The sequence below is a fragment of the Eutrigla gurnardus genome, assembly GCF_963514095.1.
Source record: "Eutrigla gurnardus genome assembly, chromosome: 4".
NCBI lineage: Eukaryota > Metazoa > Chordata > Actinopteri > Perciformes > Triglidae > Eutrigla > Eutrigla gurnardus.
The window spans coordinates 23,454,174-23,506,333 of NC_139918.1; the positions used below are offsets into that span (position 1 = coordinate 23,454,174).

Below are 52,160 nucleotides of genomic sequence, written 5' to 3' on the forward strand. Positions count from 1 at the left end.
ATTTTTATTGATTAAAAAGTTAGAGTACAATGTATGTGAAGGGTTAAGGATTCATTGATGAGTCTCGCAGCCTGAAGTCTTCTGTAGCGCTTCCTAGATGGCAACAGGTTTAACATGCTGTGGCTGGGGTGGGTACTGTCTTCTAATATCCTTTGGCCTCTGCACGGGCACTTCTTCGCAACTTCTCTTCCTATCAGTGGTTTGCAGTTGTGGATTACAGCGTGAACAGGAGGGAGCTGAGTGCACAGCCCTGGGGGGCTCCGGTGTTCAACACTAGAGTGGAACAGGTGTGGCTGCCAATCCGAACTGCCTGGTGTTTGTGAAGAAGTCTAATAACCAGTTGCAGAGTGCAGTATTCAAGATTGTATTGAATACTGAGCTGAAATGCTGGCATTCTGATGTAGATATTTTCTATGGCAAAACCATTCTTTATGTCACATTTTTCATTAGTGCTCATATATATTCAATTTCATCACTTTTTCATAGATGTCAATTATTTGAACTATAATAAAAATTCCAATTTTGACTGTGGTGAAAAGACATGAAGCAAATGTTCAAAATAGTTCAGTCACAACTCAAAACCAACAGCATGGCTGTTGCTAGGCTACTATCTGAATTAATTATATTGCATTTACATCCCAAAACACATGTAGGGTTAGCCCACCCCTTGTAGTCGCCATGGAAATTACAAAGTTTATTTATATATATGCTTGATGAATTATTGCTTTGTCGTGTTTGTGGCTTGTAGTTTTTTAAGTCATAAAGTAGCAGTAGGGCACAGTCAGTGATGGTAAATGGGAAAGCTAACAGAGCCTGGTCTGCAGGCTGTAGCCATTTAAGCTGTGAAGAGAGAGGCGAGCAGTAACGAGCAACCTGTGGCGTTGTTGCGGTGCAGGAGTCTGATCCTGGAGAGTCAGTCAATCCAGTAATGAGGTTTTATCCAGACAGAAGCTGCGTCAGGAGGACATCGGCCCCTTTGGCGGGACAAATATCTTTTTGTCTCAATCTGTAAACTATTTTTGTGTATTCTATATTGATGAGCAGGCCAGGAAGTGAGACGGAGCGGTGGTGGTGTAATGAAAAGCGAGGCGTGGGCAGTATACATTCAAAAGAGAAACCATGCAGTTGTTCCAATCACTGATTAATTAGATCGTCATACTGCTCTTGTTCATCTTCTCGTGTGTGTGTGTTTTCTGTAGTTGAGGCCAGCGCTGGCCATCGTGGTGCTAGTGTGCTAATGCAGAAGAGACATTAACCCCAATCTCTCTGGATGAGAGACCGCTTGGCGAGCATCCGTCCCCCGAGACTGGTGGCATGCTTCTGTCTGCCTGCCAATCTTATTTCCCGGATAGCTTGCACACTTATTTAATTTTGGCCTGTTTCACAGCCCTGTATTGATTTTTGAAACATAATGTTGGTTCAAGGATGAAGGGGCCCTGTTTTGAACACAGGGTTCTGTAATAAGCCGTTTGTTTTTCTTCCTATACAGTCAATCAAATAAATTCCTTTATGGTCATGTTTTTTTCATGATCACAAAAGGAGCATCATTTGGGGATTTGAGATTTGAAATTAGAAATCAAACCCTAGTATTTAAAGTGAGTCTCTTCACTCAAGTTATTTTTTTTGTCTTTACTCATGTAGTACCTGCTTTTTCTGTGCTTTCAAACTCTGTTATCGCTCTTTGTCTATCCTTTATCATCCCCAGCTTTTATTTCCCCTGTTGCTTTTCAAACCTCATGCGCCGACTCTGTCTGGCTTACTGTGGCGAAACCAGCGGATGTGAGACGTTGGGCTGGGTATCGGAGACGTCACTGTCTGTCTGTCAGTCCCTGTGGTACATTATCCGTCCCTTACCATGTATTATCGATTCCCTCTCTCTAATCACCGTCTCCAGTGTTACAAATGAGCCTTTACTGCTAGCAGCAGAGTTTCTGGCAAAATCCTGGCTGAAGTACATATTGCAGTTTTCGAGTAGCAGTAACAACAACAACAGCAATAACAACAATGAAGTATCCTGGACTCACATCTAACACTTAACATCTCAGGAAAATTCCAGTATTTTCAACCTGGGTCTCCTATTTTAATTTTGATTAATGGGTCAATGGCTTCAGGAAACACATCTCAGGAAAAAAACTAATCATAAAAAAACACCAGTCTGAATTTTTCTCTTCCAGTACTGATTTATCATTTCAGATACGTACTCACCTAAGAAGGTCTGTATTGGGGGCAATACATTTCCAATGGATCAGAACATCCAAAAGTGGACAACAAATGCCTAAATAACCAGACTCCTCTGGTTTTTGGTGAGTGAATTTTCGATTCATATCAATGTGTGGACAATATATGGAACTCCTAACTGCAGAACTCAAAGTTAATCATGACATGGACACTTTGTAAAGAGATATTCAGTTATGTGTAAAGACCAGGTACTTTTCAAAAGTTTTTATCTATTTTATTGCAACATGTTTTACGTTGTTCTGTAGTCTGTAGAAAATGCAGGCATGTACCTCTTGGGCACTGCAAACTAGCTTACAGTTGGCTATACATACCAGCATATATGGTATTGGTCCATGCTATCGCTCGTCTCTAATAAGATTAATTATGTACATATATTTGTCTCCACAGAGACAGCTGTAATGACACCACGATAGCCGTAAGCAGGCCATGTGTGCTATACTTTGCCTGTGCATTCGACAGGGATAAAACAAATGTAGACAGAGCTATGAGAAAAGGCCCAGATTTCCACCGCCCTTTCAACTATTCAATCAGCGTTTGTTCTGTGATTCTGAGAGTCAAATTCCACACAGCAGGAAATCAATTACATTCAGACCGATATGGATCATAGACCATTGGTGACCCCCCCCTCTCTTCTTCTCTTCACTGTGTCTTGCTGAAGAACAGAGAATTCATAGTTTTTCTTGAAAGAGAGGACTACTTTTGTGTGAATCCCCGCTGTGTGCTTTTGCACAGAGTCAGACACTGCACACAACAGGGGGTGGGGGGGTGGTGCTGTATGTGGGAGGAAGAGTGGGACATTGAGGGAATATGTACAGTAAAAAGGGAGTGGTGATTTACAAAGTTAACTCATAGCATTACACGTCCGGTCTGATGTCATGCTAACGTCATCACCCCATGACCCCTTCCCCCCCAGCATCACCCGCAATACACTCAACAACACCATTAAGCATGTACATCACTCTGAGTCATACTGCAGCATAAAGTTGTCGATCAATATTCTTCTGATGTCACCCAGAATCCCAAACCTGTATCTGTAGATCGCATTAACTATTAGTTATCTTCACATCTAAAAGAATTCACACTCTGCTAAAGTTTGCCATGAAGTGAAACTTGAGAAAGTGCGTCAGATTTTTTTTGAGACCTGTATCCTTTTCCAACAAATGCTCAGGCATTCAAACCAAAGATCAGGGTTACTTCTTTATTCACACTTTCTGCACAAAGAAAGCACAGACGGAGAAGTGTTTGTTCCCTCTGAACAACAAAAGGACAAAATCTGAAATGTTACATCACTTACATGTGAATCAGAGTAGTCCTTGACTAAATAATGTTAAAACGGAGGCATGAATGATTTACAAAGGAGTGAATAGAAAGATGAAGACATTTTTTTAATTAAATGAAAGGAAAAAATGAAAAAGGGTGACACGCAGAAGGTTGACGCTGACTAATGAAGTGCTTCTTTGATTAATGAAAACACCTTGAGATGTTGAAGAAATGCCCAAGAGAGAAAATATTTCATGTGAAGGGAGGAGACCGTCACCTCTTTACCAGTGTGAATAGATGAAGTTGGTGTTCAGCTAAAAACCTCTAGCTTTTGTCTTTATGGCTCCAGCTCTCATCGGCGGCAACACTTTTCATCCCTTTTCCAGTGCAATATATGACATGGCACACGTTAAAGTGAATATACAATAAATTAAATTAAATTATGAATTGGATCATTATTATATATAATATCTATTAGTATTCAAAACATACAATTTATATGCTCTTCTGAAAGATGCCAAACTCAAGTCTGACAACAATTTTTATCTCACTAATCACAAAAAACAATCAAACAACTTAAACTGTGTTTTAGTTACCAACAATCACTGCACAAAGTAAAGCCTTTCCCAACAGGTTTTTATATGAATACTAAGCTACACCTCTTCTATCACTTCTGCTTGCAAAAAAACAAGATGGCGACAGCCAAAATGCCAAGCTCAGAGCTTCAAAACGGCAGTCCATAAACCAAAGGGTGAATAAACCCTTAATACTGGTCATCTCGGCTGGACCTGTCCTCTGTCCCTGTCTGGACTCCCAGTCTCGGCGAATAAACCATTGCAGCGTATCCAGAACGCTGCAGCACGCCTTGTCTTCAATCTACCCAAATTCTCCCATGTGACCCCCCTCCTCCGTGACCTCCACTGGCTCCCTGTTGCAGCACGCATCCAATTCAAGACGATGACACTGGCCTTCAGGGCCATCAATGGAACGGCACCCATCAACCTTCAAACACTGGTCAAACCACAAGCCCCGAGGTGAGCACTTCGCTCCTCTACTTCAGCTGGCCGGCTGGTACCACCATCGCTGAAATCAAACAAATGTCTCTCAGCAAAGTCAAGACTCTTCTCTGTTCTGGCGCCTCAGTGGTGGAACGAACTCCCGACCAATGTCAGGACAGCAGTCACTTGCCATCTTCCGAAAAAGGCTCAAGACTCACCTGTTCAGACTTCACCTCAACTCTTCTATGTTCTTACCTATAGCACTTTGACAACAGCACTGTGGTTCTTAAGGTATCCTTGCTGAACTGCTACTACTTTACTCAGACGAGGACTTAACACTTGTTTCTATTTTTTAGCTCTTACTTTATCAGCAATGATATGTTGTGGATTCTTTCTTTCGACAAATGTACTTATTGTAAGTCGCTTTGGACAAAAGCATCTGCTAAATGCCCTAAATGTAAATGTAATACGCGGAGTTGGATGTGAAAAGAAATAGCAGTTGTAAACGCACCTTAAAGCCATAGGACTCCATTGACAGAAACATACATTTCACCTCACTGTTTTTTGTAAAACACACTTCATTCAAACTAGACATTAAAAATACTCAAAAAAGTGGTGTTATTGATGTTTGTGAAATACAAACGTGCAATTCTCATAAACTTGTGTTTGCCACAGAGCTTATTTTCATCAATAATCCAAAGGAAATATCCCATCGGCTTTTTGTCGAGGGAGCAAGTGCAACGCTAACTTCCAGGGTTGGCTCATCCCTGCATTTTCATAAGGTTTACATGAAAGGTGGGTTGTTGGAATGTCCATATGTCTATTGAAAGATCTTTTGTTCACTGATCTCATTCCTCCTATACATAAACATACTCCTACAATACAGTGTGCAGATTATTTTTGTCAGACTTTGGCCTTCAGCAGCCATCATGTGGCCATCTCCTAACAAAGCTCCTTTAAAATCGGCTCCTTCAAGCAAAGCAACCCACTTGCTATACAGTAGCGACCAAGGGCACTTGGGCACGCAGCAGATCATTCCGTCACACCAGACACAAATACATCCATCCGTACATGATAAAAGCTTAATGCTGCCACTGAGTGAAGCCGAGTGAGCTCCGATGTCAACGTGACCGGAAGCAGCAAGGAGTCACATAATCCCACATTGCTTTGAGTGGAAATATTGCTGTGTCTGAATGTGAAGTGTGTGGAGAAAATGTGATTGTGATTAGGAGTAACGAAGGCCACGTTGAGTTCAAGGTGAAGCCAATATTACACTACTTTACGTGAATGGACTGTGTGCCCTGATCAATGTCACGTCAAGCCAATTTAAAATATCAGTCTAGTAGAAACTCTCAAGTTTCTGTGAGCCCAAAGAAAAAAACACAATAGAAAAAATGATTGGATTTAATAAAAAGATGAACATAGAGTAGAGCATAGCAACAGCGCTGTAATAACTATATGACGTAAATAAGGTGAGTCAGTCCAAAGCAGGGATTCACAATTAGCTAGTGACTAAAGCTAATGCTAATGCTACACATAGCCAGCAGATAACAAACGCCACAAAAATAAACATTAACAACAAGCTAAAGAGACAGCGGCTCTCCCGCCTCTCACCGACACCGAGAAGCCGTCAAACCGCAAAACACACACGTGCACGGCTAACACTTACCTTAGCCAGGGTCCCTGCCTTAGCTAGCAGGAGGTGACGTGAAGCGCTGATTCCCGGTCCGTTGGTCGAGGCGTTGGAGTCCGAAACTTACAGACAGCAGAAGGAGCACAACTCCGTTTCATTCTAACACGATTATTATTCCACAAACACCATTAGCCACACTCGAGCAGTGTTACAAAGGGCAGTGTGAGCTAGCATAACGAACAGCAGAGCTAGCTAGCATCAAGAGCCCGCCTTGTTGATTGGGGTTCGTTTGATATACGGAACGTTACAGCGCGTAGAGGACTACTCGGTCTCGTTCCGGTCCATAGCGGTGCTAAGTCAATAAAGTCCCAGTCGGCAACATTTTTTTTTATCATGTTCACCGAAGCTGACACTGTGCTCCGATAGAACAACATAAATCATCCGGTTTTAGAAAAAAAAAGCGCACCTCCACGTGCATAGAGCCTGACAGAGCCCGGCTCATCCTGTCCAATCAGCACGCAGGGCTGTGTTCGTGCACACACAGAGCCCCTCCCCCCTCGGGTCGTTCCACTGTCACAGGGGGTGGGCGGAGGGAAGTAGCAACAAGCTTCCAATTCCTAGGTTAAAAACCGAAACGAGGAGCTCCAAAACAACCAAGGAAAAGAAATCACCGGTGCAAAATAAGGAAAAAAAGAAAGATTGCGACGGTGCCCCGTGCCCGTGATAAAACTCAGAGTCAACATCGGACCCACGTTTCTAAGGGATTTCAAAGGGCACGAAGTCGAGGGGAAGGAGCTCGGTGGTCGTGGGGGAGGAGCGTGAGAGTTGTAAACATTCAAAATCTGACATATACCCCTTTTCCACCAAGGCATTTTGAGGGCCGGTTATTGTTATTGTATTATTTACCAAAATAAACACTTTTTCTGAAGAGACATGTCTGCTATGCTTGAAATGAGCGCTGCGGGGAAACCTCAGACGTATACAGTGACGTAATGACGTGGTTCTCTGGGCTCTCTAGCTGGTGAAAACGCAAACAGGTTCTCGGACGGTTCGCAAGTTGAACCAACTGCGAACCAGCACGGCACCGGCCCGGTTCTTGAACTAGGTTCGCGTTGGTGGAAAAGGGGTAAGAGTGCCCTTGATCCACTGGACTTGACTGGGACTTTAAGTATGAGGGAATTTATTTTCATCTTCTACTATTTTTAACTCCACTACATTTATTTGATCACATTTGTTGGGCTATTGGCTATGGATTGAGACAAATGAGACAAAGTAGAATCAATACATCATTAAGATATATTATTATAGGTTAATATAAAACTGTATTGATTCCTAAGGGGAGGTAACAATATTACCAGCAGTGTATGAAGCCATTTAAATAAGCCCCACATTTACCAGCTGCAGTATTAAAGTGATGTTTAAATAATAATGATAATAATAATAATAATAATAATAATAATAATAGCCTATAATGTACATTATTCTGAAATGGGACATTCTCCATAATTACTTGTTTTACCTTTTTATTTCTGTAAGTACTTTAGTTCTCTAAATTTTACAGATACTAATATTTTTGCACTTTGTTTTAACTCTACTTTTACTTGAGTTAGACAACTGACATCCTGCACCACTGATTCTATATATTCACACCTGAGACCAAATTGAGAATACTCACAGGGGGTCAATATGCATACCAAAGATACCAGTGTGTGCCGCTACCCATGCAATGCAAGACACAAAATAGAGATGGTACTCACAGCTGCAATAGATTAAGAAAATAAATTGTGGATTCAGCTCATCTGTTGTATTTGCTCAGTGGCTCACAGAGACCTCTCAGGCCCTGACGCAATCTCACCTCATTAACATTTTAAGGTGACGAGTCTGTCATGGCCTTAATTAACAATTCATGAGCATGGCTTATAGCTATATTAACATTTTACAACCAATAAATCAGCTTTCCTAATCTGCAGTATGTGTCCACACGCACAAGCCCGTGTGTTTGTGCATGTGTGAGAGACTCAGAGGGCTGTGTGTGTGTGGGTAAGTGCGTTATTTGTGTACATCCATGACTAGAGCAACTATGTTGTTCCCTTTGTCTCCAAGTCTGGCTCCCCATCCGTCTCTTACCATGACATTTATTTGAACTTTCTCTTAATCTTGTGTTCTGATCCTGACTGTGTAGTGAATCATACCCATTGTTCTTTTTTCCTCTGCGAAATCAAGGAAAACCCAACCTGCAGTCTGATCCAGAGGAGGTCATTCGCGGTGTTATGCCAACTAATGACCTAAAAAAGATAAATCCGACTAAGTCAGCGTCACCCATAGTGGAAAGGTTGACTAATTAGGGTGCTATTTTGGATCAGATGATTATTATAAAGCGACAGCGATGTAAGTCAGTGTGTTATGACTTCTTTTTTTCCGGTTGGAAGCAAAACCAACAAGAAGGGAGAGTAGAGATGAGGGGACAAGGGGGGTGGATACAAGATAATGGTGGAAGAGAATCTGGTAGAGTCTAGTCTCTGAGGGATCATAATTTCTTCTTCTCTTACGCCACATATTCAAAAACCCTCTGAGAGTGGGTGTAACAGCATGAAAAGAGACCAAGGAGTCTTTAGCTGCTTAATCGTGCTATGAAATGCGTTCGTATGGTATGATAAATGTATCTAAAAGAAAACAATCCAGCATCTTCACCTCAGCGATGCACAGGATTTAGAGGACTGTACTGTTCTTTAGGCCCAGGACCTTTTGGTATTCACTTCACCTCTTGAATTGACTGAATAAAGTGGAATATGTGATCAAAACACCAGGTCGCATACTCTCTGTTTCAGTGTGTGGAGCTAAAGGAGAGAAGGGTGAAACAGAAGCAACGATCCCATCACAGCATCCTTAGGCAGCCCCCCTAAGTCCACTTTGAAAACGACCTGTGGGCAGTGTGTGCATGCCTAGGGTTCCCCACTGAGTCACCCGGTGTAAGTGCAGCGGTGTCGTGGTGTAATGCTGCATGGATGTAGCTCACCAAATGAAAGCAATATCTGCAGCACTTCTCTCTCTCTCCGGTGACACAAAAAGCCACGGTTGGTTTTTGGGGGGGGTAAGTTACCAAGAGTATGTTTACTGTAAGGAAGCCCACAATATCCACCTTGAGTTGAGATGAGCATTTAGCTCTAGCTGAATTTTATTTGATCCACATGTGTGCAAGAACATATGCAGTGTAATGGCTCGACAACACAACACCAAACCCGCTTTGTGCTGACTATAGTAGCCTCAAACCCCACTGACCCCCACCTCAAGGTGCACCTGCACATGTTTTATAAGTCACCATGAAGATCAACATCACTGCTACAGGGAGTACATTGAATTTGAAGCATTCAAAAGCAGTCTTGGCGAGGGGTGGCCTTCGCAGAGTGCATGTCTCAATGACAAATGCATTGTATGCTGCGAGGACCCACCCTGGTTCAACGCAGGCTATTCCAATTTCAGTCAGTCCTCCAACTTCTGCAAAGTAAAAAAAAAAGAAAGAAAGAAGAAATCGATCCGAGAGAGGTGAAATGAGGAAATGTCCCCTGGATTTATGGCTGAAATCATAGGGGTTTTTTGTGTTGTTGTTATGAAGGTATGGCAGAGTATTTTCCTCCAGTCATGACTCACCTTTCTTCCCATTCTACATGAATGTCATGAGCATATATAGGAAGTTAATTCCTATTTTTAACTTGAGTGGGATGCATAGGTGTGAGGTGTGCAGCTTGATAATGTCATCATGGAAAATAGGTGCAGTACGTGATGATCGGCTTTAATCCGGTTGCAAAAGGTGACAAAAGTCTTGAAAAAATGATTTTTTTTTCATGGTAAAGTAACCAAAGACAGAACCAGAGCGTGGTTGATGAGGATTTAGCCGGAGAGATAACATGACTCCAATAACGTGCATTAATAAATCAGGGATGTGGATTCAGAACATGCCACAGGTTGGAATGAGCAGAATACTGTGATGGAGCTGGAGAGTTTCGGGCGCTCTTACAGCCTCAGTAATGAAATGTCCATTCCTCACTCCAACACTTTTGGAAATGAATTACCATGACTACAAGAGGGAGTTTGAGTTTGTCTCTTGTTGCTGTCTTTACTGCTGCTGTGCTGCCCTCTTCTGGTGACTAAACGAACAGCCACGCGTGGTCACAAATCTGACACTCATGAACCCCATTAACAACCTATTATTTGCTCTCTGAATGGCCTGCGGTGGTTGTCAAGGTTTAGCCATATCTACAACGCGGCTTGAAGTATAGGTCGGAATGGTGTGTAACAAAGTGAGAGGAAATGAACGGAAAGAAAATCAATAAAACTGTCAATAAGTGTATTAAAGGATCCAGTGGGCGGGAGGTGTGGGTCGTATTAACGATGTGTCAAGTCTATCCGATGCTGGTGTTGATAAAAACACTTCAAAAATAAAATTCCCCTTGAGACATAATTGGCTTACATGGCACGCTGCCTGGTAAAACAGTGCAGTCTTATTTTGGGAAGCCATATCTCTGGTCTGACAGTTCAGAGGGAAAAGATACTCGTTCAAAGTTCCTTAGGAGGAGTCGCCATCTCTTCCTCCCATAATGCTCTGCAGCATCCCTCTGCATCACTACACCACCTCTCTTTATTTGAACTCTCCTTTTGGTTAAATGACAGAATCTATTTAATCACACAGCACCCAGGCCATCACGCAACAATCATTTTCACAGCACCACTGTGAGCTGGGAAACTCTCCTCCTCCTTTGCTCTGAATCCCTGACAATGAATTCCTGCCTCCAGTGCCTTGAATTGAAGCTCTTGTGTAACTAATGTGCTACTTTTCTGTCTCCCCCCTCCACAGTAAGATGTTGCTCAGCAAATTGCTCAGTTTGACTGGGGGGGGGGGGGGGGGGGGGGGGGATGTGCCCAGTGCAGAAAAAGAACAGACAGCACACTATATACCCCTCCACATTCAGCAACAAGGGTCAGCATGTAAATGACTAGCTATCCCCGTGGCCATGAATATCATCAACGCACCTTTCAACTCAGAAGACATTATCCTGTTATTCATCAGTGAGGTGTGAATTATTGGCTGCTGGCAGACAAAGAAGCAATCAACTCCCAACTCTGATGGTCCTCTTTTACATTAATTAATGACTCAGGGTGTAATTTAATTAAATGAAACATTACCTCAAACAAAAGTACCTTTTTGGGCTATGAAGCTTTTTTTTAAGGCTCGGGGAAGTTTTTTTCCTGAGCTTTTTTTTTTTGGGAGGAGGGTGTTGGCCCCAAACGTCATTTCAAGGGAGTTGCAGTGAATGTGGACTTCCCCAAACTTGGAGTTTGATCAGTCACTGTGGCAATGTGACTGAGGCGCATGATAATAACAGAGCAGCCCTGCTTTTCTATGTTGGGGATATTTATTGTTTTAAGGCGTTTGTTCAGCATGAGTATCGGGAGCGGAGAGATGGACTGGCGGTGGATAGTTTTCACACTGTTGTTGAACTTTCAGCTCACTTGCGGGTCTCCCTCATCCTACGACTTGTTCCAAGGGTCCGCATACACTGGAGAAGTCCACAGGCACAGGAACCGGTAAGTCACGGTCTTTATACATGTTTTAAAGAAAGTCACAACAACCCATTCAACACGGGCGTTTTCTCTCTCTCTTTTTTTTTTTTTGCGTCGAAACTCCTTATTGATCGGACTGACCTGGGAGCGGTGAAGGTTTCAGCCTCTTATGGTCATCGAAACGCTCTGCTTTTATCAGCGTTTGGCTAAATCTGGCTCGACCAAGTGTTGCCAAAAGCTGATAACGTTTAGATAAATAAAAAAAACAACACCGGAATGTCAGATAAACTAAAATAGACTCAGATAAAGTCTGACGCAACTGCAGTAAAACATGAGGACAGAATTATGATGTTTTTATGATCTAGAAGCAACTAATTCTGCAGTATTTTTGCACAGTGCTGCTGTGAAATGTTGATTTCGGCCTCTCTCTCTCTCTCTTTCTCTGTCTCTCTCCCTCCTCAGGAACTGGTGCGCCTATGTGGTGCGCAGGAACGTGAGCTGCGCCGTGCAGGGGAGTGTGGAGAGCTTCCAGGAGCCCGTGGTGGCCCCCTGCCCGGCCTACCGGCCCGACTGCCAGCAACAAGTGACGTAAGCATCCGGGGAGGGAGAGGGAGGGAGGGTCAAGGTTGCAATGCTTAGATGGACCCGAGCTCTGATACAAAATGTTTCTCCGACGTGAGACCTGGAGGCAGAAATCCTCTCAGGCGCAGAAGAAAAGCCTGTTGCCAGCATTTTCTAGCAAGTAAAAAAAAAAGAAAAAAGAAAAAGAAAAACAGCCCACTGAAAAGGCTTAAATAGGAAATCAAGCTAATGAGGAGCAGAACTTTTTTCTCTGTAGCAATACAAATATTTCTTGATGCAACTTTCCCAATAGCGCCTGTTGAAACACTTTGGGTCGTTCCTATGAAACCGGCTCACAACAAGGTCTGTGGATTATCTTGATGATTTCTGGAAAAAGACATCACTGTTGTCAAATGTAATTGTTTGAGCACCAAGAGCCATATCCTTCTATTATATTGGAGAGAAGCAGACATCTCTGTGGCTGATATCACCAAAACTAGACAACCCATCCATCCATCCATTGTCTACCTTATCCTGTATTCAGGGTCGCGGGGGGGCTGGAGCCGATCCCAGCTATCATTGGGCGAAGGCAGGGTACACCCTGGACAGGACGCCAGTCTATCGCAGGGCCGACATGTAGAGACAGACAACCATTCACGCTCACATTCACACCTACGGGACATTTGGAGTCACCAATGAACCTATCCCCATCCTGCATGTCTTTGGACTGTGGGAGGAAGCCGGAGAACCCGGAGAGAACCCACGCTTACACGGGGAGAACATGCAAACTCCACACAGAAGGAACCCGGGCCGACCCAAAACTAGACAACTCACACCGAAATGATACAGATAATGAATAGCATTGAAATACAGTCATTCTCTTAACATCTGGAGATGTTCACAGGAGTCTTTAGACCTTTACAGCATACACCTGGGACAAATAGCCTTTCTACTAGAGGACTGGCTCAAGACTTACGCACATAACTAGCTTAGTGAGTTATAGACTGACCTTCCGTGATGACGATCAATGAAAAAGTTAGACATTCGGAATATTGACTTATATTCAGGTCAGGTTTTTTTTTGGCTTTACCACCAACTTGTATTCCAGAAGACATATTTATTTGGCTCCCAACATTTAAGGCTTTTCTTAATCAAATGATTTACATATTCAAAACGGCTCTGGCTCTGACACACGTTTTTATAAATCTGAACATTCGTCTTCAAACATGTGTTGAAATACACTTACAGATACTTCACAGCTGTTGCGATGCCATTAGCAGGTGGTCCTCGATGCTTTATTACACAATTCAATGTCCTGCTTTGGCCTTTTACAACAGGATGCAAAGATAATGGACCTTGCTCTAATTTCATTTGGAAACCGCATCAAAAGGAATCTGAATTACCGTCCCTGCACTGACGCAGTTGTGAGCAGCGGGAAAATCTGACACATGAAAACCTAGTTAGTAGTCGCTTAGATGACAAATCTATCTGTTCCTCTAATGCAGTAATTGATTGCTATAAATGGGAGGATCAACACCAGTAAGTGATGAGTAACAGGTTGTTATCAATCCTGCACTGGAACATGTTGTGCTGTAACCTCATATATTTAGCTTTATGAATCATTATTGGTTGGGAAACACTGTTGATTCCTAGAAACGGATCATTGTTCAGGCACGGGAGTTTCCAAGTTTCCACATAAGGTGAAGTGAGAAAACGTTTTTTAGTTTCTTTTTTACATTTCTAATGTAATGGCTTTATCTAGTGTGAGGATGAGCTTTTAAATTGAGATTAAATGAAAAATGCCCTTTAAACACTTTAAGATCACATTCCCAGTCACTTGGTGCCCCTATTTTAACACTATATGCAAAAAAATGAGAATTAAATTATTTCTTTGTGTATTTATATCAAAATCCAGACCCCTTTTCTTTCAGTAAAACAAACTGTGGTTACATCAGCTAGCACCAACCAATTTCAACCATGACATCCATTTATCAATCAATCTGCCACTTTTAGCGACGAGGGAGTCATGCGTCACATTACAGAAGCTGAAGTCTAACGTCCGTTTCACTGGGACTTAAAGCACACATATATTATTACGGCCCTAATGTAAGGTTTTCAGTTTCCTTTTTTCTTTTTCTTCATGTTGGAACAGTGTTATCAGTGAGAGTGTAAGTGAGGAAATGTGCAAAGATAATTTTTCCAGTCATCAACTTTCCAGATGTTCTGCGTGTAATGACCCCTGCCTTCAGGGAAGTGATGTCATCTATTGTTTCTTTGGGAACTGTTTGTCTTGGCTAGAATAATGGAGTGTAATGGAGTACAGTTGAGAAGCTCGAAAAATAACACTTCACAAACAGTCTGGATTTGATCTTGAAAATAAAGCTCAAAGTTACTAATTTTGTATTTGTTGTTTGAGATTTTGAAAAAAATAATATTGATTACTCTACTCTGTTTTACAGATTCCAAAATCGGTTTCGACCCACGTACAAGATTAGCTTCAAGACAGTGACAGTGTTGGCGTGGAGATGCTGTCCTGGTTACCAAGGTCCGGACTGTAAAGACTTTAAACCACTCCCAGACAGACAAACAGTTCAGGGAATACAGCCTTACGTCCCAACAAATCCTGGATATCCAACCAGACACACACAGAGTAAGACACCATTTTCTGTTCTACCTTCAAGTTCTGCTAGATATCATGTTTTTCCAAATTCCAAATCCAAGTAACTCTGAACAACTAAATTAAGCAAACAATGTAAATAATAATAATCGAATGACTTATTTTCTGTTAATAGGGCCAGAGCGGAGGGAGACAGGGCACCATGAGACTCGGCACGGCGGGCCAGATAAGGTCCGGATTCTCGAAGGGGAAGTTGAGCGCCTGTCTCAGACCGTCCTGGATCTCCAGTCCGCTTTGACGGGGTTAACTGCCAACCTACGCACGGACCTGCAGGAAGATACAAAAAAGGTATTGGTGACACTTCTCAACAACATGCGTCCACCAGACAGTGCGACAGCCGCAGGCACAGAGGAGAGCCCGGCAGTGCTGGATGGCCATCAGGCAACCAGAGGTGGGTTTTCTGGAGACAGGGCTCTAGAAAAAATAGTGACCCGATTGGACGACATCAACAGTGAGCTGAAAAGCAAGGACGAAGCTTTGGAAGACCTGAGAGGAACCATGACAAGTCATGAGGGGCAGATCCGTGTCCTGATGGATGCCTCTCAAGCTCAGACTCCAGCTATAGCGGACATTGATGTCATACAGACCTACGTTGATGGGAAATTTGAGAAGCTGAAGAAGGAGCTAGACCAGAATGTGGAGGATCAGATGGTCAAGCTGCAAAGCTCATGTGATGCAAAGATCAAGTCCTGCGAAGATGGTCGTGACCAAGGTTTGGTCCGCCTGACCCAGCTTGTGGATGCCAAGGAGGCTGACCTGAGAAAGGAGATCCGGGCACTGCGTCTGGACATGGCCGCAGCAGACGGACCTGTACGAACCCAAAGGCAGACTGATCCAACCAAAGCAAACGAGGATCGCAGTGACCACAAAGACCTGTGGCGTGAGATCGACCGCATTGCAGAGGCACACCGTATCCTGAATGTCCGCATTGACAACGAGCTGGCACACCTGTCTGGGCCCCGGGAAGACAATGATTTCAGTCTGATGATTGAAGAGATGGAGGCACGCATGAATATCACAGAGCAAAATGCAGAGACACACTGTTTTTACATAGAAGAGAAGCTTACCCGCACAATTTCAGAGGAAGTAGCAGCACTCCGTCAGCTTCTGGAGGAGCGTCTGAACAACATGGAGGACCAGTTCACGAACATGCTGGTGGAAATGAGCAACAGCTCCTTCCCCGGGATGTTCGGAGACACCATGGATTCCATCCAGACAGAGGTCAACAACAACAAGTTCCTCCTCCAAGGTTTGGACGATAAGGTCAACGCTGTCGGAGAGTTGTGCTCTGCGGGATGTTCCGGCTCAGGAATAAGTGTAGGCGCATTGAGTTCATCGCCTACAACAAAAGGTCTGGAAGACATTTTGAAGGACCTGAGTCGGTATAGGAACGATTTGGACGTCCTTCACACAGATGTGGGTGCCAACACGGACAAGCTCAGGCAGCTGGAGGATCTTGTCGGAAGGCAGTCTGTTGCAAACGAGATAAGTGCGAAGACGATGGGCGACTTCCAGAGGGGATTGATTAATCTCCAAGACAATGTGCTTGGTCTGGCTGGTACCGTTTCCGAATCCTTAAGCAAACACAACCAGGATATGCACCAAATGAACATGACATGCTGCCATGCCACACAGAGTGGCACCAGGGGTCCAGCACGGGACAACTGGGCATCAGTCGCCGTACCCAGTAGTCAGGCAGACGACACCAGGCGCCAGGTGGAAGAGCTGAAGAACAGGCTCGATACGTTCAGCAGGCAGGTGTCCTCTGAACTGAGTCAGTGTAAACACAACGGGCGGGGGGTTTCTGATGGTATCGCTGCAGTGGATGGACGCGTGACCAGACTTGAAAAGGTGTGCGGAGGTTTAGATGGGGTTCCTGACACCATCAGAGAGCTGAAAGATGGGCTGCAGAGACATGTCGCTGGTGTGCAGGACTGCGTACACAGGTGGAACATCACCTGTGGGAATCACGGCGCGGACATCGTTGCACTGCAGAATTCCTTGCGAGGGTTGCAGGCGCAGCTGTCTGCAATGGCAAAACATGTCTTGAAGGACATCACCGCCAAAGAGCCAGGTGAGTTGATGGTTTGATGACATCGTTGGCTTTCTGTGGTAATGTGTTGAGAAGGAAATTACAGGAACGATCAAAAGGCTCCTTTGGCTGTCACTGACATGAATCATGTCATCGTGTGGTCATAATTATCATTACCATTGCCCACTTTTTTGTCTCAACCCTTTTGGAGTGTTAAAAGTTAATTGAAACCTTTTTGGTCCCTTAAAAATGTCTGTTTTCACTGTTATCCAGTGTTTGGTTGTACTTAACAACACCCTCTCTTTTAATTTCTGGTTGCAAAAAGCCCAGATGGCGAAAACCAAAATGCTGAACTCAAGGCTTAAAGAACAGCAGTACACAAACCAATGGGTGACATCACGGTGACTACGTCCACTTCTTATATTCAGCCTATGATAAAGACAGAAATCAGAGCAAAACACCCCCCCCCCCCCCCCAAAAAAAACAAAATCTCCCTGGAAGCACTTTATATCTTAACCTGTTTTTTGTCTGTTAATATAAATCTGTCCCCAAAAATGACGGTTTGTGGTTTTATAGAGGGTAAACTTAGCTTTCCAAGCTTGATGCTAATGTAAACTAAGTGGGTGCTGGCTTAAGCTTCATATTGAATTTCAGCCAACTCCCCGCAAGAAAGCAAATAAGCATATTTATTGCTTTTACCTATTACCTTTCAGCACTTCGATAAAGATCATGGCAAAATTTCACCACTCAAAGGTCTATGGATTCTCCCATTGGCGCAGGCGGGCACTGAAATGAATATAGACACACACACTCCTTTGCAGCTTCCTCTCTTAACTTCCACCATATGAGTTTATCAAGTGTGATTAACATCTGTGTAAACACAAACTTTTCCTGAAGATAATCCTCCTTATAATGCATTCTGCTTACTTGGCTTACACGGAGTCTTGGAGGGAAGGATCAGATCCCATGAATGGCCACAGGGTATTTCCCGGAGAGAGGGAGGACACGGGTTCATTGGGCCTCTCGCGCTCGCCTTGAATATGTCATACAATATGTCCCGGCACCAAGAGGCAGAGGCCCACATTGGAAACATCCTGGGACTCTGAGCCATGTTGTCCTAAGAATTCCTCACTTTTTATATAAGGAATTACTACATGCCGAGGTCAGCCCCTCCTATACTGATGATTTACTTGCTCCCTCCTGTGCCTCATTGCTCCCTTATGTAAATGTCAGTACGCCCGATCTGACTGCTCCATCCACTCCCTTTATGAACACGTTGAGCTGTGAGATCTTCTTTCTTGCACCATGACATCGCTTTTTTCTTTTTTTACTCATACCACAGCTCAATCTCAATCTCAGTTCCCAGTCCCTCAGTACACAATCTCTCACACACACACACACACACACACACACACACACACACACACACACACACACACACACACACACACACACACACACACACACACAAACACACACACACAAACACACACACACACAAACACACAAACACACACAAACACACACACACACACACACACGCACACCTCCCTCTCTTTCTCTTTACACATGCACACATACCAACCTCCAGAGATTCCCGTAGGGTGACCTCAGCCTGATGCGTGGAGTCTGGTCCTCATTAAAGGCCTGACTCACATGCTGGAGCCAGTCTTGATGGAGAGAAGAGAAGCAGGGCTCCACACCCAGGACCAGATGCTTTGACTACCCTCACATGTGATGTCATGACTGGGGCCCCATCACCAGTGCCTCCCTTTTCTTAAAGCATCGTCCCAAACATTGGTATGATAGGGACCTGATGAGAAAAGGATTAGCGGTTGCGGTGTAGAGAGACGGAGAGCGTGAAGGCATTTTGGATTCCATTTCACTCATTGCCAAATATGGGTAGTTATCTCTAAGCTGTACTTACTAAGTAATTAAGTAAGGACTAGCTCGATTATATAAGTGAGTAAGTATATGAAATTTTGACGATATACTGTCGTCGTAGTCACTATGTCGTCACCCATCAGTTTGTGGAGTACAATTTTGAAGTCTCGAGGCATTTTGGCCATCCCCATCTTGTTCTTTGCAACCAGAAGTTAAAGGAGAGGGTGGAGTCAAGGTCAAGTGCAACAAGGCATTTTTGGCAACCGAAAAAAATTAAAAATTAAATTAACTTTCATGAGCTGAAAACACAAAACAAGGGATACATTTGTAAGTCGTAAAGACGGACATCTTCCAGACCGAACAACACCATGGTAGCGATCTGCCAATCACAGAGTAGCCACGCCCTAAAGCATACACTGCTTTATCATCTATTTGACTCTAAATTGGACCGTAATTTACTAAATGAACATCATACTGTATTGATGAAGACGAAAAACTAGCAATTGAGACCATAAACTCGTGTTTACTGAGAAAATAGACCAAGGGAGAAGCTGGGTCATTCTCTCATAGACTTCCATGCAGTCAGACTTCTTTTTGCAACCAGAGCATTCGCCCCCTGCTGGCTTAAGAAAGAATGTTGTAACGTATATGGTACGTCTGCATTGGCTTCATTTTTCAGACACAGCAGGTTCCCACGTGGGAAATACTTTTATTCACTTTTGTGCTGGGAGTTCGATGAAAAGATACCACTCACTACTGCCATGTGCCAGCTAACTTAGCTTAGCTCAAAGGCTGAAAACAGAGGGGGAAACAACTAGCCTGGCCATGAGTAAAATCCTCCTAGCAGCACCTAATTTTATCTCCTTTTGGCTTCAATCTCCGACAAGAAAGTGAAAAAGTGTATTCCCCAAAATGTTGATCTTTTCCTTTAAGGGCAGATCATCCTAATATTGTGTGTGTGTGTGTGTGTGTGTGTGTGTGTCTCAGGGGAGAGGGAGTTGGACTGCGTGGCTGAGGTAGCATGAGGATTTAATGTTTTCCTCAAGTTTTGGGGATGAGAGAAATAGTCGAAAATGAAGATGAAACATTTCCATGAAAAATCCCAACTCTCTGGGTGTGGTGGTGGTGGAGAGCCTACAGAAATGTTTCCTCTCTGCGTTTAGCTCACATTCTCCCTCGGTCATATGAAGACCCTGAGGAGGCCGCGAACAGATGAGGTGTTGTAACAACACGACTGGAAGATTAACAGGAATAGCTTTGCCCTTACTCAATGTGACTGCCGGATGGAATCGCGCGAGTTCAGTTGCAAAATGTTGGCACCGGCTTTCGCCCACAGCAGCTGGTGCAGCAGAGATCCGTCGCCGCTGCTTGTGTGTTTGTTTCTGGCTACTCTCTTTCCATCGGGGGGGTTGTGGTTCAGCGGCGGCGACTCTGTTGCATCGTTTAAAAGTGTAACACAGATGTGTCAAAGTCACTTTGACATCAGGCACGACTACGTTTTAATGTCTTCAAAAGGATGCAGGCTGTTTATTAGATTTAAAAAAATATGAAATATGTAAAATGCGTCTGTTTTTCGAAGAGCTTCAGCATGCTGTTCCTCATTCAGATGGTGACTAATCATCCTTCTTGTGCTAAATTTTCCCATTCGATTCTCAAGAGGTTTTTTTTTTTTCACATTTTTTGGAGGCGATCCCAATCTGGCTCAAATCACTTCCCCGTTTCTCTCCGTCTCTCTTATCTCTGAACTCCTCTCCCTTCACTCCCTCGTCACTCTCTCCTTCTGTCCAGTTTTTTGTCCTTCCAAGAAAGCTAGAGGACTTCTTCTTCTCCTTCTTCTCCTCCTCCTCCTCCTCCTCTTCCTCCGCCGTGTCCTGTAAGTGTGCTATCGACAGACGAGGGCTGCTGCATTAAAGCCAGGATAAAATGAGGGCTTTGATTTCACGGATCAATGCTTCGCGATTGATCAGTCTGACTTGATATCAGAGAGACAGGTAGTGAGATTAACTGTCTGCCGTGATGAGCAAATACAAGAAACACAAGATATCAAAGGCTTTTTGAAGTCGAAGAGTGTCTCTGCTGGGAAAGAATGGAACATTGAATTTGACACCGCCACACACACACACACGCACACACACACACACGCACACACTCTGTATATATTTAGCCGTCAGCAACGTTGGGACTGGGGTGCTTTGACTGCACCGGCCTCCCCAGAGAGATCTCTGAAGCCCACGGCGTGAGGTGTTTCCATCTCCGACCCACGAGCCCATCTGGAAGTCTTCAGAGGAGAACGGGCCCAGAAACACAATGGGAGTCCCTCAGGGCTGCCATGCAGTGCACAATTCGAACCTCCCATCATTAAAATCTCCGGAGCAAAATGGGAAAAGAAAGAGAATCCTATGCGTAGCCACCGCTCCCTGCTCTCTGCCCCACCTGACACCATTTTCCATCATGATCAGCTCGTCTGCTGCAATAGTGCTCTACGCTTTCAGACACTCACGCACTGTCACCCGAGTCCCTGGAAGCGGCGGTGACTACAGCACCCCCCCCCATGCAGTGGCTGGTGAGCAGTAACATCTGTTACTGCACTGGTGTGTGTGTGTGTAAGTTTCTTGGACTTTGTGGTTGCCCCCTTAGTGAGACACAGGCTCGAGAGCTCATGGGAAATATGCACTCAGCCGACCGACATCCTGAAGGAGGCACGGGGAGGAAATGAGGAAGAGATTTCTGATTATCTCAGTACAACATGATTGCTGGGTTTAATTTGTTTTTTTATTATTCATGTGGTTTCTGAGTAGCTTTGCGGTATCACTTGCAGTAAGGAGGAGGAGCTTTAATGGTTCGACGACGCTTTATTTGATAAGGACAGAGTGGCTTTCATAATCCGGAGCAACAGGCGGACTAATGTGAACCCGTTGCTCTCCGGTACTTGGATTGATTGCTTTGCCTTACATGCTAAGAGTCATTTGATAGCGCCCCGTGGGTTTCAGAGTGAATGTTCATTCACGACCTTGATACGGTACTTTAACGAAACCATCTTAACTTAAAGGAACAGTCCGCCCCACGTACCTGTAGGGCTTGTTTTGATTGTTTTGGCCCAGTTTTTAGAGATACTGGCCGTAGACATGTCTGCCTTCTCTCAGACTGGTGGTGCTCAAAGCGCCAAAACGAAGAAAAACACAGTTCCTGCATGAAACTGCTCCCAACAGGTCCTGTGGATCCATCTTGGGGTAATAGGATTGTGATTTCTGGAAAAGAGACATTGTTGTTTATAATACAGCTGTTTGCGATCATCGTCAGCAGAATCCACTAATGAGACACGGTTCAAATCTGCACAAAAGTGGACCTTAACGTTAACGACGTACCCCGCGGAGTTCTCTCGTAACAAGACGCCGTTATGTTTACGTTCAGTGTTTCTCACACGTGCAACCTTGTCCTCGAGGGCCAACAAAGGTGTTAAATGCATTTCCCTCCTCATAAAGCTGCAAAGCCACGGTTTTGAGGAGCACCAGATGATATCAGCTGTTTCATTCAAGAATCAGCATCTTGTGGCCCATCGTTAAAAACAGCTGCTGCAGCACATTTCAAGCTTTTTGGTGTTGGCTTTACTTATATTAAATGTTAAAAGCATCTCTAAATGTTGTGTCCTAGTAGATCATATGTTTGTATTATTGTAGTTCTGCCTCAAAGATCAGAGCCAGAACTGTATCTGTAATCCTGCTGCTGTACTCCAACCCAGAAACCCCTTCACCAAACCTCAAACACGGCCCGCCATGACCCGTCTGACACCTGGTTGTGTGACGGGGCTGACACAAAGCAGGTGCTGTAATTACTTTTGTTATTTGTCCCCAGGACACTCTCACAGCATCAGGTCACGCTCACCTCGGAGGCCCAGGCGACGTCTGTGACCTCAGGGGGTCTGGCAGGCAGTCAACTGGTTTCCGTTCAGATGGTTCTCGTTGTCTAAAACTCACACCGACTGCCTGCTTTGCTTTTATGAAGGGTAATAATGTTACCGGTTAAAAAAAAAGAGCTGAGGTGCACTGAGAGCCAGGTCTAATGTGGCCTGTCATCAGAATTCAAGTCGTTAGAGGAGAATTCACAAGAGAAGGGAGGGATGTGGTCTGAATGCGAGAGAGGAAATGGGATTTCTAAACAAAAAGTAAATTGGAGGCTTGTGCCTTTGCAGTTACAGCATTTCCCATAATGTTCAATTGTCGTGACCAGACGGTAACGCCCATCATATGTTTAGAAAGTGAACTGCAATTTGATATATTTACGATCTTTCCCACTGTCCTTTTTCTCTTGCTTTCTAAGGAATGACCTTGAGACCAGAGAGGCCCGCTTCTTCGCCAGATTCCACCAGAACCAGAGTCCAACAAATCCACATCCCTCTCATCATCCCGCCGCCGCCGCCGTCCAGCCCCAGGCAGCCGTACAATCCCGGCCAGCCACGGCAGCCCAATATGCACACAATTAAGATCAGTCCACCAAGCCAGCCGTCCAGCCCCCGGCAACCGGGCCACACCACTCTCCCCCTGGTTCCCATGAGGCCGGTGGTGGAGACGGGTGAGGCAGGACCTCCCGGGTACAGCCGGCGGGTGACGGTGCGCCGAGGGTCCGAAGACCAGTCCAACGTGCCCGTCCAAGGGTTTGCTGGAGCGCCAGGTGTGTAAACGCTGAAAATCTGCGTTGCGCATTTTCCTCCGTTTTTGTCTGCAATCTGATAAAATGACGAGCATCTGCTGACGAGCATGAGGTGTCAAAGCTAAACACATAACGTCTTCATAGTTATAGCCATAGGAGCCGGCATGACCACATGCGTGACATGACATAATGTATGCATGTTGCTCCTTTAAAGTCACTTCAGAAACTAAACTACAATGAGAACTGAGCTGCGGTCTGTTTTGTTCTTTTTAGCCATTTTTCTTTTCACACATGGATCCCATAACAAAAGGTTTAATTATCCATGTACTTTGTTTTTTTGTTGCCATCCACACATAGGAATGCTATACTTAAAGTGCTTTAAACTGAGGCCAACGCAAATTAGGATGGAAGAGACAACGGATAGTCACAGATTCAGTTCTGGACTGAATTAACAGAACTGCTTATATAGGATGGTTAGACAAAATGTCAAATGACAGAACAAAAGCTTTGTTTTTAGCCGCACGGCACCACAGTTTGGAAATAAGCCCTATAGATCCATGTTAATCCACATTCTTAAACTGAGAATCAAGTTGCGTGTTCAAAATTCATGCAAATCTTCAGGCTTTTCTATCGTCGTAAAAGTTTGTAATTATTCTTTACCACCATCGTTTCTTTTCAGGGCTGTCGGTCGTTGGGAGTGGTTTGTCGTATTTCTGTTTCATAATTGTCAGTTTTATTTGGGCCTAAAACCGCACAAATATCTGCAGGTTTATGTCCGTTTCAAGGCTCCGAGGATCCAGTAAACGCCTCAGTCTACATATAGATCCCATAATCCTGCAACGGCTTAATCAACCAAACAAAAATGAGGCAGAGTAACCGTTTTGTTTTAATTCATACCCTCTCTGGGAAACTACCCCGCAATTTCATATGGAAAAAACAAACTGCCTCTGGTGAGGGTGCAACGAACGTCTCTCTTCGGGTGATGATGAAACGTGACGTGTTTGTCTCTTTTGCAGGCTATCCTCCTCTGCAGCGGGCGTCTTTCAAACCTCAACCAGGCAGCCGTCAAGGTACCGGAGCAGTTCATTAACAAGTTACAACGCCTGCAGCTTACCATTCAACTACACGAGCGTAAAAACATGAAAAGGCTGTGAATCATTTGTAGCCTGAGTGCGAGGGAGTGGGAACTGTATGTAGTTTAAGGAGATGTGAGCGGTATATGGAAGGATTCAAGTTCATCTGCAGTTTTACCCTGGGCTATACGTTGAGTTTAGATGCTAAAAACATAATTAGAAACATCTATAACAATGTGTCGACCCTTGAGTAACACTCTTTTTATCTGTACCTTGTAGTTCCCGTAGCGATGAAGGTGCCCTGGAACCCGATGCATCAAACTCCATTTGAATTCCCAGGTAAAATCCACCTTTCCCAGTTCTAGTATCTGCATGGATAAAGAAAAAAAGGGTTTTTCCAGTTCCTGTATATAAAATCTTTGAAATGCAGAGGTGGGAAGTAACGAAATACAAATACTTCAGCTAGCCTTGCAGAAAGAACAACCAGCCAGTAGAAATGTACTCGTAGGGATACTTTTCATGCCCATGATTTCATTACATTTGGACTTTTCCTTGAAGAAGTTGAAGTGTTTTTGAGCACAAGCACGTGTACTTCTACTCGTGTATAGAATGTCTGTACCTTTGACACCTCTGTCGAAGCGAGACACTGATGGACTCGCATGTTTTTCCTTCCAGTTCCAGCCGACGGCGCGGATCCCTTCGCGTTCTCTGCCGGCCTCACGCAGCAGCCGCTCTCCGGAGACTTCGGCTTCATACGCTTCAACAGAGTTCTCGTCAATGACGGAGGACACTACAATCCCCACACAGGTACACACAAACACCAACATACTTCATATCGTCTACTTTGGAGGACATTTAGTAATCATAGCAGCTACAGATAAACTTTAAATACTTTTTTTTGTACAGAATGAAGATTATGTATGTATATCTCTTCTATTGGAGGTGCATCAGGATGTGATCTCTTCATGATGACACAAAGCAGCAACTGCTTTTATGATTAGAACTTAATCCAGTTATTCATGTGGGCGATGAAGAACAGGACCCACAGTATCACACATTATTAAACATCTGACTCCATCCATTGATTTAACCCACACCGGATCTCCACAGGGATCCTCACTGTTCCTCTGGACGGCCGATACCTGATCTCAGGACTGCTGACGGCGAAGCAGGGGGACCGCGTGGAGGCCGTCCTGTCCGTGTCCAACCGCAGCGTCCAGAGGCTGCAGAGCTCGGCGGGGCCCGTGGCGGGGCAACACGGGGGCTCAGCCGGAGCCAACTGTGGCTGCGGAGGCTCGGTGTCCTTCAGTCTGATCCTGCCCCTGAGGAAAGGAGACCGCGTGGGCCTGGTGAGGACCGGAGGCCAGCTGGCCACCACGGGGGCCAGGGAGATCCTCTCCACCTACAGCGCCATCTTCCTGTACGCACCACAGGCCAAAAGATAGCCGGGGCTCAGCTGGGCGGTAACGGCAAGGACTAGTTTGTTACCCGGAGAGTCGGACTGGATGAAACGTTGGAAGAAAACCAGAGCTGTCACGGATTTGCTGTGATGCCGCCTCGTTACCACGCGGTGCCACTGTGCCAAGATCCTCACTTATAAATTCAGTTAGGAAGTCATTACATCGCAATTAGTAAGCCATTTGCCACATATACCTGAATACAGGAAGCAAGATTTGTTTCTAATATATTTGATTATCAAGTTGCCTTTTTGTACCTATTGTGAATGTCTCGTGTAAATAAGTGTTTATAAATTAACATAAAAATTCATAAAATGTAATTATTATATTTCAACAAAACCATCTCAGAGAATCAGTTTACCGTATGGCTAATCGGTTTGGTAATAAACCCTGATAAATCAAAAGTACTTCCTGTGTAATCTGCACTGTAGAAGGAGAGAATGGTGATTAATAAACACATGAAGAGGTTTAGCAACTCGACGTGCTTCTGATGAAGTGGCAAACTTGTTTGGCTTGAGAAACTGCACCGAGAAAGAAGGTGAGAAGTTATAAAAACCCCATTGGGGTCATTATGTAAAGAGGGTGTGGATAAAAGAAATAATTACATTTCCCCTTCACCTCACTCCTGAGACTTAAACTATTCCGACAGCAAACTGTAAAAACCGGCAGGAGTGTATTTATCCTCCAGTTCAGCCTCCCGTAACCTTTAAATGAAGAGGAAAACACTGATTTATATTCAGGTAAATAGTCATTCAGTGGGCTGTTATTTGGTTGTTATTCAATAAAACAAACTGAAATTTGGAATTACCCGAGGTATTCAGACTGCAGTAACCTTATGTATGCCTTGACACTAAAATAAGCAACAGGGTAAAGGTTACCAGCCGGTTGTTGCCGCTGAACTTTTTAACCCAGAGACAGAAAAAGTGCAGCACGCAAATGTATTCAGTTAGAAACTTTATTTAATACAAATATGACCGCAAGCCACACTTCATTGTCAGCTTCGTTAGGCCTGTATTTTCTTTTCTTCTTACAACATATTTTTGTTCTTTAAACATAATTTAAACACCATTTCTATACAAGTCAAACACAGTATCCACTTAAGGTATTTCTGTTGGTCAGACACAATCAAATAGCAAGCGTTACCTCCAAACAGAATGAAACAAACCCACAAAAGAAATAATAAAACGGAAAGGCATCGAAGACAGAAGAATGTGATGATCAGCATCCATATATATACATATATACATACACATATATGCAGCATATACATATATATGTATATATATATACACATATACATATATATACACATACACACACACCACGTATCCCAGGATCAAAGAGAATGAAGTGTGATTCTTCCACACGAGATGCTTTACTTTCATAGAAAGAATGGAATTCATTTTGTTAATCATAAGATATACATCTACTTGACTTCACCAAACTTTGTAGAGTACAAGCAAATAAATCAAAGTTAAACATGCATCTTAAATCATCACAAAAACATCTGAGCTCCAGAGTGAATGTGGAAACACTTCAGTGAAACAGTGACTATCTGGACCGTGAATTGTGCTTATTTTCACTGAATGGCGATTCAATGCTGATTTGTTGAAATCCTCAGTAGCGCATCATGTGACTGTTACACTCGTACCGGAGGTTTGACCCACGTCAGTGGAATGGCACATCTGCCCACGCGTCTTCACCTCCAACATAACGAGCATAATGCCAGTGAAGCACTTTGAAAAGGCTTCCTCAAGTATTTCCTGTTCAAGTCCAAACGAGATCCAAAGGCTCGTCCCCACCAGAGAGATCAGTCTTCGGTCAGACACGCTCACATTCAATAAATGCTTATGTTGACATACTTCAGAATAGCTGCTTCGTGGCGTCAGAACAACACTCGCACAAAGGAAAAGGTAGAGCTCTTCCATCCTGCGTTAATTGCATACTCTGGTCCGCGGAGACCTTCGGTGAAGTGCATGTGGGTTCAGAGTTGCGTCTGCGGCTTCGACAAAGTGCGTTGGTTAAGTCTCGGCAAAGCCACCGAGGGAACATCAGCGAGCGGTGATGAATCATGTCACCCCAACAGCAGCAGTGATTACGTGTGCATGAGTGTACATATACGTCTTCCCATAGTCATCCTGCAGAGCACCTCGCAAACGTTTCAGGCCCGTTCTCTAGATCTGATTATTCGCACCGACTCAAGCGCCATCTTTTACACCCATTTTAATACTAGAGCTGCGGATTGTGAGGTTTGCGGAGGAATGTGTTTGTACCTGCGTCGAAAGTTTCACTGTAAAACAAAAAGTACAGATCGTTGAGAAAATGGGATACAAGGCTGGGAAAGAAAAAAGAAAAAGATCGCACAAGGCCGAGCAGTTACTTTTAAGTGCATGTTAACCTCTGACCCACCATAAAAAAATACAAATTTGAAGTATTTCCACATTGCATTGGTGATAAATTACTTTTTTTTTTTTCAGACAAGCAAAGGCATCACAATAGAAGTCAATAACTTAAACATACCAATTCTTATAAATAATGACTGCATTGTTAACAAAACACTTGATTCGCCAGAGCTTGAAAACAGAATAATCATATTAAAAATAACACAGAGACGAGAGACACAACGAAGCTCCTTCATTTTGTTTTCAAGTTACGCCTAAATGTGTATCATTGTGTAACATACTTGTCGGTAAATGTATATCCCTGGTATGACCTTGAATATTAACGTCATCACCGTGACTTCAGTACGAACGTCATCGGCTTTCCAGAGAAAAAAAAGTGGTAATCTAGTCTGGAATCGAGAGTAAACGCTGAACGCATACAGTAGCTTTCTGGAAACAAACTGCTTTGTATGGCTAATAGTTGGTGAAGTAGCCATTCGTCAGCCACTATAATTATTTGACTTAATGTTTTCAAACAGAATGAAGACCAGACAACTGTGTGAAGGCAAACATAGCGGCCACAGCTAAATATTACCGGCATATGACTCGTGGCCAGCGTTGATTGCCCACCCGTGTGTCTTTTTTCACTTTAAAGATTTCATTTCACTACTTCAGGGTGTTCAGGAAATGAAAAAAAAAAAAGAAACTTGATTAAAGAAAGAACACAGCTGGTGCTGACAGCTAATGCCTCACGTTGGGCTTCGGTCGAGTCACTGGTGGCAAACGCAGGCCATCCTGTTGGCTCGACGCTACTGAGAGAACGGATTAGTCTCAGATCTTTATCCCCGTTCTTTGACGGGGACGACAGAGTGCTCGTTGGGTCAGGACGCCTTCGCCTCAGAAGTAATGATTCCAGGGATTATTCAGCAGGATTTACTAGGGGTGTCACGATTCTCCAAGTCCACAATTCGATTTTGTTCTTAGATTTTAAGGTCACGACTCGACTCAAACATATTTTTCAGCCCTGACGGCTTCGCCATAGTTAAACGATGGGAGTCTTGATTCATCAAGAACAACAGCTCATGGCTTCATACCCTGAAAACTTCTTTAAAAAGAGAAGCTACATGGTACCATGAGTGATATTGTTTAAAGGTACCACACTATATGGTCAAATCATTAATTTAATATGGAATAAAATAACTTATTTCACTTGGGAACAAAGCGTTAAACAGCAAAAAGAAGATCCACTACATGGCGGGAGGGTTATTTACAGAGTTTACACCTGAATGCACCCTGAAGTGCTTGTCGGCGCCTACATGCTTTACCGTACAAAGTGATGTAAACACATCGATTTTAAATGGAGATACACAACTGCAGTCTCTAAATCTTCTGCAGCCTACAAACTGTCAACTCCTGTCAACGACGCGTTCCTTGTTTACGTAACTCACGGGGAAGGGAAAATGTTGCCACGGTGACCTCGGGGAAGCAGTAGGATTGTTTCTCCGTCATCCCAGACTACAGCAGTGGACACGGTGTCTCGAAAAGTGCAGCCGCAGGCCCCCGGTGAGCTACGCGACGTCATCTTTGAAGCGCCGTTTTTTCCCTCCACTTCCGAAACGCGCAAGTAGGTGGTGGTGGAGTGGAAATATATATTGGGAGTTTTCCTGATCCTGCTTTTGACTTTGAAGGTTGAAATCCAAAGCTCATTTCCATAATTTTTTTGATTTAGAATCGAAATCGTGACACACCGAGGAATTACGGTGCTGGAGATCATTTCCACTCACCTTGAATGGTTAATTCATGTTTACCAGCTTGTTTTTGTAACCCCGTTACTGTCTGTGCATGTCTGAGTGCTGTATAGGAAAGGTTGGGTTTCAGTCCATTGGGTTCCTGAAGATGCATTCAAGTGCACAGTCCAGTTGCATGTATGTGAGCACCTGGGTATCCATATGTGCTGGATTAGAGGAGTTCATCAGGGTCGATGTCTGGTATGGGCTGTCTCCAATAACAGAAAGAGCTGTACTCTGGCAAGACAAAGGCCTCGTTCTGCTCTTTACTCAGCAGAGGGAACACATGCTCCACCAGCTCACTGAGCCGGCTGTAACTGTGGAGGAAAAGACGAGGTCAGAAAGAGACACAAGTAAATAATAGTATCTGGAATAATGACTTCTAGCTTGTTAGCAATTAAGTAAATAACTAAATATAATACAGCAATTACAGGATTCTTAAAATACTTTAAGATTTAGTCACGATGCATAGAATTAAAATGCACACTGAGCAACATTAGCAATAACTAGAAAATTCCCCCGCCGGGAAATTTTGAGAGGGAGGCAGTGGGCCGCCGCCCGGGGGTAAAAGTTTAAAGTTTAAACGGAGTTTCTAGGTGAAAGTATGCCCGAGCAGACGACGTTTGACTCAAAAAACTACATTTCCCACTACTAAATGTAGTTCTTAGTACATTCCTGTCCACCAATCAGAGCACACCACTCGTGTCTACATTTTAAAGTTTAAACGGAGTTTCTAGGTGAAAGTATGCCCGAGCAGACGACGTTTGACTAAAAAAACTACATTTCCCACTACTAAATGTAGTTCTTAGTACATTCCTGTCCACCAATCAGAGCACACCAATCGTGTCTCCATTTTAAAGTTTAAATGGAGTTTCTAGGTGAAAGTATGGACGAGAAGAAGACGTTTGACTAAAAAAAACTACATTTCCCACTACTAAATGTAGTTTTTAGTACATTCCTGTCAACCAATCAGAGCACACCACTCGTGTCTCCATTTTAAAGTTTAAATGGAGTTTCTAGGTGAAAGTATGACCGAGCAAAAGACATTTGACTAAAAAAACTACATTTCCCAATACTAAATGTAGTTTTTAGTACATTCCTGTCCACCAATCAGAGCACACCACTCGTGTCTCCATTTTAAAGTTTAAATGGAGTTTCTAGGTGAAAATATGCCCTGAACTCAGCTGTCACTCAAGTACTACCGAGTACTAGCGAGTACTACCGAGTACTAGCGAGTACTACCGAGTAGTACTGAGACTCAAGTACTGAGAACTACTAGGTACAATGTATTGTCAAACAGTTGAGTGCTTCGCACTCAACTGTTTCCCTGTACAGGTCACTGAACTCAGCTGTCACTCAAGTACTACCGAGTACTACCGAGTACTAGCGAGTACTAGCGAGTACTACCAAGTACTACCGAGTACTACTGAGTCTCAAGTACTGAGAACTACTAGGTACAATGTATTGTCAAACAGTTGAGTGCTTCTCACTCAACTGTTTCCCTGTACAGGTCACTGAACTCAGCTGTCACTCAAGCTGAGTGACTACCGAGTACTACCGAGTACTAGCGAGTACTAGCGAGTACTACCAAGTACTACCGAGTACTACTGAGTCTCAAGTACTGAGAACTACTAGGTACAATGTATTGTCAAACAGTTGAGTGCTTCGCACTCAACTGTTTCCCAGTACATGTCACTGAACTCAGCTGCCACTCAAGTACTACCGAGTACTACCGAGTACTAGCGAGTACTACCGAGTAGTACTGAGACTCAAGTACTGAGAACTACTAGGTACAATGTATTGTCAAACAGTTGAGTGCTTCGCACTCAACTGTTTCCCAGTACATGTCACTGAACTCAGCTGTCACTCAAGTACTAGAGCGTACTACCGAGTACTACCGAGTACTACTGAGACTCAAGTACTGAGAACTACTAGGTACAATGTATTGTCAAACAGTTGAGTGCTTCGCACTCAACTGTTTCCCTGTACAGGTCACTGAACTCAGCTGTCACTCAAGTACTACCGAGTACTAGCGAGTACTACCGAGTACTACCAAGTACTACCGAGTACTACTGAGTCTCAAGTACTGAGAACTACTAGGTACAATGTATTGTCAAACAGTTGAGTGCTTCGCACTCAACTGTTTCCCATTACATGTCACTGAACTCAGCTGTCACTCAAGTACTACCGAGTACTACCAAGTACCACCGAGTACTACTGAGACTCAAGTACTGAGAACTACAAGGTACAATGTATTGTCAAACAGTTGAGTGCTTCGCACTCAACTGTTTCCCTGTACAGGTCACTGAACTCAGCTGTCACTCAAGTACTACCGAGTACTAGCGAGTACTACCGAGTACTACTGAGACTCAAGTACTGAGAACTAGTAGGTACTATGTACTTGCAAACAGTTGAGTGCTTCGCACTCAACTGTTTCCCTGTACAGGTCACTGAACTCAGCTGTCACTCAAGTACTACCGAGCACTACCGAGTACTACCGAGTACTACCGAGTACTAGCGAGTACTACTGAGACTCAAGTACTGAGAACTACTAGGTACAGGTCACTGAACTCAGCTGTCACTCAAGTACTACCGAGTACTCCATTTTAAAGTTTAAATGGAGTTTCTAGGTGAAAGTATGGCTGAGCTGAAGAGGTTTGACTAAAAAAACTACATATCCCACTACTAATGTAGTTTTAGTACATTCCTGTCCTCCAATCAGAGCACACCTGCTGTCAGTTATGAAGATCAGTGCCACAGAGTGCTGTCACCATGGCAACGGCCCTTGCTGCGTGTGTATGACTGCTTTGGAGCGTCTCACTGCTTCTCTCTATCGCTCAATTCCCCCTCTGCGCATGGGTCCGAACAAAAGCATGCCACGCTCACACCGAAACTCCTATCGCCAAAATTTTCGCACCGTTAGCGCCACAAGACTCGGTTGAAGACACTGATGACTTTTATTTTTTCCTAGTGTCAGAAATGTGGACGCTAGGGCGAGTTAGAAATGCTGTTCATATCAGGTTTCTTTGAAAATCTGCTTCTAAATTAACATTGGAGCGGATGACGAGAAAACCTGACTTGGCCGCGCTTAGAGGTTGCTAGTTCAAATTCTGTAAATCGCACAGACTTTTTGAGCACATTGTGAGCGACAGGACAAGTTTGTCTACAAAATTGGAAAATATCACGTCTGTAGAGTGAAGATTGTGGCCGGGAGGAGTTTGGAAAGGAAAAAGATCTGAGAAGCCCCCACACTCTAACTGATGATGTCACGCACTCTAGCCCAGAAGGTTCCGCGCAATACACACCCATTGAAATCTCAGGATTTCTCCCAAAACGATCATGGTCATTGAACAGTCATTGATCAAAAACTATATGAGCTATTGAAACGCGGATTGGCACACCAGCACACAAGACTTGTGTCTACGTTTTAGAGTTTAAATGGAGTTTCTAGCTGAAAGTATGACTGAGCAGCAGGCGTTTGAAAAGCTACATTTTCTGTTTAGTTTTTTTCGCTCGTCCCATTCATTTCAATGGGGAAATTTCAGTGGTTTTTCGCGACTTACGTCGCGAAAAATTAATATTCTGGACATTTTTGAAGTAGCACACCGATCCCGATCAAGGCGCACGTTTTGATGTTACATTCGCGTAGGTGCTCGTTTTTGTTTGGCAGTTTTAGCGAATCAAAAAAAGGTAAGAAGAGGAAGAATAAGAAGAAAAAACACGACGGATTTCAATAGGTGGCTGTGCTTCGCACAGCCACCTACTGTTTGTCTCTGCAAACAGTAGGTGGCTGTGCTTAGCACTGCCTCCCTAATTAGAAATGATGGTCCTGGCAAGCTGACAATAAATGTGAGTCCAATATTCCCAATATATACTCCTTTTTCGCTCAGATTGGGTCTCCAGCAACTCCTAAGAGGAAGTGTCCGTCTCTTTAGCTGATAAACATCGAGTCACTAACTAGTGACTCAGATTTTTTTGGGCTGAAAACAGCCGTCATGTGTTGTTGAAAACAAGTTTGATGAGAGCAGTGGGAGTTAACCCGACCAATGAGTGGAAAGACACTAAAAAGCTCCATAAAACAGAGTTCATGCAGAGTTAAGTCTGTTCCTCACTCCGACTGACCACTTTCACATCACACAAAATCATTTAAACTTTCATTAACATAAAATACAAATTAGTGCAGCTAAATGCTAATATTTCTATCTCTTAAAATATCACACATGTTTTTCACATTTGTAGTACGTATTCTAACAGTACCGATGTCTTATCCTTATTATTGGCAATAAAGTCGGTAATGTACTTACGAGGACTTGTTGCCCTTGGTCTGCTCCTGGATCAGCTCTCCCTTGGGATTGACTGTGAAGATTCTACACACTGGAACTCCCACCTCCTTATAGGCAAACACATCCTGGATGGAGATAAAAGGGTTAAAAGGCTCAGTCTGTGATCCAAAATGTACAGAAAACAGGAGCCACTCCCAGATCACGATGTTTATGAGCACAAACCGGGCTAGCGTCTTCAATTATGATTTGTTAAAAAAATAAAAAAAATGCTATTTTGTAGCAAAAATATGTGAGTATTAAAGCCAACTGAGATCATGTCATTTTCAGAAAGTAGCTCTCATACATAACAGACACTGGGTACAAGCTGACATTAGAGTCTTAATAACATTAACCACAGATTTCCTGTTTGTGTTCCACCTAATGCATGTGATGGCAACATCTCTCGACTCAGTGTTTTGATGGGCAAGGCCGTGTGTTATTTTTCTGTTTTCTTTTCTTTGGCGAGCGTCGGAGACAGACAGAGGTGTAATGGCCGACGCGGTGCTGCACGTGGGTGTTGGTGTTTATGCAGCTTTCGATGAGACGCTGTGCCCTGCATGAGCTCCTTTCCACAGTGGGTGTCACATGGGCCCATACTCCGCCGGTGACCTCAGCTCAGGTTCAGCCCAGTGCTGATTTCATATGTTTGCGTCTACTAATTGATAGCCAACGTGTCGTATTGATTTTTGCAATACGTCGCGCCTGCATCGACTCGTGGAAAACGTGGCCCCTTTCAACACGCGCTTTAATGTGCAGAAGTCTGACATCTTCAAACATTCATTTACTCACATTAGCTCTATTCCCAAAGGCGGCGTAGAATGGCTGCTTGTTATGCAGGAACAGGTTCTTGATATCTGTAAGGCATTCAATCTTGAAGATCTCTGGTTTCTTCTCAATGACCTCCCTGAAGCAAACAGACAGATGATTAGACAGACACACACATGCATGCATATCCTTACTTGGGGTCACATCTGCATTAAAAGGGAGCTTTGTCAAATGCATGTTAGGTTTCTCTAAAGCTTCTTTCTTGTTATCTCTTGGCATTTAAGAAAAAATGGCATAAATCACAAAACATGTCCTGCATTTTACAGTTTGTGTGTGTTGTTCAGTATTTAAGCTAGAGGATGCCTATGGGCACATTAATTCAGCAACAACTCACTGACATTTATGCTCTCACAAAGCTAGAGCTGTAACTATTTATTTAGTGTTAACAGTCGTTTAATTAACTTGACATTAACACATGCCATCACAAATTATCGTCGCCTCCTGTACCACACATTGTTTACCAAGCTCAATAATGTTTGCATCAATTACCAACTAAATTGGGCAATGAATACAAACAATCAACCTTTTTTCAGTGATACTTGGAGTAAGTTGCCTGGATTCACAGCTCAGTGCAACCTGGAGATCATGGAATCAGCAACTTGATTCTCTTAAGCGTACTCTTATGCTGGCCTGGTATATTTCTGGCAGCTGATGGCGAGGCTACTGAGAGTTAACACCTTCGGAGTTAGAGATTTACAAGTTTGAGTTTCCTGTTGCCTTAACAACCTCTGCATATGAACGGCTTATGATCGTGGTTTGGAGAGGATTTGGAGAAACCTATTCAGTTTCAGACAAAAAGGATTACACTTTTCAGAGTCGTCACATAATCCTCCTAATCACAAACCATAATTCTGATTTCAAAACATAGGGAATAAGAAGTATTTGATTGTATGACACCGAAACAGGAAGCCATTGATCTGATATGTCCTTGTACCTGTGGAAGGCAGAGAAGAGGCTGCTGGGAGACAGCATGAGAGGTCCCCGGGGTAGAATGGTGCCTCCGTCATTGACCCACTGCAGGTAACCTCTTGTCATGTCCGCCATGCCGATGGCTCGCGCCGAGCAGTACAAGAACTTGTAGCCGTTCCTGCCAAACCGGGAGAGTGGAGCTCATTATCTGTTGCTCCAGTGCAGTTTAATAACACGACCATCATTAGCAATTACTAAGAATAGCACTTTAATAAGATCAGATGCTCTCATAATGTGCAAATGTCATACCATCCACCCATTAGCCATAACCGCTCATCCTTCAGGGTCTCCATTTCATTCCCGTTATGTCATGTTAATTCCCATTACCAAAAGTTTCCACCTTGAATATTCCCAGAATCAATCAGACGTGAGGCATAGATGGAGGCTCGCTCACCTTCACACCTAACCATTTACTTGCATGTCTTTGGCTGCTGGGAGGCGGCCGGAGGAAACATGCAAACTCTACACAGAAAGTCTGTGAAGTCTAACCAATGGAATGGAAGTTTTACTTCCCTTAATTATTACTTCTAATTTCAGTATAGCCTATTTCCTGGCCATATTTCTATTGTCTGCATGACTCAAGCAGCAAGGACAGGTCAAACTCTCAAAAGGAACTACAGTGAGGGAAGTGGTCAAACACTGACATGGTGTTTCATGGAGTTATTTAGTTTCTACAACAACTGTCTTGATTATAGTCAAACTTCCTGAGTCATCAACCTCAAAGCACCCCACGCAAACACTGGGAGTAAATATCAACTCCATGGAGAGGCCACTGGGAATCAAACTCAGACAGGGCTAACCACCGACCAACCATTCATCCTTCCTCTGTGATTAATCAGTGTTTTTCTGCACTTACTCAGCTACTGAGTGGTAGAGCTTGGCAATGCCCTGGTGGGTCCAGTCCTTCCCCAACTGTGGCAGGATCTGTCCGAACACATCGGACCTAAAACATTAAAACAAACACATACGGTTTTGAGTTTTAAGACATCCCCATCTGCCAGGTACATCACTGTGAAACAGGCTCCAAGAAACGTTTGGTACAAAAAAAAGCTTTCATAAGAAGGTCATATAAAGAACCATAAGTACTAAATCATTTCATCATCAACAGACAATTATGAACTTTTCTCCACTAATGAGGATTACAGGCCCATAGGGCAGGCAGTGTCTCAACAGCAGCGTATAGCCGTGTGTGCTTACAGACTGAAATGTAAATGGGCTCATTATAGCCTCTGTGCTCTTCACCCTGTTAGTCAAAGACAGCCACATGTTAAAGGTTGGCCTAAAGGGTCACCGAGATAATAAGCTGCAGTTCATCTGGACCCGTTTGAAGTTGATCACCGATGAACAACATGGAGGGGACGCCAGGCAGACATCAGACTTGCGTCAAAAGAGATGGAGCTTTAAGCTAATTAAAAAGCTTAATACAAATAAAACTGGATTATGGATTTAATATCTGCTATTTAAAATACTTGCATTGACTGTGGTGATGACATTGCTAAGAACACTGCACAAAATATCTAAGTAGGGAGATTTAAAAACTCTGAATGTATTTATCATCTTCCTTCCTTACGTTCATCTAGTCCATGTTATTTAAAAACGTAAATGAATAGTGTGGGCATGGGGAGCAAAGCAATGCAGTGCTGTGGACGGGGGAAGTAGCAACATTTATTTTTAGCTGCCTAAAAGAAAGACCCACTGAAAAAACCTTGTTAAAAAAATAAAAAAATCAGTTTAAGTCTACGGCTCATATAGAATATTTTCACTGCTTTATCTCGCCATCTGACAGGCCTTTCCGACGAGGAGCTGAAGCCATTATCTGTGCGCTCTTCAAAGCCACCAGACTACTTTGGAAAAAACAAACAATTACTTAATCTGGCAGAACACTCGAGTTGCTGGTCTACCATTGCCTCGATGGATTAGTCTGTTTGTTTTATTGTGCATATACGTAAATAAATATTGACGTTTAAAGGGTGGGCTTTTTTTAGCTGGACAAATTAAGTTTTGCTGCTGCCCACGTCCACAGCACTACATTGCTTTGCTCCCGTGCCGACCGTCATCTACTATAAATAATAAACTGACTATGGATAAGTAGCTCACACGACCATACCTCACTATCACTTTCAGTCATTATTCATTCACCTGTTGGCCTCACACTAGTCACTTAATTAGAAGCCCTATTTTACAGCATGCGGGTAATTTATAGACATGAGGGTTGAAAAATAGCATCGCACTACTAGAGATGCTGCCTTCCTTATGCACAAATTAATTATTTTCTTGCAATTTGGATGATTACAGGTCATTTTGCAAGATGAGCAGACATAAGTTACACAGGCATTTTTTGCAGGATTAAACATTATATATAACATACCTTATTATCATTTGGTATCTATTAAGACTAGATTATGAGCATTCAAAAGCAACTGATATTATAAAGCAAACAAAATCCCATGCACTGACGGAGAACCTGTGAGCCCTGGACAATGCAAAGAGTTGTAACAATAACAATAATTGTATGTACTGTTCAGTACTGCCCACAATCAGTATAGTTTACGATGTTGGAACCTGTCCCCCTACCCACAGAATTTGTGTACATTCATGTGCTTTATAGCAAGATAAAAACACCTCACAGAAGGTCTTCACCATTACTCTGATTAGAGCGGTCATAACCCCTCGAATCAGAGTAATGGTAATGGTGGTTGCGAGTGGCTCAGAGGTACGTACTTGGTGATGGTGCCATCGATGTCAGAGATAATGACTTTGTCGTCCCAGTTCCACAGGTATATTGTGCCCTCACAGCGGCATGTCCCCTGGTATTGGGTGGTGATGCTGAACGTCACATCATTAGGTCCCTCCTTCAGTTTCAGGCTGGCCTAATGACACAAGGAAGACAGTTAAGGCATCTGAAGGCACCAGCAATTTGATTCGCTAACAGTGAAGGCATTACTCTCCACTCTCTCTATGAACTGTTTGTCCACAGTAAATTTAACATAGAGCGGTCTTTAGAGCCCCCTACAGACTATTTGTGGGGAAAACACTATGCAGTTCATAGCTAGCCAGCAGAGGGAGCTCTGAACTACAAATAAACCTAACTTTTATTTAGGGCTCTACACTTTGTAACCTAATCAATCATCTATTCTGAAAAACAGCCACATATAAAGTGCAAGTTAATAACTTTATAGAATGCCATTTTTTAAAGATGCTTTTGAGGAAGTGAAACGAGAATTACTCACTATCTGATGGGAGGAGAGGCGTAGTGACTTCCTGTAAGTGTGTGGGCTGGGGTGGTGCTGAACATCTACTGGCTGCAGTCTCTCCTGACAGGACGCAGCGCTCACCTCCTTGGATTCTTCATCACTGGATGAGTCTCCTGCTTTAGGCCTACGGGGAAACAAACATTGTTAATGGCTTGAAAATACAAGATAATCAGCTGTGAGTGAAATTATATTTTACAACAGTAAGCAGTATTTTATGACTGTTTTGATCCCATATGATTATTGTATTGACGTCATTCTCTGAATAACTTATTGTTACCACTTACGGCAAGGGCAGTTTCTCCTGACAACTGGAGGGTCCTTCCTCCTCCAGGTGAGACTCCTCCTTGGTTTCAAGCTTAGTCTCTGACTGGAAGAATAAAAGGTAACATATCCCAAGATTTAAAAAAACATTGTCCACATGAATGGGCTTCAGATAAAAAATGTTTTTAATACTTATGATAACATGCATACCTGCTTGATTGTACTATCTGCCCGTTTTCGCCAGAACCACCAGCGGCCTGACTTCTTTGGCATTTTCTCCTTCACCCAGGCCTCCTCTGTAGCCTGGGACGGACAAGAAGATAGTTAATGTTGAGCTAGTTGCAGATTTACAATGATCTAATTGTACTAGAAACAAATAGAAGAGACACCACAGTTACCTTTGGTAGATTCTTCTGAAATGCTTGTAGACTTAGAATCAAGGGTGCAGCTAGCGTCCAATTATAATATCTGAGAACAAAGGCATTAGTTAAAGGACAATCTTGACCATACAGTAAAAAATATCTTCTGTAAAGGTTACATGTGAAATAAAAATAATTTCTTACCTATTTCCTATCTTAACAACCAGGTTGGGGTTATCTATAATTGCTGGATTTTCAGCAAATTCATGATAGGTGATGATATGCTCCATGAACCTTTCTGCAAACACAGAAGGGAGAGGAATATTAATTATCGACGGCAGATGAAAAGGTTAGCGGTGGTGAGCCACACTTGTGGCCTTTAGGGGAAACGTGGGCACAAGCATGTTACCATTAAACATACCTGATGCATCATTTTTTGTATGGACTAGAGTTTGGAGGCCTTCTAATGTGGCTCATACAGCAGGGTAACTTTGTAGTTGCACAACTAATTGTGTATGCCTCTACTGGCTGAGGGTAATGTTCTATCCTGCATAAAAGTACTAAGTGCACTTTGGGCGTCATTGTTTATGAGTGCCATTCTGGTGTACCTTTGGATATTTCAGCATTTTCTGTGAGGCCTCCACACAGAGAAAGAGTGACGTCGGGGAGGTCACTAGCTGAGTCAGAAAGACACTCTGTGCCGCTGTCAGCTGCTGCGCTGCCCACCGACTGTGGAGACTGTGAACCAGAGTGCATCTCAGAGTCCATCCAGTGCTTTGTCGCTGCCTCGGACTCACTGTAGCAACAAAAGAGTGCAAAACGTCAGGAAGCGTTATTCAGGTTTAAAATAAACCACATTTAACTTTCCGTTTTCCAGGTGCGGCATTGACATTATTAGGCGTCTCTTTCAAAATCTCACCTCTTAGGAAAATATCGTGCAGCAACATCAGGTTCAAGTACATTCAGGTCATCGAGGTAAATATCCTCAGGACCCTGATGCTGGCTCCTCTTTGGGACACCTTCATTCAACAACAGAAAGATTTATCGGTTAATGTGCGATCACAACTAATCAGGAGCTGGTAGAAAGGGGGATAACCATCAAACACACCTTTCTTCTGAGACGGGGAATCGTTCTGCTGGCCACTGAAAGGGGTTGAGGTTGCCACATTGGGTGGCAGTACATCCACGGGCTCTGTGGGTGTGTTAGGACTCCCAGAGGTTATGGTGTCCACAGACTCAAGAGGAACCACAGGTGTTACGGAGGCGATAGGGGTGCGTGGCTCCGGCTTGACGATGGTACACACTGATGAGGAGGCACCACCTCCCCTTTCAATCTCTGTGTCATTCTCCATGGCCTCAGAGCTCAGGATTACTCGGAAGTGGGTGCTCTCCGATGGGGTGATGGTCACTGTTTTTAGTAGCTCTGGTTTCTCTTTTTTGGGGACCTGGATTTTGGATATCAAGGGGAGAAAATGGTTACTAAGAAGAGAGTATCGTGAGAACCATGTACCTGTGAATGTTAGGGGGAGGGTTACTTACCCTGGTTGTTTCTGGAAACTCCCCCCAGGTCCACTGCATGTGGGACTCGGCTCTGAGCAAACTCTCTGAGGGCCTGACCATCAGTTCAGAGTCACTCTTCGGGGAAAAGGCCTGAGACAAGCCATGACTAAAGGGGGAGATGAACAAATGCAAACAATGAATAAGATAAGAGTTTATTAAGGTGTCACACCCTTGCTGATGGCTCTGTGTTCGTGCAAATACACAAACCTTTCATTCGACAGCCAGTCCCCATCAGACAGTGGATATTCATCAAGGTTGTGTCTGGCTGCAGGCAATTTGGGGTCAATGTCTCGCATGGTGGTCACTGAGGGTGACCTACATACAGGGCAACAACACATGCATAATAATTAATCCCATCTCTATTTAAACAGATCTCTGCTACAACAGTGAGCATTTCCCACCAAACCTACCTAGAGACGTGTGCTGAAGCGTCCTCGTCAGAGCTCAGGTCCATCTCAAATATCTCTTCATTTTGCCCAGTGCTGGATACAGCAGTAGTCGTAGCAGCAGGTGCATTAGCAGCAGGTGCATTAGCAGCAATAGCATTACCAGTAGTGACTGACATGGGCGGGGTCAACTCCTCTCTCCGAGGGTCTCCTTTGTGCTTCTTCCTCCGTCTCTTCTTCTTTTTTGTGGCCATAGTGCTTGGAGCAGGAGGATCGGGCGGGTCCTCTGGGTCGGCGGGGTCATCCTCCAGATCTTTTGGTGCCCTGTGCTCAACCTCTGAGATCCAGAACAGGTGGCTCTCAGTGGGGATTGGGGAGGTGGCCAGGTGGGCTGGGACAATCTGCTAAAAACATCAGTGAGAATCATGATAAAACAGGAGTTTGAGGCTTAATATGAAACAAGTGCAAACCAAAGTAGCATTATGTATTTATGTTCCTATTCCATGGGTTGCCATCACTCCTGAGTCGTCATAATGCCTGTCTGGCAAGTCTTGCACAAGTCTGGGAAGCTTGTGCAAGAGCAAAGTGGAGTCATTATTTCCTCACACAAACAGTTCCCAAAATGAGTCATTCTGCTGTAGTGTGTACAAAACCATGCTTTACATTGCATGATCGTTCTTATATGTATGGAATGTCATCCAATAAATTGTCAAGGCATCACCATCAAATTACATTAAATTACAAATATGTCAAAAGGATGATGACATTTGCTGCTATGCTGAAACACAAAACACAGTGATTCCGTTTCAAAAGTAACAACAAATAAGAAACCTGGACAGATGTTGATTGTTGCTGTATGATAGAAAAACTATTTGCTGTGCATTCAATAGCTCTCTTAACATGCTTACATTCAGCTGCTCAGATTCCTGGACAAAAAAGGCCTCTCCGTTGTCACCAAGCTTCATGTGCAGCTCTACTGGCTCTCCATTCACTTCGATGTCAATCTGGCAGAAGAAAAAAAAAGCAATGTAATAGTGCTTTTTGTTAGGAAAATCAAATATGAAGAGAACAGTGAAAATGGTTTGTCTTGACGCCTTAACAGCATTATGTATCCATCCATATACAAGGACACATGCCGCTTCAACCGGTTTGCATAAATCAAACCGGTTTAGGCCCGTACACCGAACCGGACCGGTGAAACCGGAAATCGGCCCAACATCCAATTCCAACATTACATGTCAGGCCACATAGAAGGCCTGTAGCTACCTGGAGCCCTAACTTTCTCCCAGAGCGTCACAAAACCTGATAACTGTATGAGTCCACTGGGCTTGCATTCAGTGGACCCTGTTAATCATGCAGGGCCATTCATTTTTTACCAGGCAGGCAAACCCCTATTGAACCTGAGGCCTTTCAGAAACTTGATGCCAAAAAAAAAAACAGATCACGCCTGTCAGATCCTATGGAGGAGGCAGGATTTCACTCCCAATCAACAATATCAACAATATTAATTCTCACACCAACATCATTCTCTTGTGGTCCCTGCTGTTCTATCCATTTCCTTTGCTGATGTCCTTTACTGCCTGTGTGATTTCTCAGCAGCCTCAAGATTTAATTTCTTCCCGCAGGGTTGCTAAGGGCAATTCATGTGTGGTGAGCGATTGCTGGGAATTTCAATACCCAATTAATAATGAGCCAGAATAAATGAGGTCCCCCTTCAGTCATTTACAGCCAGTGACCGGTTACATTCTCTACCCTGAGCTGTGGATTTTCCAAAACCATGCTGGATTACTGCAGTTACTGGAGACAATGGCTGCCTGCAGATGTTCAACTTCAAGGCACAACATTGGGTAGTTTCTCTTTGACAGAACTACCCAATGTGACTTTTGAAGATTGTATTTACTTCTGAGAACAGAAAACAAAAGAAAAAATGTTTCATGCAGGGGGGAATATATTTTGCTTATCACAAATGTTTTATGTACTTCAAAATTATTTCTGGTTGCCAACCAAAGTGTATGGGCACAGACGCACCATCCACAACCAAAAGGTAGTTTGTATTTGGCTGGGAGCTATATATAATATTCCTATCCTGAATTGTTAAACACATCTACATGTTAGTGACAATCACATCATTTACTTGGTTCGGTATCTTCTACATGTCAGCATATATCTGACTGCTTTCAGGGACACATGCATAACTGTTTGTTATACAACAGCCCTTGCTGTTGAGGTCTTCTTCACGTTTCCTCCTCCCACACATTCAAGTTGTGGAGCTGTTGCCATAGGAACAACTCATTCAGTCCTCCCTCCAAGCCCATCAGCATTCTGGGTAGGTGGTGAGACAGCATCAATCCCCCACAAAGATTCCCAAGCAAGTAAATAAGCTTTTTTTTTTCGAGTCAGAGTGCACCATTACTGCTCCAAGAATAGAAGTGTTGAACAAGTTCACCATTGATGGTGATGTTCAGGGGAAACATTAAAAATGATAATCACTATCTAATTTAGCCATAACTCAAAAGCAAAGAATACTCCAAATATTTACATAAGATGATACCGATATTAAGCTCTACATTTACTGAATATAATATCCAAACAGACTTGACTTGCTCTCCCTACTCCTCAACTAGGCCAACACAAAGGTGCTACCAAAATGTAATTTTCTCAAGTGAGAACTGAGCGCTAAAAATAGTAACGCTGTTCCTGAACCATGATTAATTGGATCTTATCTCCGGGCAAGAATATATTTGAAACAAGTCAAGTACTATCTAAGAGGAAGAAAAGTCCAGAACATCCCATTTATTTTCTGCCACAGAAACCAAACATTTCCCCCAAATGGTTCAAAGACGCTCCTTTGAAGTTATTAATTCTGGCAGAAGCCGCTAGAGAAGAGAATGGGTGACCTGACTGGTAAATGGGGCAACCTATATTCAGCAAGGCACAAAGATGACCGCAGCCTCGAGTAGCCTTTTCATTAAAACATCGTTTTCTACAACTTATACATTTGAAAGAAATCAAAGCCTCCTCAAAGAGAAATGTTAATGGACAAACATACACAAACAGGTGTTTTTAGTTTTAGGTAAATCCTGTCCATCATACCAATAACAATGATAAGCATCCCTTTACCCTGTTTAGTACAATTTTACACTTCCAGATGAAAAACTACAGCATCACCCTCACAAACTGTTTACATCTTGAGATTACTCAGTATCTGACTCAGGCTTATGTTACTGTACATTCAGGGAGAAGTCAGTCAAGCACAAGCTTACATTGTCCTTAAAATGTATCCAATCAAGCAAATTAGTGAAAACACTTGTGTGCTGGATCATTGGACATTCCAGCCTTTTAAAGCTACATTCACCACAGAGAAAGAACAGCAATGGTGAAGAGTAAGACCAGAGATTGCAGAGCCAGCAAATGTGAGTGTCTGTATCATGGTTTTCAAAAGTCAAGTCATTACTGCCCAGAATAAAACAGGTTGGAAGTGTCTTAATATGATGCCCAATCATTTTAATAAATACACAAATTCAACATGTCAGTAAGAGAAAATAACAAGGACAAGCTATAAAAAAGAAAATTCTTACCACTTTCTCCTTGGAGCGAAGCACACCCAGCTTGCCGAAGCGCACATGGAAAGGTGAGCACTGGTAGGTGCCATCTCTCTGGCGGACAACCACAACATCAATACAGCCCGACAACGTGGCCTGATTAATGCCCTTATACAGTTCTTTGACGGTGACCAGCACCTGACCTGCCAGCTGGCCCACGTAGTTCATGGTGTCCGCCTGGAGGGGGGGGGGGGGGGAAGAACAAAAAAAAAATAGCTGAGTTAAGGGAAAGACAGGATGTTGTGAAATCTATTAGTTTTCAATTTGATTTTCTATCCATTGACTCTTTTAAGTATCTTTTTCTGGACAGTCCCACTGTCCCAAGTGTCCTTTGCTGTCATTTCTCATCGAGCCCTCTGCCTGCCTGTCCCGTGGTGTCTGTTAACTCCTGACCTGTATACAGACTGCCAGTGTGCCACTGTTAGCCTGTCACTGGCTGCTGTCCCACATGAGCAGCATCAGAGAGGGAGCCAACGGCTGGGCTCAAACAATGACAAGAGACAACCTCACACAGCGTTCCCACTCCTCCTCTGCAATCGAAACAGCTAACTTCCTGTTTACAAATAAAATATTAAATGCCATAGTCCTGCGGCTTTAAATTAGATGGAAGAGGATTAACCCTGCATATTTACTCAAACCACATGTTTTTGTTGTTTGGGTGAAGCAGTTTCTAAGATTGTAAATTCTTTTACAAGCAATCTGTTTAAGCTACTAAATGAGAGAGAATTACACGCAGGCCTAGGCCAATCACAAAAACGTTCCAGGCTTCCTGTGGCGTCATAACTGAATTAGATTGTTTGCAGTCATTTTTGTGCACCGTCTGCCATCGAGTGCATATGACTATCAACTTAGCAAACAGGATTTTGGTTTGTTCGGTTCAGGGTCCAGTTCCGTGGGGCTTGTAAACATGTTCCCTGTTGACTTCATTGGGTTTATGCAACTTGAAATGATCCCGTGTCACACTGACCTTTTGTTCAGGGTTTCATTGTGGGGGTGTTGGAGGATAGGGGAGAGAATAGGGGCATTTGTGCAAGGGTGGCATCGTAGAATATAAGAAACTGGCATTATATGCTTTATCAGAGAGGAGGCTATTGAATAGAGAGCAATAACATATATAAAAGTAAGCAATAAAATATTTGAAATAATAATAATAACCCCACATGTCTAGTCAAGGAGGATGTAATAATACAAGTAATCACCAAGTGAAGCCTCTTTGCTGACCTTCACTACAATTACATACTACCGGAAGATAACATGAAACTACAATCTGAGGGAAAATAACAAATGAACAAAAAATGTTTATCCTGACCTGAAGTTTATTTTACAACGAGTGCTTGGATGGCAGAAAGAAGTAAATTAACATGAGTAGAAATGTTAATAAAAAGCTGGACTTTATATATAGCCACATGGTTCCTTCAAATGCCCTACATTTTTTATTCCAAATGGAGGACTGGTACACACAAAGTGACACAAAGTAGATGGACATGTGTTTTACATAGATGAAGTACGTCATCTCAGAGGAACAAGTGAACTGGAGCATAAAAAAGCAACACACAAAATAATTTCACTCTGCCGCTGTCGGTGGTAAAATGTCTACATGCAAGCGTGCTGTTGATCAATTCTGTATGTTTCTCTATCTGGATATTCTGTATCTCTGAAAACCAAAAACGGTCTTGCTGCTATCAAGCAAAAAACACATGGTATAAGTTTGGAGCACTATTTAATACACTTTCACTTTTATTTAGACGCCTCCTCTGTATCGACAGCGTTAACACCAAGTGCAGCGATGCATACAGCGGTATGTCATAACAACAAGGCTCCAAACAGCCAAAACAGGTAGTTATTTAACAATGAAAACTCTTAAAGAAAAAGAAGCAAAAATACACAGGAGCTGTCTGGAGAGGTGCCATTGTATTCAGTTATCATGAACACAGACACGTGTGACACAACGTGCTTTACCAGCTGCGACACATTGTCTTTTTCTTCTTTCAGTATAAGTTCATAGGTAGAAGTACACACCTGCACAGGCCTCAAACTACAAATTAAACAGGACAGGTTTGGTAGAAATTACTTGCTGATTAGACAGGCAACGCAGGCTTCATGACCCAACCTGAATCTCAAATACAAACACTCCATCCGTGTCCCACCCTCTTCTTTTACAGTCCCTAAAAACAGCCCTGATGTAGCCCTAAACTGCCACCATACATCTTATTTACTGTGGGCAGGTATCCATCCACGAGGCTTGGTCACAATAATTAAGTCAATAAACCCAAGCAACCTGCCAAAACAAACAATACATTACATGTCAAACAGTATAGTAGGCCCTCCAGCGAGAACGACTAAGAGACCTGTCAGCGCTGACTCACCAGGGACCAAGACAACCTCAGGGATGAGGACTCATCCTGTTCACTGTTGTCTGTGTTGTCGTCTGAGTTGTTTCCCAGGAGCTCCCTGTCCCCCCAGGACCTCTCTCTCTTCATCAGAGCTAGATGGGCACCAGCGCTTACTTCACCCAACTCAGGATACGGCACTCAGACCCATGTTTCTCTCCCTCAGATTACGATGATAGTGCCTTCCAGCCATCCTGAAGCCAATCTCAAACGTGACCCACCTAATCACATTGGGACAACCCTCCCACGGGTAAATACCAGTACGCTACTATCTGCTGCGATTGTGCAACACCGTCATAAACTTTGACATCCTTCAGCTGACAGGACAACAAAAGAGTCAGCCAATGGGATGGCCTCTTTAAAGGTGACGGTGTACGGCTGATAAGGGAAAGCTAATTCCTGTGAACGGCTATGCAATGTTTTTCTCTGATAAGAGCTCAGGAGGAAAAAAACAAGCAGTACTCCGAAGCATGACGATCTTGCACAGTCGGTCACATGTGCTTGCTGCGTGTGCTTGTTATTGTACATGACTAATAAAATGACATAGCCAATCAACCAATGGGAAATGCAGTAGACTGGACTTCAACACGTTGATGTTTTGTTGCTCGTTACCCTTGAACTTCTTGACATCTCAAACACGTGATCGCCAAAGTGAACAGGTGAAAGTTCTATAAATACCAAAGGGGTAGGCATGGGGGGGGGATTAGTCTAAATTAAATATCAATACTGCTGGCTAAAATTAGCCGAAGTGCTAATTTAATTATATCTCCATTCAATACACATGGAACGGGTACACTCATGTAGTCCAGCAATGCTGAATTCAAACATGTTTTTGTCATCAGGAGGTTGTCACTGGTCTGTCTTCCAACATCCGCCTGCCTGGTCAAACTCCAAAAGTGAATGGCTAAAATAAACATAATGTATGAGGCCCTTCCAAAAATGCCTCATCCCCACTGTCCCATCTGCTAAGTCTTTTGTAAACACTATCAAACAAAACACACAGGCCTACCGGATGAAAGCCTGTTGGTTCATTCTCCCTCCGTGCTAGGATCTGTTGTGTTTGAGTATTTGAGAGGCGCCATGCATAAAACCACTCATACTTTCCTAGCAGAGATGAAATCTTGTGCCGTGTACTGAGTCACGCATAGCCCAGCAGTAGAAGCCTTTGCCTTTAAATACATACATAGTGTACTTGCACCATTAAGAACGTCTGCAGATTATGGTCTTAGTCACTACGTAATCACGGTCTTCATCTGGAATCATCCGAGGACATTTGCTTTAACAGCGTGACAAAAACAAAAATCTGTTCTGCAACTGAGCAGGTCAACCAGACAACACAAGGTTCTTGTTACACTCTTAAGGATTAGGTTCCACCATATATTATATTATATTATTATGCGTGTAAAATAACCATGACAAAGACAACCCCAGACAGGCGGTGTTGGCTTTCATGTTTACACTTTTTGCAGTGCAACAAAAACAAAGCGTTCAGGATCAAGGCTAGCAGTCAGGAAGTAGAAGCCAAAAGCACAAAAGTGTTAGCATTTTTCTTTATAAGTGAAGGTACAACAAGCCCATTATTTACTCAAATATTCTTCGGCTTTTAATGTGTGAAACAATGTCGTCAGCAGAAGTGTAGCTAAGTAGTTTTGCTAAAGTTAGGTGCAGACATTATGGGTGTATGGCAACAACCCTGCAATAAATCCCCCGTGAACATGATCATTGTATGTATATTGTGGAGGCTGTAGTCTGTGATACCAATACACGGTATAGTGTTTTTAATATTTAGTCTACATAACACAATGCCGTGCAACACCACCACAGACTACAGGCTACAAAATGACCATAAATGGAATTGAATGCAGTTGAATGTAATTAAACAACCTCTAAAACAGCTTCAAGAACTAAACAGTCACACAAATGCCAGTTGTTTTATTAGACTACTTTAGTTTAAGCTGGTAAATATAATAACACTGAAAGTATTTGGGTTTGTAGGGTCACCTCAGATATTAGGGTAGTGATAGATTGACTTGGATCTCAATGATTACGTGTATCAGTATCACACATTAAAAATTAACATAAAAAGCCTGTAAAAGTGATTAGCATTGACCTAATTGAAAACTAATGAGATTTTAGTTAATTATGTTTTTTAAAATGAGGTTAACAGTCAGCCTACGTCCAATAACGTCAAGTGGAAATTAACATGAGATACAAACCAACAGTTAGCTGCATATTCGTTCCTAAAAAAAAGCTAATTTCGGAGATTAAAGATGCCATATTGCCTGTGTGAAATGCCCCCCCATTCTAACGTTAACGTTTCCTGAATGAAACGCGGAAATAAACGGAACAGAAAGCAGAAATTGAACTTTAAATTATGTCCACTGTGTATTCGTGTACTGCAGATTCAAACCATAAAGCAGTGAGGGCAGATAATAGTAGACAGGGAAATGAATGGAGACGGGGCTCGGCTAGCCGTCCGCCGCTAGCTGTTAACGTTACCGTTAAAACAGCAAACGGTGAAACGGAAACAGTCACTTGCTAACGTTAGGTAGCGGCTTTTTGAATGAGAGGTGGTCCCGTTAATTTGATACGTGATGGATGAATCTCCAGTCCCCGTAGTCGGTGTCGTCTCAGCGTTAAACGAGTCCACCGCGGCTAAACATACATATGTTAGCCAGTTCACATGCTAACGTTAGCCGACGCTGCAGTCAGCGTTACCAACGGCTACCAAGCGGGTTGAAACCATCACGCAGATGACCGTTTACCTCTCGGTTTCTCCAGCGAGGGGGGTTCTGCCGATGAAGGACGCTGTTTCTTCAGCGAGTCCCCATGTCTGCTCCCGTGGAACTCATCGGAAGCCTCCTCCTGACGTGTCCGCTCCGTGGACCACCGTGGCCGACTGGTCTGGAACCAGCAGGGGAGCTGAAGTTGATGGGACGAGGAGCCGCACGGTGGCAGCGGCGCACTCACACAGCTGCCCTGGAGCTTTTTATTAATTTAATTTTAGATCCAGTTAAATTATAACCGCTTCTTACACAATAATATAAAACAGAGCTCCCTCGTGTTATTCAGTAATACATTACAGCGTTGCGTTAGGGCCTAAATATGTGGGTGAGAGGTAACCTAACCTCAGAGGTGGGAAAGTAACGAAGTACAAATACTTCGTTACTGTACTCAAGAAGAATTTTCAGGGTTTTTACTTTTCATTTTAAATGTTAAAACAAATATATCTTCTATTCTTACATTTTCTTCACTTGAAATGTCCTTCATAAGGAATTGTTGTACTCTGAGTACATTTCAGAGCTCTTTTTCCACTTTTGGAAAATAATTTGAACCAGTACTTCTACTTTTATAGAAGTATAGAGTACTGAGTATTGAATGTCTGTACATCTGACACCTGAAATGTCTGATTTTTGGGGCTCTTGTCTTTCCTTAAAGGAGTCATCACCCGGAAATCGCAATTTCTCTTGTTAAAACATGCATATCTGTGTTTGACCTCAGTTGAAACTTGCCTGAAAGGCTGGAGTTTGAAAGTGGCGCCGTTTTTTCGCTTCTGCTCTTTTTCCGAACAGGAATAGCACACAAGGGTGTGCATTCCTAAAGCACGAGATTTTGATTCTGCGCCTTCGGTGACGTCACCGTGGCGGCTACTTGCATAAGCCCACCCCTCTTTCACCACCCAACCCCGCCCCGTCCGCTACCTGAAATCGCCGAAGCGCCGCCATTATGTTTTGGAGTCTGCATGCAGGCAAGCCCCCCCGGCTCTGTCCTTCCTGCGGCGAATCAACGCGCGCCTCATTACATATTATACAATGCACATCCGGACCAGTCAAAACCTCGCGCGTAATCTCGCGTGATAAAATCGCGGTACGAAAAAGGGTCAGAACAAGCTCAATGTTTGATTAAATTTTTTTTTTTTTTTTCTAATAAGTTTTACGAATTGATCCAAAGCGATCCAAGGGGGGCTGGATACGTATAAAACCAGGTGATGACTCCTTTAAATGACCCATTGTTGGCAGACAGTCATGATGAATGGCACCGAAAA

At 43.4% G+C, this 52,160-nt stretch overlaps 2 protein-coding genes across 4 annotated transcripts; one reads left to right on the top strand and one right to left on the bottom strand.

Annotated features, from left to right (window-relative positions):
- The first annotated feature begins 11,465 nt into the window (after positions 1 to 11,465).
- emilin2a (elastin microfibril interfacer 2a) lies at positions 11,466 to 26,078 on the top strand. The gene is made up of 9 exons (XM_084008411.1): positions 11,466 to 11,712; positions 12,151 to 12,276; positions 14,709 to 14,899; positions 15,042 to 17,000; positions 23,160 to 23,510; positions 24,506 to 24,559; positions 24,842 to 24,901; positions 25,238 to 25,369; positions 25,673 to 26,078. Exons 1-9 carry the CDS (start codon positions 11,498 to 11,500, stop codon positions 26,005 to 26,007), a joined length of 3,423 nt encoding a protein of 1,140 aa, XP_083864537.1. The 5' UTR covers positions 11,466 to 11,497; the 3' UTR covers positions 26,008 to 26,078.
- Positions 26,079 to 27,215: 1,137 nt separating this feature from the next.
- Positions 27,216 to 51,016, bottom strand: lpin2 (lipin 2). Of its 3 annotated transcripts, none has more exons than XM_084008414.1 (20): positions 48,092 to 48,346; positions 45,702 to 45,902; positions 43,032 to 43,127; positions 42,148 to 42,524; positions 41,945 to 42,052; positions 41,717 to 41,843; positions 41,286 to 41,622; positions 41,097 to 41,196; positions 40,786 to 40,973; positions 40,382 to 40,475; positions 40,217 to 40,286; positions 40,029 to 40,121; positions 39,842 to 39,924; positions 39,534 to 39,681; positions 39,025 to 39,173; positions 37,160 to 37,246; positions 36,269 to 36,421; positions 35,299 to 35,413; positions 34,492 to 34,595; positions 27,216 to 30,504 (listed from the first exon to the last, which is right to left on the bottom strand). In XM_084008414.1, exons 1-20 carry the CDS (start codon positions 48,203 to 48,205, stop codon positions 30,360 to 30,362), a joined length of 2,889 nt encoding a protein of 962 aa, XP_083864540.1. In that variant the 5' UTR covers positions 48,206 to 48,346; the 3' UTR covers positions 27,216 to 30,359. The 3 variants fall into 3 exon arrangements, with proteins under 3 accessions (XP_083864540.1, XP_083864541.1, XP_083864539.1); XM_084008415.1 differs by lacking the exon at positions 48,092 to 48,346 and adding an exon at positions 50,881 to 51,016 and having other exon boundaries at positions 27,219 to 30,504; positions 42,148 to 42,527; XM_084008413.1 differs by having other exon boundaries at positions 27,220 to 30,504; positions 42,148 to 42,527.
- Between the last annotated feature and the right edge of the window lie 1,144 nt (positions 51,017 to 52,160).

What these genes read in the sequence shown, in the direction of transcription:
- emilin2a (XM_084008411.1), top strand. Translation starts at nt 11,498, where the DNA reads ATGATAATAACAGAGCAGCCCTGCTTTTCTATGTTGGGGATATTTATT. An exon ending in TCCAACCAGACACACACAGA is followed by an intron (nt 14,900 to 15,041) that starts GTAAGACACCAT and finishes TTCTGTTAATAG; the next exon opens with GGCCAGAGCGGAGGGAGACA. An exon ending in AACTCCATTTGAATTCCCAG is followed by an intron (nt 24,902 to 25,237) that starts GTAAAATCCACC and finishes TTTTCCTTCCAG; the next exon opens with TTCCAGCCGACGGCGCGGAT.
- lpin2 (XM_084008413.1), bottom strand. Translation starts at nt 48,205, where the DNA reads ATGAAGAGAGAGAGGTCCTGGGGGGACAGGGAGCTCCTGGGAAACAAC. An exon ending in TTCCCCGTCTCAGAAGAAAG is followed by an intron (nt 41,197 to 41,285) that starts GTGTGTTTGATG and finishes TGTTGAATGAAG; the next exon opens with GTGTCCCAAAGAGGAGCCAG. An exon ending in GCACGATATTTTCCTAAGAG is followed by an intron (nt 40,974 to 41,096) that starts GTGAGATTTTGA and finishes TTGTTGCTACAG; the next exon opens with TGAGTCCGAGGCAGCGACAA.